Raw genomic sequence first — 72089 nt, 5'->3', positions numbered from 1 at the left:
TCTGTTTGCATCTCTTGTGAGTTGGGTCCCTGTATCTGTCCTCTTGGTTTAATCCTTAGTTTTGATGACACTTCCTATAATTACTTCTTGAGAAAGAAGTACATAGGAGATAAACATTTAAAGAAATTGTATATTTAAAAATGTCTCTAATCTATACTGAAATTTAATTGTTTGTCATGGTCATAGCATTCTAAATTGGAAAACATTTTCTCTCAGAATTTCTTGACTATCTTTTAGTTTTCACTGTTTTATTGAGAAATCATAAGCCATTCTGAATCTTGAACTTTTGTAAGTAAACTTTTTCTTTTCTGAAAGCTTTTTTTAATTTTCTCTTTGACTTCAGTGTTCTGAAATTCCATAGCCCTTGTGAGAATATATTTATTTTGTAACTTATTTTGGAAAATTTCTTATCAATTTTATTGATATTTTATCTGTTCTATCTTTCTGGAATTTCTTTCATTTGGATGGTTTGCCTTTTGGATAATCTCTAATCTGTAAAATTTTCTCTCTTATTTTCCTTTTCTTGGTCTTTCTTTCTCTACTTTTTTGCGAAATTTCCTCAAAATTATCTTTCAGCACTTCTACTGAGATGTTCATTTCTGCTTTCAGATTTTTTATTTTTCAAACCTCTTATTATCTGTATCTTCTTTTCGTTTTTTAAAAAATAGAATATTTTATGTATGCATTATCTTTTCTCTCAGAGAATATTAATGATAGGGAGATCGTTACTTGTTTTTTGTTTTGTTTTGTTTTTAAGTTGCCATTTCCTTGCTTAGATTTCTGACTTCTATATTGTGGTGTTCCTCAGACGGCTGATGATCCTCAGCTCACCAAATATGGTGCTTCATATTTAAGAATCCATTTTTCTTAGGTTTAAGTCAGTCAATACTTGTCTTTTGCTTTCTGGCTGAAGGGGAAAGATGTATTCCCCTTCCAAATTTTATCACTATCTATATAGGAGACATTCTTCAAAAAGAGAGTTGTGTGAACCACTTTCCCTCTACTTGTTGATATACGCTATTCAGAGCAGAGGCTGAGCAGCAGTACAGTAAGAAGACAAGAAAGGGGAAGGGGCCTCCTCAGTGGTCCAGAACAACTTTGTTCTGATCCCAAACTCACAAACTCCACTCAGCACACAAAAACCCCTGTGCTCAACCTTCTCATCTCTCCTTAGAAGTGAGCTTGAGCCCCATCTCCTATGGGCAAGCACTCCTTTCCCTCCTCCCTTAAGCAGCTTATTGAAGCAACCCTCTCATCCACTTGCAAGTCTTTCTCTGAAAGCGGTTTTGGGAAATAAGATTTTCTCCATCTCATTACATTTCCAGAGATTTTAGTGTCTTTTAAATGTAAATGGCCAGACAACCCAGGCTCCTTTTCTCCGCCTCAGTCTCCTCCTCTGTAATGTGGGGAGTACTGCCTACCCTCCCTGCCCCTCTGTGAGCAGGAAGTTAAATGCAGTCAATAGGAAAGCCAGCGATCAGAGCCAGCCACTTCACAGCGACTCTGCCTCCGACAGGTCTGAAAACTAGACGCGCAGTAAAGGCATCTTCTCCTGAGGCCTCCTTTACCAGGGGCCGGTGGTGAGAGTTTGCACTTTTCTCCAGCAGGGCTACAGTGTTCGCAAAAGAGAAAGTAACTTTAAACCCCTTGAGATCAAACAAAAGGTGAAAAACACCCAATAACTAAATTCTCACCTCAACAACCATGGCAAGTAAAACCGAAGAGGAGAGAGGAGAGAGGAGATATGAACCTCTCTAGACGATGTGCAGCCAGCAGGGTGAGCGAGCCGCAGCTCTCTACACAAACCCAGGGAAGGTGTGAGACACAGTGGAGTCTGCTGCTTCCTTCAGACCCAGGGAATGTCTGCTTGACACCTCTCTTTCTGCCTCCCCACACCCCACTTCCTTCTATTTTTATAAGAGAGAGGAACAGGAAGATATATATATATTTTATATATATATATATTTTAATGTTTTAATGTTTTTCAGCACTCAGGGTGGGCCTATGCTCTAGAAGTTGATAAGGTTGTGAGGTTGCCACAGAAAATGATTCTGACCTGGAGCAAGCACTTCAGGTTCTTCAACTCGTCAAAGGAAGGTCTGACTAACCGGGTTGAAGGACATTTGCCATCTCTCAGCTGGCACAGGGAGCTCTAGTTCACACTGCATACGGTATTCAAACCCAAAGTTAAAAAATAAAAAGATCCAATATTCTATAACTTATCAGTGAAAAGGAAGGTAGCAGCAGAACTCAGGTTTGAGAAGGTGGACCCTGAGCCAAACCGCCAGATCATTCCATGTCTCCTGGGAACAGACCCACGGGGACACATTGATTAGATAGTGACAAACTGATAACTGAGACCACAGTTATCACTCAGTGGTCCTAAAATGTACATAATTTAGAATGGAACCCTCTATGAAAACAGAAAATAGGACAAATGTACATGGTTTCCAAATGAAATATGTGCCCCTTCAGAGTAGCTCCTGGTTTGTTTTTTTTTTCTTTTTCTAGTAGCCATTTCTACCAACTCTATTTTCTGTTATCCCATTTAGCTTCCAGTCTTATTTTTCTCCCTTTCTTTATGTCATCTTCTCCATACAGATTTGTCATATTCAATAACAATAAATTTTTTTTGGTATAAATGTATCTCATGTAATATTTGTAATATTTATAGCAAAAAGTTATTCATTGTTTATCTGAAATTCAAGTTCAACTTGGAGTTTGTATTTTATCTGGCAATGCTAAAGCCTTTCCAGAGAAGGGTTTTATTTAAGTCAAGAGGAGAAATAAAGGATTACAGGCCAGTTAGTTCCCGTGCTATGATCTACTACGATGAATTCATATTGAACCAAAGAGCTAGAATAGTTTCAGTTTGCTTGTTAACGGAGGCTAAATAGAATTGTTTTAAGTTTGCTTCTTCTCTCAGGGAATAATCTTGTAACAAACACTCATAGTTTTCTGCACAGATGTGAGGAGCTGTGAAGCTGGATACTAAGTCTGTAGCATCAAAGTCCTAGCGCATGGGTTATTGAACAGACAGAGGATTTATTTTTTGAGATCGTTCTTTTAAACTGGAAGGACTTCCAATTACCATTCATTTTAAATTTGAGGAGACTAAAATTTGAAGGGTTATTAAGAGATTTCTAGACTGGGTTTTGGGGGTTTGTTGTCGTTTTTCAGAATTGGGCAATAAACTAGATGACTTCCTATTTAATGCTCACTTACAGAGGCCCCAATTATCTACCAATCTGTATGACTTATGTAAGTCTAAATAAAATAGACACCCAACTTCAAATTAAGATATTTCTGCTTGCTCATAGGATTTAAGAAGTTAAATACATATAATTGACATTCAGTAAATATTTATAAATGAGTGATTGAATGTTAAATGGTTATATAATATTAAGATTTCTGTTAATTGGTAAAATAATAGCATTGACATACATCCATAAATCTATGCTAAAAATATATATATATATTTAGAGTTATAACACATTAAGGAAGAATACTACCTTCTCCAATTTGTAATATTTAAATAAAATCCTATTTCAGTATTTCTCAATTATTTGCCAAAAATTAAGAAAATCAGATTTTCTAGCACTACAAATGAAATGATTTTGAATTCTGTTCAAACTTAAGCTTGTAAAAAAAACAATTTTGAAGTGTCATTATCTCTTTTGAGTATGTTTAGCTAAACAAAAAGATAGTGGTAAGCAAAAAATAAATATCTTTATTATTTGAAAAAAAAAACTGGGAGAACTTCAATTCAGTGAATAAGTATTTCTCGAGTAAATGTTAAATATGTAAGTCATGAGCCAGAAGCTTCTCCAGTTATAAATCTTCAAGTATATGTTTTCCTCCTTTACCACATTCTCCTTCATCTAGGAAGCACACATAAAAAGGTAGCTAAGCTTTAGAGCAGTGTGTTTGTTACGTGAGCAGTATACATTTAAAATGCTTTGTATTATAGAGGAATTCCATTCCCTATAATATTTAATGTTTGTTTTTCCTTTGAAAAAGATTTTAAAAGTTCACAGATTTAAATAACCAATATCTATGTACCCCAACCACTTAGTGAATTAGCAGATCTTAACTTTTTGCATTTTTGCCTTATGCAGAGAGAATTTCATCCATTATTTTCACATCTTATCATCTTTAAAATTGGGTACATTTTAAGATTGATGGCCATATTATGGCAACTTTCTTTCTGAGTGATATGTAAAAAAATAGTGAGTTTTATAATTGATGACATCTTAGATTTGATATAATAGCACGATTTTTACTATTAAAATAATATAATATTACAGGTAAATTGAAAGACCTTTCCTCTCACTTACCCTTACCCTCACCAGTCTCATTTTTTTTCACTCCTCAGAAGCAGACTATCACAATTTTGGTGTATTTTTCAGGCTATTATATATATGCATGTTTTTATTTATTTTCTTAATACATAGTATTGTTCTCGGTGTTATTGTTTTACCTATATGATTTTGTATCTACCTTATTTTTTCACTTACGATTATATTCTTAAATCTATCCATGATTTATACAGAGATGTTTATTTTATCTCCTATATAATATTTTATTGTAAGAATATACCATAATTAATTTAGACATTTGCTACTGATGGGCATTTAGGTTGATTGCAATTCATTTTTTTCAATTTCATATCATTATAAGCACAAATTCTATAACGTTTAGAATTTAATTTAGTAATCCAAATTTAGAAGTGAAATTTCCAGCTTGTAGGGTATGTACATTTTCAATTTTCATTATTTCTTTAATTTCATTAAGTTTGCATTTGTGGTGCTTTCAGTGTTATGAGTAAAATCTGGATTTGTTACTGTGTGAGGTTTGGTTTTTCTTTCCTCAAAGGAAAGCCTTTTCTGCTTTGTCTTTCACCCACTTCTTTACCAGAAATCATAATAGTACAGTGATAAAGCCACTATCCATACATGTTACCTTTGAAACTTCCGTAATGGTTTGTTGGCTATCAGTCAACGGAAACACCTGTGCTTCCTAAACCATCGTTTGTTTCTGAAGACTTTCTATGCTTGAAAGGCCACTGAAGGCCCTCCAAGCCTCATGTGTCAATTGTTGGAGAGATACCACTAGTATGAATTTTAAAGACACAGCAGTATGTGTCAAGGGCCTACGAGTGAGCATCCCCATTTGGTTCAATAATGCCACATCCAGCAACTTACTGTAAGAAGTTAATTAAAGATGTGCATAAAAATGAAGTGACAAGGTATTAATTGCAGCTAAGTATATAACAGCAGAAAGTAAGAAACATCCTTAGGATTCTACAATAGTAATCTGATTTATATAATAAGTAAGTCAGGGTGGGTTTCTATGAAAAAAAAATTCGTCCCAGAAAATGCACATAACATGTTGTTAAATAAAGAAAATGGGGGTAAAATATAGTTTAAAGAGTATAACTTATTTTAAGAATACATTTGTGGGAAAACGTCTGGACGGATATAGCCACAGCATTAACAGTGGTCATCTCTGGGATGTGGAACTATGGACAGATTCTATTTTTCTCCTTTTGTCATCTACCTTTCTAATTTTTATACAATGAACATATATTACTTTTGTAACAAAAATCATTAAAAGGAAATGTGCCAGCGTTTTGTTTGTTTGAGTCATGATTTTATGTTGAGAATAAACATTAGGAGATGAGTAGGCTGTAAGAGAACTGAGGAGTGAGATAAGGTAAAGGAACAAGTTTAATAATTATAATACATTGTCTGGGAACAAGTTAGAATTTTTCTTGTGTATTTTCTTTGCCCTTGTTCTCCAAACTTTTTAGAGAACTCTAAGCACGGATATCCAGAGATGCCTGGTATCTTGCAGCGAATAATCCAGTTTTTCTTTTCTTTTTCTTTTTTTAAAAGATTTCTGCACTTACTCCTTTTCTGTTGGTGGCGAATTTACATTCCCAGAAAAGATCTGCAGAGAAGTAGTTTTGATAGCCTTCCCTTATAATAAATTTTTAAAAGATATCTAATGCCTCTTCAGTTTTAATTTAGTTTGGAGGAGACAAAAATCTCCTCTAAAATGACGTTCTCTTCGCAGCTTCAATATCCCTTCTGTCAGTCTTTACTGTGGGGAGAAAATCATTTGGTCAAGAAACTACTATGAGCTGCTTATCAGCTTCAAAATGTCCAAGTTACATTGCACGTAAAGTGAGTATGGTTTCATGGGATGTGCTCCTGAGTGGCTGAAGATACACAAACTTAAATAATCTAGTTTCTATTATAGTAAACTAACCAAAACTATTTAAAATAATAAAATCTAATGCTGTCCTATTTATGGGATATGGAAAACCGGGCATATAAACCTATTGACGATAGCAGTTAAACCAAGGTCAGTATTTATGAAAGAGTTCTAATAATATGTAAGAATGACCAAAACGAATTTCCACTCTCCAAAGAAAGAAAAAAGATTTGTACAAAAATTTACAAAATACCATTTGTATACTATCCTTTTAACGTGTAACTTCATAGTAACTGTGCCACAAAATAAGAGTTCAAGATCTCTTCCAACTTTGGGTCATTGATTCTAGAATCCATAAAATCACAGAATTTTAGAGATAAAAAGAAACTTAAAAATATAACCAGATGGTCCTAACGAGTTTAAAAGATTTCCCTACGGTCCCCCAGGTAATAACCAAAGAGGCTCAGTTTACAGTTGATGGTTCTGTAATTATGAGTTATACATCTTTCACACAAAACCCATGCACTCAGTAATGAGGCAGCTCCCCATGAAAGGTCTCCAGGGTCAGAAACAAGTTGTTGGTCAAGGTGAATCATGTTGAAAGGACCTTAGGGAGCTCGTTCAAGCACCCTATTTTAAAGAGGAAGCAAATGAGGCACAGAGGCATAAAGCAACCTGACTCAAGGTCAGTGAACCCGCCCTGTTTCCTGGATGAGACAGACAAGTGTGGGAAATAGGGTAACAGTGTGAATCGTGCCTCACTCTCTGGGTTGAGGTATTTGGATAAAGTTTTAAGAGACTCAGAAGCAAGTGTTGGTTAAACGAGTACATCTCGTGTGGTGCTGCTGCCTCTGCATTCCAGACAGACAATAGCTCTGGAAGTGGTGTGAATGGCACCCCACCCCCACAATTAACCTCAAAGAGATGTTAATTTCACAGTCAAACTGAGGACCATTTAAATTCAGGCAGTGTCAGAAAACAAGCATTTATTTGGAACTAAAAGAACAATTTGTCTCTTTTCTTTTGCATTGTCTGCCCCATTAATTTTCCCAGAATAAAACATCTTCAAACAGACTTTCCCTGCTCCTGGAATGCCCCACATCCTAGCCTAGGCAAACAGGATCTTTAAACAGAAGAAAAGGCACTCCCACACCCTTCCGTGAAGATAGCTGGAAGAATGGATAATTGCCTCCAAGGAGGGCCATTTCTCATTCTTCAGAGTATCCTCTTTTATTAGTGACATGACAACATCCTTCCAGAGTCCATTACAGTTATCAGAGTGTGGACACTTTTCCTCTCAAATCACCGATTTTTTTTTTTTTAATGACAAAATGGTTATGGTTTTAAATGTTAACTTTACCTTCTTTTCTTCATCTCATGGTTTCTCAATCTTGAGCATATTAACATTTTGGACTGGATAATTCTTTGGTAGTGTTGGTGGTGGTGGGGTGGGTCCTGTGTGTTATAGGACATTCAGCAGCATCCCTGGCTTCTACCCACTAGATGCCAGTAGCACACTCTTATCTCATGCTCCCCATTTAAGATAATTGAAAAGGTCTCTAGACATTGCCAAATATCCTTGGTTGAGATCTAGTCCCAGTAAGCAAGTCACCAAAAAGTGGATACTGCTTTGCTAACTATGCTGTATAAAAGTAATACCTACCATATATTGTACCCTACTATGTGTCAGGCTCTGTATTATGCACCTTATATTGTCATAGCAACCCAGAGAGTTAGTGAGGTATATGTTGAACTTATAGTGCTAGAATGTAAGCTCCATGAGGGCAGGTTTTGTCTGTCTGGTTTACTGATGTATCCACAAGGTTTTGCGCAATGGCCAGCATATAATTGTTCAGAGCACAGTGCCAGGTAAATATTCTTTCAAATGAATCAATGATTAAATACATTTTATTAAAGAAGGTCTTTGATTTCTCTTTCATACCCAAACTTAAACTTTCAGCAAATCCTGTTTTCTCTACTTTGTAAATATATTCAGAATACATTCATTTCTCACTGCCTTTATTGCTACCACCTGATCCAGGCCAACGTGTTCTCTCACTTGGATAATTGCGATAGTCTCCCAACTGGTTTCCACGCTTCTGCCCTCATTCTACTGTGGTCTGTTATCAACCCAGCAACAAGGAAACCCTTTAAGACAATTCAGGTGAATCTACTCTAAATCTTCCAGTGGCTCCCCATCTCACTCAGAGGAAAAGCCAAAGTTCTTTCAATGGCCTACAAAGTTCCAGATGACATGTCTTCTCTGTTCCTTTTTTGATTTCATTTCCTCTACTCTTCCCCTAGCTCACTGTTTCTGCTTGCCATTCTTTGAAGATGCCAAGCACAGTTCCACTTCAGGGCCTTTGCACCAGCTGTTCCTTTGCCAGGAACACCCTTCCCACAGTCTCCACATAAGCTTCTCCCTCCTTAAATCTTTACTCAAATGTCATCTGCCAATGAGGCCTTCTCTGGCTACTCTTTTTAAAGTTAAAACCCTCCAAACCCCTTTACTGCTTAATTTTCTTATTGCATTTATTATCCTCTGATAAACCAGAATTTAAGCTCCATGAATAAAGGGATTTTTTTGGTCTATTTTGTTTGCTATTAAATTCTCAGAATCTAGTGCTGGCATATAGTAAATACTCCAATAAATTTTAATTGTTAAATGAATGAATGAGGATACAGAAATGGTGAAATGGCAGAGCCAGAATACAAGTCCAGGCTGCTAGCTTCAAAGTCCAATTCTTCCAAAAGTTCTCAAACGTGGCTGTGCAGCAGAGACACCTGGGGCTGGGGTATCCCTGTTAAAGTTCAGGTTCCCGAGCCTCGTGCTGGACCTGAGTCAAAATATGGGGAGAGAAATTCCAAAAACTGTACTTAAAAAGCCTCCCAGAAAGTCCTGTGCACCTGGTCTGCTGGCTCAGCCACCTGTATCAGAACCATCTGGATCAAAGTCTGAGCTCTGAAGCCAGCTTTTTGGGCTGTGAATACTGACTCTACTGCCTACTAACCTGTGACTGCTTGGTTTCTTTTTTTTTTCTTTTCTTTTCTTTCTTAGTCAAACACTCTTTGAGATAAGGACCTTAATATTTAACTGTCTTGAATGTCCTCACAGTAGAATCCCATGCCTGTAATTTCCTAACTACACGATATTGGTCAATTACTTGCCTTTTTAAAAAAAAAAAAAAAACAGTTTTCTCATCTGTAAATTGGGGATAACAATAGTGGCTATCTCAAAGGATCATTGTGAAGATTCAATGGATTTAGGTTATGAAGTCACCATAACAGTACCTGACATATAGCAAACATTCAATAAATGTTAACTATTATTATTGTTAGAATCACTATTTTCTAGGCTCCAGCCCAGATTTATGAAATGAATCTGCAGGTTAGACCCTAGAGCATTTAAAACAAGCATTCTGTGTGATTCTGATGCACACAGGGGTTTGAGCAGCCCTGCCTCTGTCTGCCCCATGGGGAACAGGAATCCATCTTTCTCAGCCTGACAACTACATGCTTAGTAGATGTTGGCTGGGCGGAAGCAGTTTTCTTCTGGCCCCTTGAGAAACACTAGAGACTCCTGGCCTGGCTAGAAATGAAGCAAATAATTTGGAGTGGGAAAGGAAGCTCAGAGGTGATACAGCCCAAATGCTCATTTTTATAATTAATGAAGCAGGCCCCTAAAGTGGTTGTATAATCCAGATGTTAATACTCCCAAAACAAAGGCAAAGAAATTCCTATATAGCCTTGTTACTCAGTCATTGAGGTCCAAGGACCAACAGAACCAGGATCAGTGGGAAGCAAGCATGATAGAAATGCAAAATCCCAGGCCCCATCTCAAACTTACTGCGTTAGAATCGCTATTCTATACCATGCTCCTCAGACTTGGCTGTATCTCAGAATTACTTGGTAAGCTTTAAAATATACTGATAACTGGATTTCATCCCTAGAGATGCTGATTCATTTGGTCTGGTGTTAGAACTGGACACTGGGAATTTAAAATCTCCCTAGGTGATTTTAATGTGCAACTAAATATAATAACCCCACGTCAATTGTTCTAGATACCAATGACTCTCCAGATGTTCTAAATTGGGGAAAATTGAGTCATCAAGCTAGGTTTGGGGTTGGGGTGCATGCTTCTTTCCCATGAGGAATGTCTAAATCAGGGATCATTTGCATTTAGGGAAAAAACTGCATTAGATTTATAGAAAATCACATACACACACATATATGCATAAATATGAATACACACATATGCCATCTCATCTCTGGCATCACAAGTTTTATTTAATAAAGATAAAACAAGAAGATTACATTTAAAAAACAGAGGAAAGATCATCCTGCCAATAGCACCCTTCATTTGACAATGCAGGTTTTAAATGCTAAATACCATTTCCTCCTGTTGACTTTGCTCACACTGGTTGGTATTCATTTTCAGATCTGCCAAAGTGGATGACTGTATTTAGCCCTGTGTTTTTTTCTTTCCCAATTAGATTGTTATTTAGGATTTTTCCTTTTATAAGCATTTTTTATGAAGAGAATGCATAATTGTCTTTTTAATCCATCCTATTAACTGTCTGGCACTTCAATTGCTCTTCTGTGACCTAGAGATAACTTCTAGCCTATCTCTCTTGTGGGGAAGATTACATGAGATAATGAAGGCAAAGATGCTTTGAAAAAGGATAAAGGAGCTTAAGACCGTGGGACAGAGGAAGCATCATCAATATAACTCCATTTGTTGATGGCCAATGTGCCAGGCATTGGGTAGTTTGCATATTTTGCCTCTGATGCTTACAGCAACTTTGTAAAATATTACGACTTTTGTTTTATAGACAGGAAATTGAGGCTCAGAGAGATGCAGTAACAAGATCAGGGTCCTATTCAGTAATTGAGAGATCCAGTTTCAAACTTAGTGTTTCCTGGCTCTGAAGTTATTTCCCCAAGAATTCATTCAGAGACTATCCCCCAAGTTTCTCATGTAATTGGTCTGTAGGGAGATTTGGATTTGGGCATTTCTGAAAGATCCTGCTGATTCTAATATGCAGCTGTGTTAGAGAACCACTAGGCTAACTTCCCTATAGAGACTAGCAACTAACTTACCAAAGAAAATGTATGCAATAGAATTATACATGGTCAAAAGTGTATCACTGTAGCCAAACCAATACATAGAAATTTCCATCATCTTTGAGCATGATTTTAGATAGCGTTGAGTATACACACAGGATGGCTTATTATAGTGTGTAACAAATATTTGCTGAATGTATAAAGAGATTGAATGGTGGATGAACCAATGAATAAACAAAAGAATGATATAGCTGAGCAACTGTATCAGGAAAGATGCATCTTTTTTGCTTCTATTTATTTTTAATATTTTTGCATATAGAAAAAAATATAAGATCTATGGATTTGACATCAAGAGGCTTCTGTTTGAATGTCCACTGTGGAAAAGTCAAATAAGCAATCTGAAACTCAGTTTTACTATTTATTAAAAGAGGAAAATGATCCTAAAGTTTATCTTGTGATAACAAATAAGGTTATCTGTTAAAAAAAAAAACGTAAATAGTAAAGTACTATAGAAATACAAAGGAATATTATTTTTTTTAAATTACATAATAAGAAAAACCCAGTAAGTGTAATTTTGACCAGTTGTTCTCAAACTTTAGCAGGTATCAGAACTCTCTGGAGAGCTAGTAAACGTGCATATTCCTGGCCCCACTCAGATCTTGAGTCAGCACATCTGGAGATAACATTTCCTGTAGCACTGACTTATTAGCATCATTCATTCATATTTGTGATTGAATTGACACTTGTGTACTACCTTATCTTGGAATATCAGAATTTTAAGACAAATTATGGAATAGAAAATTGTTCATCCCTTAAAGAGTTAACAAGTTTTAACCAGTAAGTATTGTTTCATCATGAAGGGTAGTGGGAGAGGGGGTAAAATAGCAGCTTAGTTTTGAGAATGAAAAAGAACTAAGCTGGAGAAAGATGGCAAATAGGATGTCTACAGGGAGGCTGAGTTGGTACTTTAAAGTTTCAACTAGTGTAAGCCCTCAACTAACACACTAATCCTGGCTCTCACTTCAGTATTCTTCTTGTATTTGTCTAAAATGAAAGTAAATGGGAGAGTCTGGTGGCAAAATTTATTTGGTGGGACCCAAATTTCAGCATGCCAGGATGTTAGATGATAAAAACCTAACTACTAAAACACTCATTTAAAAAATATTTTAAAATAAATTATTCTTTTGTATAAGTAACACAGTCGCATGATGCAAAAGGCAAATATGAAAAATCAATAAAAATGGTGGAGTAGGGATTCTTAGGATCTGTTTCTTACAATAAATATTAAAAAAACTGGCAAAAACTATTCAGTAGCAAACTTACTGAACTCTGAGAGATAAGCAAAGGTTTATAGCAGCCAAGAGATGCTTAACTAAGAAAAGGCCACTAAAGCATGGTAGGAAATTTTTGTGGCATTTTCACTTACTCTAGCCCCATGATTCTCCCCAATGTGGCAGTTGTCTTAATGGTAAGAGCCAGCACACATTTTTGATGTGGGTACTAGGTTACAGAGAGAACAATGATCTTATTCCTAAGGAGTGTGTTTATCTGTTTTGACCTCACTAATGCAAAGGGCTTCCTTTTCTTTTCTTTTTCTTTTTCTTTTTCTTTTTCTTTTTCTCTTTTTCTCTTTTTCTTTCTTTCTTTCTTTCTTTCTTTCTTTCTTTCTTTTTTTTTTTTTTTTTTTTTTTTTTTTTTTTTTTTTTTTTTTTTTTTTTTACCTTACTTGGAACTCTATCAGGGTTGAGAGGCTATATGGAAGACACTTCCCTAAAACACTGATAGAGAGAATAGGTCACTTCAGCCTGGGGCAAAAAGTAACTGTTGGGGCAAACAATGTATACACCAAAAGTACAGGTGGAAAAGCTGAGGAATAAGACTTGTGAGGGGGAATAAGGGCTTTAAAAAGTTCCTATATGTACTAGGGGATCTAGAAAGATATATGTATGCCAAGGGCAAGACACACATAACTCAGGAAAGACCTGAGAAAACTATACATTTTTGTCCCCGGCTGATCTTTAGGTTCACTGCAAGCAGGAAGTGAAGGTTACTGTAGAGTTGAAAATGACTTGGCTAAGGATGGAGAGCCTGAACACATAGCCAATCTGCAACCACTTGGAGAATTCTTTTTCTTCAATTTCCCAGCTCTTCTTCTTCCTTTTGGCTTCAGGCATTTAGGAAATCTCTGTCAAACCACTAGCTGAGCATTAAGCTAAAGAGGTAGAGAATTCAGAGACTTCCCATGACAAGGAATATAGTCTTTACAAAAATAGTTCAGAAAAGTCACTGAGCAAACAGCCTACTGAAGCCTATGCAAGCAATAATAAAAAATCCAATGGAGGAGAGAGAATTGATTTCCAGAGTTACCACACCATAATATTCAAAATGGCTTGTTTTCCATAAGAAATTATGAGGCATACCCAGAAACAAGAAAGTATAGCCCACTCAAAGAGAAAAACATAAATTAACAGAAACTGCTCATGAAGAATCATACACATGGGACTTACTGGACAAAGATTTTTAATCAACTGTCTTAAATATGCTCAAAAAGCTAAAGGAAACCAAAGACAAAGAATTAAAGGAAACCAGGACAATGAAGACTCTCAAAATAGAGAATATCAATAAAGAGATTAAAATAATAAAGAAAACTCAAATAGAAATTTTGGAACTGAAAAGTAAAATAATTAAAAAAAATCATTAGAGGGGTTTAACTACAATTTTTTTTTTTTTTTTTTGAGCAGATAGAAAGAATAGTAAACTTGAAGATTGGTCAAATGAAATTGTCTGGTCTGTGGAGCAGAAAGAAAAAAAGAACAGCGACAACAAAAACCAAATAAACAGAGCCTAAGAGAAATGTGGGACACCATCAAGTGTCCGACATATGCATAATGAGTCTCAGAGAAAGAGGAGAGAGAAAGGGGCAGAAAGACTATTTGAAGAAATTATGCTAAAAAATTTCTTAAATTTGAAAAAGGCATGAATCAACATATCCATGAAGCTCAAATTCGAAAACACACAGGATGAACAGAAAGAGATTCGCACTGAAACATAATAATTAAGCTATTGAAAGATAAAGACAAAGAGTGAATCCTGAAAGCAGCAAAAGAGAAGCGATTCATAATATGCAAGGGATCCCCAAAAGATTAAGAGCCAATTTCTCATCAGAAACCATGGAGTCAGTGGGATTAAATATTTAGAGGACTGAAAGGGAAAAACTGTCCACCAAGAATTTTACATTTGACAAAAACATTCTTCAGAAATGAAGGAGAAATTAAGACATTTCCAGATAAGGTGAGGGAGTTTATTGCTAGTAGACCTGCTCTACAAGAAATGCTAAAGGTAGTTCTTCATGCTAAAAAGAAAGGACACTAGACATTGGTAAAGGTTACTACACAGGTAAATATAAAGGCCAGTATTATTGTGTTTTTATTTGTATCCCCTCTTTTTAACTATATGACTTAAAATTCAAAAGTATAAAACAATAATTATAAGTCTATGTAATGGGCACACATGTATAAAGATGTAACTTGTGACAATAACAATGTAAAAAAGAAAGATGAAGACATATAAGATTAGAATTTCATATTCTATTGAAGGAAAGTTTGTATTAATTTAAACTAGATTGTTCCAAGTATAAGATGTTAATTGTAATCCCAGAGGTAACCACTATGAGCATAATTTAAAAATACATGGACAAGGTAATGAGAAAGGAATCAAAATTGTACACTATAAGGAAAAAAGCAATTTAAAATAAAAGAAGGCAGTAAGGGATTAAAAAAATAACAATGCCTCTGGCTCTAAAGTGAGTCTCTCATAGACAGCAAATAGATGCATCATTGTTATTTTTTAATCTATTCTCCCAATTTCTACTGTTAAATTGGAAAGTTTAATTTGTTTACATTTAAAGTAATTTCTGATAAGAAAGGGCTTCTGCCATTTTGCTTTTTGTCTCAAATAAGTCTTATATCTTTTTCTTCCTAAGTGCTCCATTACTGCCTTTTTTTTAATTTTAAATTGCTTTTTTCCTTGTAGTGTACAATTTTGATTCCTTTCTCATTAAAAGAGAACAATATAAAGAGTGTACAAAATGGCTGAAAATAAAAGGATGAGAAAAGATATTACATACAAATAGTAACCAAAAGAGAGCTAGGGTTGCTATACTAATATTAGACAAAAGAGATTTTAAGGCAAAAATTATTATGAGACAAAAAAGGACATTATATATTGTAAAAGGGTCAATCCATGAAGAAAATATATCAATTATAAACATATATATACCCAAGAAGAGGGCCTTGAAATATATGAAGCAAAAATGAACAAATAAAGAAAGAAATAGACAGTGGTATAAAAATAGTCATAGACTTCAATATCCTAATTTCAATAAAGGATAGAATAACTAGACAAAAAGTCAATATAAAACTAGAGGACTTGAACACTATAAACCAGTTAGATCTAACAGACATATATCAAACACTCTACCCAAAAACAGAATATACATTCTTCACAAGTGCACTTGGAACATCCTCCAGAATAATCACATCCAGAAGAGCCACAAAACAAGTCTGAATAAATTTTAAAAGATTAAAATCATCAGAGTACTTTCTCTGACCACAATGGACTGATGCTAGAAATCAATAACAGAAGGAAAAATTGAAAAATTAACAAGTATATGGAAATTAAACAACACATGCACAAGCAACCAATGGCTCAAGGAAGAAATCAAAGTGACATTAGAAAATATTTTGAGATTATTGAAAATAAAAACACAACATACCAAAACTTATGAGATGCAACTAAGACAGTGTTCAGAGGAAAATTCATAGCTGTAAATGTCAACATTAAAAAAAGATGAAAGATCTCAAATCAATAATCTAACTTTACACCTTAAGGAACTAGAAAAAAGGAGCAAACAACCCAAAGCCAGCAGAAAGGAGAAAATATTAAATATAAGATTGGAGATAAGTGAAATAGAATATAAAAAAAAACAAGAAAACCCAAAGAATCAGAAGTTAATTTTGAAAAGAGTAACAAAAATTGACAAAATTTTAGCTAGACTGACTAAGAAAAAAAGAGAAGACAAATTACTAAAATCAGAAATGAAAGTGGGGACAATACTACCAACCTTATAGAAATTAAGGTCACTAAAAGAGGATAATAGTGTACACCAATAAATTAGATAAATAGGTGAAATGAACATATTTCTAAAAACACATAACCTACCAAAACTGACTCAAGAAGAAGTAGAAAATCTAATAAACCTCTATAGGTAGTCAAAATTTTTCCAACAAGAAAACCCCAGAACAAGATGACTTCATTGGGGAATTCTATTAAACAATACTCCTCAAACTTTTAAACTTCTGAAACTTCTGAACAATAGAGGAGGAGGAAACACTACCTAATTCATTCTATGAGGCCAATATTATCCTGATATCAAAGCCAAACAAAAATATCATAAGAAAAGGGAACAGAATATAGGTACAAAAAATCCTCAAAAAGATACTAGCAAATTGAATCCAGTAATGTACTAAAATCATTATATACCATTATATACCACAAACAAATACAATTTATTCCAGTAATACAAGGGTAATTCCACATATGAAAATCAATGAATGTAATACTTTACATTAATAAAATGAAAGAAAGGCACAGGCATACACTCACACACACATTCACACATAGTCCTCTACAAATTAAACATAGAATTACCATATAACCTAGAAATTCCACTCTTAGGTATATAAGCAAAAGAACTGAAAATAGGTATGCAAACAAAAACTTGTACAAAAATGTTTATAGCAGCACTATTCACAATAGGCAAAAGATAAAACACAAATGTCTATCACTAGATGAATGGATAAACAAAATGTGTTATATTCATACAATTGAATATTATTCAGCCATAAAAAGAAATGGGGTACTGATACATTCTGTGATATGAATGAACCTTGAAAATATTATGAAAACCAGGTAGGTACAAAAGGCTACATATTGTATATTGCATTTTTAGGAAATGTCCACAATAAGTAAATTCATAAGTTAGAAAGTGGATTTGTGATTTCCAGGGGCTGGAAGAGGGGAGAATGAGGAGTGAGTGCTTCACAGTAGGGATGGGCCTTCTGAAAGGGGTGATGAAAAAATTCTGGAACTAGACAGCTATGATGGTTGTACAATATCAGGAATGTACTTCACATCATTGAATTGCATTCTTTAAAATGGTTAAAATAGTAAATTTTATATTATGTGTATTTTACTACACACAAAAAAAGAGTCAAATATTAAAAGGGACATTGAAAGAAGAACCTTGATCTCATGCCTATGCCTTCTACCTAGCTCCCTACTCCACCTTGACTCTTAGGGGTAAACACTTTAGGAGTTTATTTTTCTGTTATCTATGTATGAAATACAAGCAAATACAAAAATATCCATTCTCATAACTATTCTTTTTTCCCATAAAATCTAGCATACTGTATTTACTAATCTTCCATTTGTTTTTTCAGTTCACAATATACCATGGAGATCTCCCCAGGTCAACACACAGAGATGGTCCTCCCCTTTTACAACTGAAGGTCCTCTACTGCGAAAGCACTCTTTCCTCTGGACATGCACTGAATGCCATTAAGCCTCTGTAAAAGAATGATAACCCTTTCAAATGCAAGTATTAGCTAAGGCCGTGGTGGTAATCATGTTGTAGTGTATCAAATCAACGTGTTGTACACTTTAAATTTACACAATGGCATATGTCAATTAAATCTCAATAAAGCTGGGGGGAAAAGAAAAGGTCAGCACTTTCCTCTTTTTATTTCCTTCCGATCTCAATAACCAGTTCTACCTAAAAACCTAAAAGATCCAAATGACTCCAAAAGCAAAACCCCTGCCAGGATCTAAATGCAAGATGATTAATTTCCTTGTGCTGTTTCTCTTTTATGCATCTCCCATGACCTTCTCCTCACTACAGGAAATATGTGGGATTGGTGATAGTGGTTAAGAACTCAAACAATGTGCGATTCTGCAGGATATAAACCCTGACATTGCCATTTTAGCATTTTCTCTACATCTGAAGGTGAGTAAGAAGAGAGGGAAAGAAACAGGCCGTCTGCTCCTACAGGGTTCAGAATTCTTCTAGAATCCTCTGAACCCATTTTTGACTCTGGTTTTTGAATGCATCACAGTAAGATGGGTTAGCCTTCAGGGATCCTCAGAGTTTCAAATAGCTTCTCTCTTGCAAGCATCAAAGGAAACCAGCAATCTCTCAGCTGCTTCAGTAATTAGAATCAGAAAAAAAAAGCGGTTAGTACTTGCTGAAATAAACCCAATCCAACTCCAGATTTCAGCAACCATGAAAGAAATTTTCTTCACACATGTGTTTAACATAATGGGTGAATAGATGAAAAGAAAATGAGTTTATACAAAGTACCACGGTTGGGCTTGATTATGATTCAGCAAATTTTCCTTGGTGTGGACTTTCCACTTACAAATTAAAATTTTAACTTGGCATGACTATCTCTTGGGCTGAAGTGAAGGCAGCTCTTACTCTGGGATGAAAAAGCTCTCCTTTGCTGCCTATCCCAGTCCTATGATTCCTTCAAGAGTAGGGCCGACTCCACCTCCTCTTAGCCCACAATGCCATCTTATAATGACTTCCTTTTCTACTCTGTATCACTTATACTAAGCTGCATCCACAGCGTCTGGCACATAGCAGGTACTCAATAAAGATGTGTTGATTTTTGAATGAAGACTATTATATTCTGCCTTTTAATTGTATGTAGTCTCCTATATCAGTCAGAGGTATATATATGTCTGTCTGTCTATCTATCTATCTATCTATCTATCTATCAATCAAATCAGCCCATGCTCATCGAAGGTCAGTTCTTGTCCCCTGATAATTTCTGCCCTCTTGAGGTCAGCAGCTCAAAAGGCTGCCAGTGGCTCTGCAAGGCCTCCAGGGATAAACCCACAGAAGTCGGGAGGAGGCATCTATTGTTGGGAAGCAGATGCACAGCAGTACATCTCTCTCTGCTCCTCTTTTTCTGTATTTGGCTGCAGCCCCCTCAAGCGCTCCACCACCTCAGACATTCACCATGAGGATGAAGAAGGCCCAGGACAGGTCAAACTGAGAGGCCAGGGGCGAATGCCAGAGGGGCCAGTGCTGTGGGCCCAGTTTGGCCCATGTGGGCTTGGTGCTCAGCAGCTGCTCCTGTGCTTCTCCAGGCTTTGGGGCTAGGTCAGGGCAGCCTTGCTGAGTATGTAGAACTGAGAGCGAGGGAGTGGTCTCTTGAAGAGAGGGAGATTGATCTATCATCTATCTATCATCTATCTATCTATCTATCTATCTATCTATCTATCTATCTATCTATCTATCTATCATCTATCTATCTATCTATCTATCTATCTATCTATCTATCTATCTATCTATCTATCATCCAGGCTTGCCAGTAGACTCAAATGAGAGGATCTATTTTCTTTGATAGTACTTGATTACTGTATTGTTTTCTTAAAGGCTGGTTTTTTAGTTACTTTGTAAATGGTTGTTTTTTCTTTTTATTAATAGTACTAATATATTACTAACAATATTCTAAATTTAAAAAGGAAAATAGAAAACCAAAACAATAATTTGTAAAGATCTATGCACCTCTATGTTTATGGCAGCACAATTTACAATAGCTGAGATATGGAAGCAAACTAAATGCTTCAACGACAGACGATTGGAAAAAGAATATATATATTCTGTTGTTCATATATACAACAGAATAATACTCAGTCATTTAAAAAAACAAAAACCTACCATTTGCAATGACATGGATGGACCTAGAGGTTATTATGGTGAGTGAAATAAGTCAGACAGAGAAAAATAAATACTATATGATTTCACTTGTATGTGGAATCTAAGGGACAAAAAGAACAAACTAATCAAAAATAGACTCACAAATATAAAGGACAATCTGGTGATGGCCAGAACGGAGGGGGTTTGGGGGACTGGGAGAATGGGGTGAAGGATTAAAGAAGCACAAATTAGTAGTTGATAGATGGTCACGGGGATGGGGAGCACGGCACAGGGAGTGCAGTTAGCAGCTGCTCCTGTGCTTATTTATGTAACGGCTAGGTGGAGGGCTGGAAGAGAGAAAGAGCAATTAGAGGGATCGTTTTATAAATTATATAGATGTTTAACCAATGTACTATATACTTGCAACTAATAAAATAAAGTTAAAAAAAAAAAGAGGAACAAAAAAGGGAAAATAAATTTTATGCAAAAAGAGAGAGAGGGATGGGGGAAGAGAGAGAGATTGATTTTAAGAAATTGTCTCACTTGATTGTGGTATCTGGCACATATGAAATCTGTAGGGCAGTTTGGCAGTTTGAAACTCTTAGGAAAGAGCTAACGCTGTAGTCTTAAAGCAGAGTTTCTCTTCCCGGAAACCTCAGTTTTTGCTCTTGAGGACTTTAACTGATTGGATGAAGCCCACCTACATTATCAAGGGTTGATTTCCTTTACTTAAAGTCTCCTGATTGTAGTAGTTAACCACATCTACAAAAATACCTTTGCAACAATACCTAGGTTAGCATTTGATTAAATAACTGCATTGTAGCCTAAGCAAGTTGACACATAAAATTAAGCATCACACCTCCTCATCTGATTTATAAATACCTTCAAGGGTGGCACTTCAGTTGTGCTGAGGACTTACTGTTTGCTCTGCTGCCACTCACCTACCTTAATTATTTCTGTCCCAGGTCCGATCTTTCTTTTGGGGATGTCTGTTAAGTCTTAAAGTCCAAATCTGTTTTTATTCTTGGTGCAGACTGGTCTTCTCTTCCTGGAATAGCAAGAAATATGCCTCATTGGGTCTCTAGCTCCACTACTAGCTAGGTTTGCATCTGGTAACTTGTATGGTTTGAGATTTGTAATTATTTTCTAAGCCACAGACACCATGTACTGTCATGCAGGTTGTGTTGTGTACAGCTCTGGTCAGTGTGATTCACATCTGAAATTACATAAATGATAACCTTTGGAGTAGATCAGTGTATAGCCCTACAATCATAAACAGAGACCCAACTTCCAACTATCTATTCATCTACCATCCATCCATTCATCCATCCATCCATCCATCCATCCATCCATCCATCCATCCATCCATCCATCCATCCATCCATCCATCCCCCATCATTATTACTACCCTCCATTCAGTCATCCCTGGAGGAATCCACATTCAAAACTTCATTTGAGAAGACCAAAGTATGGTGAGGTCTTCCAAAGTTGCAAATACCTGAGAGCAAGTTGAAAGCCCCCTGAGTTATTAACCCTTCAATGTTAAGTAAAATTAGCAGATTTTCCCTGAAGGCAGATCTTGATAAGGGCTTTAAGACAAATAACATGCCTGACAAAGGATTTCAGAATATTCACCAGAAGGCAAAAATTTATGAAAACACAATTCACAAATTTCTCTACAGTTAACCTTGTCATACTCTGCTTAGTGCTTGGGATAAATTTTGACTATATTTCTCTAATAGGATTACTTGAGATCCAAATCTCTCCTAAACCACTGCTCACAATTTTCTCTGTCTCCAGCTGCCCTTGGCCTTATTCATGCATTCAACAAATTCCTGTTGGCATTTTGCATGGTTCAGGCCTCGGACTAGACCCCAGTCCTTTTCTTCTTAGAGCTTATGGTCTAGTTTCCCATTCATAATTATACCCCCTGGCCCCTTATTTCTAGTAAAGAGGTTTATCCAAAATGCCCAAAGACACTTATGGTCTTTGGGCTGAGAAAGAGAAATACTTCTGGTTCCTTTCATAAGCTTTATGTCATGGGAGTATAGGAGATCATCAAATAGAGCACATGGAAGCATTATCTTAATACACAATAGATACTGTACTTAATGCATGCAACAGGTATGGTTGTCTTAAGGAGAAATTAAAGGTCTGGTAGTATAACTATGCTAAAGTTCTGGTAGTCATTACACATATGAACTAAAAGAAAAAGAGGAGGATCTAAAAGAAATATGTAAGCTGTTTGCTTTATAAGTAATGAGTATATTAAGTGGAAATTGATTTTGGCAATAAATATACATATGTTTTATTTTGACTTATTTGGGGCTTAGGAAACCAGTCCGATTGATTGCTACTGTCAAGAACAAGGCTAAAGTTGGTTCAATAAATTAGACCATCTTTCCATCTAGAAATCTGTTTTCCACCTTGTTCCAAGATAGTTTTAAGGCAGTCTTACAAAAACATATGGATTGTACCCATAATTAAAAAAAGAAAAGCAGGTGAAAAAAGCAAGAGAAGGAAAAATTAAAAGACAACTTCGTGAGTCTATGGCTTGTAAATAGCTTCCTGTTTTCTTGAATTTATCTGCAAGAATGTTGTTACTTACAACTTACTGCTTGCATAATTTTATTTTTTCTAATATTCATATTTTTCCACATTATACATCTTTGAAATTGAAACTCTTTTTATAAAAGATGACATTTTAGATAAATGAAATATGATAATCGAGCACCCTATAACTAAAATCATACTTCATTTGCTAATTGTCTCATATATGTTTCAATCATGTTTTTAGTTGCTTCTCATGTCTCCATTTTGTTTTCTAATTAGAATTGTAAATTTTTTGAGGTAAGAGAGTCCCTAATAGTGCCAGGCACTTTATATACACTATTTTATTCAGAATTTTTCAATAACTCTGTGTGATAGATTATTTTCACTTTACAAACAAGGACATTGAGGCTCAAGGAAGTGAGGTTACTTGCCAAAGATCCTATAGCTAACTTAATAGTGGAACCAGGACCTAAGCTCACATCTGCCTGACTCCAGTGTCCTTTATTTTTCAACTGTGCCATCCTGCACCTGCTACCTCAAAGTCATAGACCAGGCCTTATGTCACTTTTAGATTCCCCATAAAACATTCTATGCACATAGTAGGTGCTCAATAAATTCTTGTCAAGTAAATGAATATCTTGTGTCTTTTTTTTTTCTTTAGAGCAATCTAGTCAGCATGGAAACAAATTCGGTTTCTACTTTCTTTCATTTTGGTTCAAACTATTTGGGATGCCTTGAACAGAATGCTGGAGCTGCCAGGAACAGAAAAAGAAAGCAGAGAGCCTCCTGAAGGGCAAATCATGCCTTTTAACTCCCCCACCTTTTGCTGAAAGGGTCTTCTTGTTAAGCCCAGGGTAGTAGGAGTGATTCTCTGTGGGGAGGTGGGGGTGGGACCTGTGTGGTTTTGACAATGGTGGGCTAAAATTTACCCTGGAAATCTTGACTAAAATGTTTTTGTGGGTCCAGGACACAGTTTGGTTCACACCTAGGAAACTCTCTGAGGGTAAAGCCACAGCTCGGTGAAATTGGGTGACTCACAAGTGTGAAGGCTCATATTTTAGCACCTGGCAATCAGAGGCAGAATTAAACCACTTAAAAATGAACACTGATGGAGACGCAAAACCTTTCCAAGGGCTCCAGGCTATAGCATATATTAAAATCTTAATTGCACCAAAGATCTGAATCACCTTCTAGCTCATCTTTGATTCACATTAAAGGAATACGAAGTGACAACTCTAGGCGGGCAAGTGAGCCTTTGAGTCCTGTCCTGAGGTCATGTTCTCTGCTTGAACAGATTTGACATTAGGAGCCCTTTCTGAAAAGCAGGTTCATTATAGTACTTATTTGATAGGCTTGCAACAGAGCAATTATGAGATCCTATAACCTGTAATGTGAATTTTTAAAAATCTAAGCTGTAGAAACTGGCAGAGGTAAGAAAAGACAACTGTGCTTGTGTAAGTCTATCTAAAATTCAATAACTCTTTAGTTTGAAATTTGCTCTTTGGTTTTTTCAGGAAAAATTGCAATTGTTTTTCCCACTGGACTTCAAGTTCTGTGAGGATTAAAGGGAGGGAAAGGAGAATGGTCCTACTGCACACGGGTGTTGTACTTTCTACAGCCATGTCACTGAGCAGAGAAGAAAGGGAAGCAGGTGACCACAGTCCATCTCACTTCATTATTTCTCTGCCTGGGAGAATTTGCAGATTATTTTAGGACTTTTATCTAATTCTTTGTGAGATTCTGCCAGGGCTAACAATTTATAGACATTATTGAAGTCATGAAAATGGAAGTATGTTTTTGCTGACTAGCAGGAGAAATTGTTGGTGGTAAATATATACTTGTAGTTAATCTAATTACTCTTCCTCTGTTAGCCAGCCCTTTGGCCATTTCTATCAGCTTTATGTTTCATAGATGGTTGAAAAATAAGCTATTTAGACTTCCCACCTTCTACAGTTTTTCAGAATTTTGTTTTTTCCCACAGTTAGAGACACTGACTTTTACAGTAAACACTGATAATTATTCAATAACTAAAAGTTCCATATTAGTAATCCAGATGCCAGGCATTCACTTCATTATGTCTCCTGGGATCTTACCCAAGGTGGTAGAGAATCTTGGTGCCTGGACTCAGAAATAAGAGAAATAAAAATTGGATTCACATCAAATAGCCTTCTTTTTTTCCCACTGAATTTCAAGCTCTGTGAGGAGAATCATGTCTGTTTTTGTCCACCATTGAATCCCCAGCTCCTCTCACCATGCCTAGGATATATCAGGGACTATAGAAATATCTGGTTATATAAATCAATGAATAAATGAATGAGGCAGGGAAAGAACTGTGCCTGTCCACAGCGTCCCCAGACTGTAGCATATGACATAGTTCTTGTATGTACTCAATAAACAATTTTAAACTTGAATATCTTCCTTGAGCTTAAAATATCAAGTTGTTAGGCTTTGTAGAATTCAGTAATTATTTATTATATGACTAGGTTGAATTTTAGAGACTACTTAATATTTTAGGTTGGTTCTATCTGATAGAGTAAATAAGGGCCAGATCTGATTTTATGAATGGTCCACAGCAAGGTAATATCTCTAGGTGCTGCCACTGTGCCTCGCTTTGAAGGAGCCAACTCCTGACATTTTTACTTTGACCTCTATAAATCTTTATTATGTATGATCAAAAATCAAACTTATTCTTGTTCTGTTACAGGAATGGAGAGAGATAGGGAAGTCCATATTATGAAGCCATGTTATAGAAATTAGAACATCTGACAGTGCTCAAAATATACTCCTCCACTCCCACCCCTCCAGCATACAGTGTAATAGAGAGTAAGGAACAATTGATTAGGAGTCCAAAACCTCTGGGTTTTGCATCTGCTTTGCCAAAAAAAAACAAAAAAACAAAACAAAAAAAACTGTAATGACTTGCTTAACTTCTTTGAGTCTTTTTCTCTTTGTCTATAACAGGCATATTTTTTGAATAACCGTATCAAGGCAATCAAGTTCAGAGTAGAAAAAAATTACAGCTAGATGATACATGTACCTGTTTAAAACATACAGTCACACAACAAATACAAATTTGTTCATAAGTCAGCTCATAATGATGGATTTCCAATGCTTTGATAGAGAACCTGGAAATTCATATACAAGTATTTCTCTTTCCATCTGATAAAGGAATCTATAGATGCAAAGTCTAATAGACTTTTTTGATGCTTAAAAAAATTTATTTTAAATTCATGATTTGTTCTATTTTTTTCCCCTTTTCTTCCTATTCCAGGCAAAATATTTGCCAATTCAATCCTAGAGTTGTATAGGATTTCTTTGCCTCCTTTACCCATTCAACATGTGGTACTTTGGTCTAATTAAAACACTTTCTCAATGTGCTATCAAAGAAATTCTAATCATTACACATCAACAGACTACAGGAAACCACCATCTTGATGTTAGAAAAGAAACAGGAAGCACTGCTTATTTCTGGGCTGTCAAGATTTCTGAAGTTCTTACTTACTCTGCTGGGTTCATACTTTGACACCCAGCCTGTTAAATCATTTATGGCATTTCTCATGACTTAACCTAGTTCTTCATAAAACTTCCAGGTTGAGAGGAATTAGCCAAAAAAATAAAAACAAAAAACCCACTTCCGCTGCACAAGTTCACATACCAGGAGAAAAGGATAGATGTTAAAACAATTCAACATTAAATAATAATTTGGTAGTGTTTTTTTTTTAAATTTATTTATTTTAAATAGTTTCAGGTATACAGTACATTGGTTAGACATTTATATAGTTCATAAAACGATCCCCCCAATTGCTCCCTCCCTCCGCTGACCCTCCACCTAGCCAATGTATTAATGCTAACTGCATTCCCTATGTCATGCTCCCCATCCCTGTGACCATCCATTAGCTACTGGTTTGTACTTCTTTAACCTTTCACCCCCTCCTCCCAGCCCCCCAAATTTCCCTCCCCTCTGTCCACTACATTTGTGAGTCTGTTTTTGATTAGTTTGTTCTTTTTATTCTTATTCCTTAGATTCCTTGTATAAGTGAAATCATATAGTGTTTATCTTTGTCTGACTTAAATACTTTCTAGGTCCATCAAAGCAATGTCTTTTTTCCATCCCCTTCCTTTTAGTTTCTGTGCATCTTTTAATCTGATGTGAGTCTCTTGTAGGCAGCATATGTAGGGGGTCTTGTTTTTTATCCTTTCAGCCACTCTATCTCTTGGTTGGAGCATTTAATTATTTTCCATTTAAGGTACTTATTGATAGAAATGTAGTTGTTACCATTTTTTATTTCTGATTTTGATACATGTTTTATCTTCTTAAAGAAGTCCCTCCAACATTTCTTGTAATACTGGCTTGGTGATGATAAAGTCCTTTAGTTTATTTTTGTCTAGGAAACTCTTTATCTATCCTTCGACTCTAAATGATAGCTTTGCTGGATAAAGTATTCTTGGTTGTAGATCCTGGGTCTTCATCCTGTTGAATATTTTTTGCCAAGCCCTTCTGTCCAGCATAGTTTCTTTTGATAAATCAGCTGCCAGTTGTATGTGTGTTCCCTTATAGGTAACTGTTTTTCTCTTGCTGCTTTTAATAGCCTTTCTTTATATTTAACTTTTGGCATTTTAATTATGGTGTGAGCCTCTTTGGATCCCTGGTTTTTGGGATTCTCTGAGCTTCCTGGGGTTTTATGTCCATTTCCGTCACCAGGTTAGGGAAGTTTTCCATCATTATTTCTTCAAACAGCTGTTCAACATCTCGATTTTCTTCAGTTACACCAATCAGATGGATATTTGAACACTTAATAGTGTCCCATATGCTCCTTAAATTCTTTTTATAGTCTTGGCATCTTTCTCTTGCCATTCTCATTGAGTGTCCTTGGCTTTCTTGTCCTCTAGATAGGGCATTTGATCCTTTTCTTTATTCACATTGTTTATTTCTTTGTTTATTCCATTTAATACACATCTTAGTTAATGTGTTTTTCATTTCAGACTGGTTCCTTTTTATAATTTCCATTTCCATTTTTATGTTCTTTTTTTTATTTCTTTGTCAAAGTTCTCACTGAATTTATCTACACTTCCCAAAAGTTCATTGTGCCTCTCTCTATAACCAGTGTTTTGAACTCTGCATGTTAGACTACTTGAATCTATTATATCCGGATCTCTGTTCTGTTCTGTCATATGGTTTCTGCTTCTTTGTCTTCTCATTTTGGCTGCCTTTCTGTGTCTGTTTCCATGTACTAAGCAAAGCTCCTAAGTCTCCCAGTTTTAGTAGTGTGGATTTGTGAAGTAGATGTCCAGTGGCACAGTCTTGAGACGAGTGCAGCTGCAGGCCAAATTTAGCCTAAGCCCCTGCCCCTCTGGGGCCACTCGTTAAGATTCAGCAAGCAATCCATAGGTGCTGTGCTTATAGTTGCCTCAAAAGGCCACACCAGAAACTGAGGACAGCTGCTTCCACCAGTGTGAGTCTCAGCAAGGAGCACCTGACTTGCTGAGGATATACCTGGATGTGGCTTGGGTGGGGCTGTGAGTTGAGGGAGGTGGGGTTTCAGGGAACCCTCTGGGTGGAGCCACCTCTATTATCCAGTTTGATAACCTCGTAGCTATGGCGGCGCTGTGTCCACACACTGGGAGCAGGGAAAGTTCAACAGGGCATAATGGATATCCCCTGCACTTCTATACAGAGTGAGTCTTGCCTCAGCCCTCACTCCGACAATGTCTCCCTGTAAGTCCCTGATGACCCCTGCGGGCAGCCGAATCAGTACTGGTGCTCAGAGAGAGCAGGTCTGTCACCCAAAAATCTGCTTGTGGACGTGGCCCCTTTAAGAGGCATCTGCCGCTGCTGCAGCCTCTGTCTCACTCAGCCACTTGAGACCGGGCAGCCCCGCGTCCTTGCCTTGTCCTACCTTCTGCCATTTCAGGGCGATTTCTTTGATTTCTCCCTAATTGTATGGCTCGTTCATCTAGATTCCAGGCAATTTTTCCTTGCTGCTGCTCCTATCACAACTTTGATTTGGTTGCCAGAGGGATGAACAGAGCCTCTATCATCTACGCCATTTTTTTTTCTTCCAGTAGTGTTTTTAAACACTGCTTAACAGGAAGAGAAGATCTAATACTGTATGTACAGTAGGACTTCAATTTTCAAACACATGCACATAAATACACAAGTACACACTGTGGAAAAGAAGATGGAAAGAAATACGCCAACATGATAGCCATTACCCTTTCAAGGTGATGGGTTCAAGATAGTTTTACCTGCTTCTTTCTGCTTATCTGTGTTATGCAAACTGTATCCAATAAACATTACTTTTGGAATCAGAAAAGGTTATAAAAAGAAATATTGTTGAAAACTATATTAAATGAAACACTAGTCCTTTGCAAATATTCCATATTGAAAATCATAGTCTAAACATCATAATTTAATAGAGGGTGAAACCAAGACTGAGAAGTAAAATGACTTGTTCATGGTCTGGGGGTAGAGGTAGGCAGGGAGGTGAGGGAAGCCTGGATTACACTCTTAGGTAGGTGCTCTCTGAGTACTATCAGTATAGTTACTATTGCAGAACCTTTTAAAATCTATGTAATAAAGGAGTAGTTCTCTAGATTCAAAACTTCTCTAAGATATTCTCCAAGAATCCACTGGAAGGGTCATGCATTTTTTTTTTTTTAAGGTTGATCAAACGTCCTGTCCTATTTGACTTAAATAATGTGCCCAATTATAAGAAAACAAGCTCTGTCATTTTGGCACTGGGTGAGCTCAATCACATCACATTGAATTGACTGCTCTACAAAGCAGACTAAAGGCCCAGCACTGACTGGAGACCCTCTGCACTGACAACCTAAAACATGCATCAGCTACTAAGAAATGCCTAAACCCCTAGATGGGGGGAGGCGGAGGGCAATGGCTAGACCTCTCTATGTAAAGGAAAAGAGAAAAACAGATTTTGATGCTCTGACAGGAACCAAAAATAAAACACCATAAACTTGTGAGAGATGTTTTTTAAAATTCCATTTTATAGATGAGTAAACTGACACGGAGAAGTTGAAATATTTAAGATTATACCTAGTAAGTAGCATAGGTAACCTGAACCCAGATTACCTTCCACTCAGAGTAGTGCACTCTAATCTTTTCTACAGTCATAGAACCATATTTATTAGGAAGTATAATACTCATTGCATAAAATAGATATAATGTAATGTTAAATTGGAAGTTATGGCTCAAATACAAGTATACAGATGATATCGCAGACTGTCAGATGAAACTCTCACTGTAGGCACTAAAACCCAATCCAAGTCCTCTTTACCAGGCATGCCTCCCTCAACTGCTGAGAGTGTTGACTCCTAAAGGCTCACAGCTGCCTCCTTATCTGGAGATTGCCCTCAGCTGAACCATCGATGGGATCTACCTCCCTTAAGAGGCAACCCACTCCTCATAATTGATGGAGATGGGGGTCCAAAGGCTGACCTGATGGCAGGACCCACTTTGTGATACAATTCTTGTTCTAGAGCTTCTTGTAGGGTCCGGTCAAAGTCTACATACAGCTGAGACCACATCCTTGCTTAGTTTCCTCCCCTTATTTCATTTTGCTTCCCTTATTCCCTTTCTCCTGAAAGCACTCCTTCAACAAATCACTTTGACAAAAATGAGAGCTGCCAAATTCAGGAAAAACAAACAAACAAACAAACAAACATATAAGATGTTTAGTTAAATTTGAACTGAGGTAAACAAAGTATATTTTAGTATAAGTATGTCTCATGCAATATTTGGAACGACTTTTACCTAAAAATTACTCATTATCAGAAATTCAAATTTAACTGGGCATCTTGTATTTTATCTGGCAACCCTAATAAGAATTTGTATTTAAGTTTGCTTCTAGGGATCCTAACCCACAAAACTTCTCATCCACATCAAATATATGAAAGTGAACAGTTAAGGAAATTAGAAGAATTGTGGAGAAAAATTTTTTTGATAATTCTGCCCCTCTCCTACACACATCGGGTGGAAGAGTGTGGTATACCAACTTCTGATTTTAAACTAGATAGAGAGAGGGACTTGAGCAGGACCACTAGAAGCTCTTCACACCTATCTCTTTAGCTGGGACCACAGTGGAAAAACTGAGATTTCTAAAGCAACCAGGAGCAGCAGAGTCAACAGCTAAAACTGAAAAACTGCATTTCCCTTTGATAGAAACCAAGGAGTATGAATTTCAGGGACCAGATGTAGAACTTGTGGAAGGAATGTAGACCTGGGGTCATTTTTAAAAGGGATCATGTCCAAGACGGTGGCCTGCTGGGGGTGAGGGGGCGGGGAACAGGAAAGACAGTCAGGGGAACCTACATAGAATCTATGAATTTGCTCATGAGAGAGTGTATTTTAAATGGCTAACCATTTTGTCCATAACAGTCAAATAAAATAATATCTGCTCTCCTTTAATCTCTTTTCTTCCAAGACTGCACTTTGGAAAGGTCAGAAACTGAAATTAGTGAACTGAGAAAGAGTGGAAAAAGAAAAGACTTAACTTTAAATTGAATTTAGAATTTTGATAAAAGGACTGGATATTTTTAATTATTGAGATTGTGATGTAAAGTGACTGTGAAATTTTCTACTGACATCAAGTGACCAGAAAAGAGAGAATCTGATTAGTTTTCATCCAGTGGCAGAGAAAGAATGTTCTCCTCTAAATAACTTCTAAAGGGATAGTGAGAGAAAAGAGTCAAGATGCTTTCTTACTACCCATATGTACTCTACTTGTTCGGGATACTTCTTATATTTTTATTTGTGGGTCCTTGTCTGGGATATAGTCTGAAAAGGTTCCCAATGTTGGGAAATCTCCAAACCAAGAAAAGTGCCTCTTGAGAGAAAACATCAGTGTGTATTGCAGTGAGGGCTGGAGGTCACAAAGTTATGACAGAAGCAGGCAAGTAAAAACACCCTTGCCCCTTAATTCTCCATCATCCAACCAGAAGAGTGGAATAGGGGAAATAATCAGAAGTAAGAGCTAATAAGGGACAGGTGGAGAATGAAGACAGAGGAAGAGGCTGAGCATACTCCACCTCTGAAGGCAGTAGTGGGCTAGTGTGTGTGTTAGGGGTGAGGTGGGTTAGAAATCTAACATTTGAGAGATTGGTTTTGTTAAAATGTGACTTGATATTCTACATTTTAATCTTTGAATTAAGACTATTTGTGACTTAAAGTAACTGGAAGACTTCCTGGTACCTACGAATTAAACAGAAAAGTCACAGACTGCCTTACTTTTCATTCAGAGGTGGGGAAAGACTACCCCCATTGAGCAAGACCGGGAGACTAAAACAAAGTTTCTATGATCACAACCCATGAGTCTCACATGCTTGACACATTGGGTAAACAGATAAATGTGAAACAAGGTAGGATTATGGGAGCCCTGTGTGCTGGCCTTCCCCCCACTCTGCAGTCCCCTGGCTCCCAAGACCTCCCCCAGAAATCCAGGGTTTCAGGATATACAGTTTGCCAACCACTGCAGCACTCCTAGCATATCTTTAACCTGGAAGCCTGTGGAAAACAGCTTAAAACCACCTGAAAGTGTGATGACACCAATTAATTACTTTGTGGTGTTTCCTTGGGATATGCCACAAACTGACATCAGAGTATATTCCAAAGTGATACTGTATTTTAGGGGTCAGCGAACTTTTTCTCTAAAGGGCCAGATAATAAATATTTTAGGTTTTGCAGGCCGTACAGTATCTGTGGCAGCTACTCAGCTCTGCTGTTCTAGCTTGAAAGTAGCATAGACATCAACGAATGGGTGTGGTTGTATTTCAATAAAATTTTATTTACAAAATAGGCTGTTTGTCCTTGGGCCAGAGTTTGCCAACCCCTGTTGAACGGTGCTGAAGCATTTATTCCCTGCTTTTTTTTTCCAATAAGAGGACCCATTTTTCCTTCAGAACCACCCCTCTCATCAACTCTACTCTTAGTCCATGTGGTTTGGGTAGGCCAGGACTCACTCTTGATCTATGGGTGGACAGGTGACTCAGGTCTGGCCAAACATCATATTCATCCAGTATCCACTATGATTGACTTAGTGGGTACCTGAGCCAAAGCAGGCAAAGTCAAATTAAATTAAGAGACTTTTGCTTGAATAGCTCTGGATTTCAGTCTAGAAAGATGACTGCTGGGAATGTTTGAACCAGCATGTAAAAGAATCTGTCTGTTTTGGATGGGATTCTTCTACTGTGAGGATTTTGTTCCCAGGAAAATCTGAGCAGGGCATGGAAGTTGGGTTGGGAAGTAAGGCCAGGCAAGGATGCAATATCAAGCAAAGTTCTGTAGGTCTAAGTTCTGCGGGAGGTGGGGCAGCTCTGTGGACAACCTCAACTGCAACGTCATCTCCATCAGGAGGAGAGAGTTGGGGTATTTATATCTCTACACCTGTGAGTTATGGTTAAGGTCTACCCCTGGGGAATATACATTCCCAGGCAAGTCTAGCTCTCAAGACAGCAGCAGGCAATGCTGGCATCGAAGCCAGAAAGCAAAGAAGCCTAGGTCTGATGAGAGTGAAAGGACACCAGGTAAAGATGAGGGCCATGTGTAGAAAACCAACAGTTTCCGCTACACTGCTGGAGAGAGAAGTGGGTAGAGAAAGGAGTAAAGGGAAGAGATGGGGAAACATGAGGTCTGAGGACAATTTTTGAAACCCTGATTTATCCCTGGACTTTGCAGTTATATGGTAGAGGCGGGGAGAATCCTTTAAGTTTCCTATTACACGCAAGAAAAAGTGTCCTGATAGAGAGACACACGATTGATCAGCTTTTGCCATAACAGAGCAGGGAGCAAACAAAACTTAAGAAGTAGTGTACTAACCTTTGGATCTCAAGTCTTAGAAATGTGTTTCTCAGCTGAGCTTTTGTGTCTCCATTTCGATTCTTAATAACAGCCTGATTGTAGAATTGCAGCGGTAGGAGTCTCTCACACCTTTATAAAAATCCAACTCCTGAGAATGAGGGAGGGCCTGAAAAGTCTGACTCCAGCTGGGGGTGAACCCCAGGTGCACTCAAGACCTTAATAAATAATGGAGCACACGTAGAACCAAAGGCAGGAATGTGGGAAATGTGATATATCAGTTCCGAGGCCCGGTGGACCAACTTGGCAGTCTTGGATAAAAACAGATTAAGTGTGAGAAATCACTCATCCCTAATACATAGTCGTTTCATAAACTTTGCCATTGTGGGAAGCATTCAGCCTCAGTAAGCCACAGACAACAAAATGTGCATTTTTTCACTTCAGAGGATTTAGCCAGTTGATTAAGTACAAAAAGAGGGAGGTTGGTGGGTAAAAGACTAAGCTCTCACTTCAGGGAATTCTGGTTGAGCCTTCGAAAAAACGGAGTTCACGTCTCAGCTCTGGGACTCTCATGGATAATAGCTCACATCAGAAAGCCAACGTAAAGGATTTGGCAAGCCGCGGGGGGAGGGGGCAGGGGAGGGGTGGGGAGCAGGGGGGGGGGACAGGGCGTGGGGAAAGGCACGGTGGGCGGAGGAGTATGGGAAGTTTCTCCTCCCATCCTCATGGTTAGGAAAATTCTTAAAGATACAGCAGAATACTCTTCGTAGGTTTATTTTTTTTCAATGCTATTTATTTAAATATCTAATAAAGGACCCTGACTTCTCCACTCAGTAACTGTGGAACCTTAGGTAAGTAAGTCCTTAGATCTTTAAGCCCCAATAATCCCCTCTGTTATAAAATAACAACAGAAAATGTCTTCTAGAGGTCATTTTGAGAATTGAGATAATCCATGTAAGGCATCTTTACATATTATGCATTAACTAATTGTTATTATTATCATAGTTACTAGAGAGGTCTAGACAAATTGAAAAATGTAGAGCCCATTTTTTAAGTCACCCTTCCAAGTTCACCTTTCTGACCGTTCTGACTGTTCATCTCCTGCACTGGCAACAAGGAAAGAACCTGAACTTGGAGTTAAAGATCTGGAAGCTAGTCTCTGCATTGCCACTTCCGAACTGTGTGACCATAGACAAGTTACTTACAGGTCTATGAGCCTTGATTTCATTATCTGTAAAGGTAAGGAATCCCATCTGATGGGCTTGTGGTAGAGATTAAATATAAAATTTCTACCACTGTGCCTGGTATACAGTAGGCACAGATTAACTTCCTGCCTATTTTCCTTCCACCCAATGACTCCTTTCCCAAAGCCCAGCTGAACTTTCTGGATGCCTAAAGGCTATATCTTTCTTATAGGCTCTAAGCCTCCTGACCTCAGCCCCTTCAAAACCTCGGTTCTCCAGATCTTTTTACTTTCTCTCTAAATTTGATAGAGCATTTGATTAAAGGTATTAATAACCTTTATTTATTCAAGAAATGGTTTTTGATTACTTACTAGGTGCCAAGCACCAGCTCCCTCTGTCCCTTGACTTTTGGTCAAGATTCTTTTCTCTCAGAAATGTCCTTAGTTGTATCATACTAACAGCTCTGTGAGGTAGGTTCCTTTATTATCACTATTTTGTAGATGAAGAAACTGAGGAACAGAGAGATTAAGTAATTGGAATGAAGTTATGCAGCTTGTAAAGTAGTAGAGATGAGAATGTGAATCTAGTTGTACGTTTAAGCACTGTATCCTTGGTTTTCAAACACCAATATGCAGTAGAGTCACCTGAAACTCAGCTTCACTCCCAGAGATTCTGATTCAGCAGGTCCTGGTAACTTGCATTTCTAACAAGTTCTCAGGTGGACCACACTTTGAGAGTAACTGTGCTATATTATAGTAATTCAAACTGGAGGGGGCTAACCTTTCAGGTGCTATCACATACACACACAAAAATGCTGCCCTTAAAAAAATACTTTCACTTTGTTTATTGATAATAAACTGGGAGTCAGAGTGCTTACATTAAGTTCAATTTAATCATCATGGACTTCCTTTTAGTAGTTCCCACCTTAGTTTACGATATAAGACAATACTTTTTAAAGAAGGCAGAGTATGATCAGAAGAATCTGAGAGTTTTTGGGGCCCACAGAAGTAGATACACAGAGGTAGATAGCTAAAATAATGGCCCCAGTATACCTCAATAGATACAGTAAGTTGTATCTACACCCCTTTGCAATGTGATGCTGCCGCTCTTTCCATTAAGAAGTGGGATCTATTTTCCTTCCTCCTCGAATCTAAGCTCGCCTCTGCTTTGTCAAACAGGACGTGACTGATGCGGTGTTGTTCAAGTTCTAGGGCCTACTTCTTCAGAAGTCTTGGTGCTTTTGCTCTTGCCCTCTTGGAACCTTAAAATCACTAATCTATGAAGAAGCCCAGTCTAATTTATTGGGAAATGGGAGACCACAAGGTGGAGAACTGAGGTGCCCCAGCCAAGAGCCAGTAGGAGGAGCCACAGACACATGTACAGCGGAAGTGATCCAAAAAGCTTCCTGGCTTTTATTTCCATATTGGTAGTCTCTGCCTGCTCCAGCCCCACTCACCAGCAACTGCGAAGAACCTTCAGTCACAGATTCCAAACCCCATGGCCTACCTGGCATTGGGGAGTCCCATGTTTACCTGCAGGTGAGTTCTGGTATGGGGCAATTTCTATGCCTGGTATTTGTGTTTCCTTGTGTAAACTATGGACCTTGAATTTAGGTCATGACATTGATTACCAGTATCACATAGAGTTATTCCTATTTTGGTTCTCTTGTAATCCTTCTGGTCAGGTCAAGAATAATTACATTTGCTAAACAGCCTTAAGATTAGCGTAGAAAGAGCAGACTTTAGGCAAAGAACTTGGCAGCCAACAGTATCTATCTGGGATTTAATAACATTATTTTGTTTTCATTGAGTGAGTGAGTGAGTGTGTGTGTGTGTGTGTGTGTGTGTGTGTGTGTGTTAGTGAGATCTACTTACATATAGTGACCCTAGTTTTTCATTTGTGTTTGTTATATGAAATTTTCTTTTCAAATAAATGTAATCATTAAAAAACTATATTCACTTATAGAAAAAGGTAATAATAAATGAGAGCACGGGAAGTAACCATACGTGGCAAAAGCTGTGAAAGTGGTAAGCAAGACATGGCAAACAGCTGAGGTGCTAAGACGAGTGCCTCCATGTTCTGGTGACCTCACAGTTCTCCATTCTTCAGAGCATATGCCCGATGGTCACAGGACAACTGTCCTGGTTCCTAGTATGCCTTTCTCTATCCTGTCTTCCATCTTAATCCAGCCTTCTTGGAGAGGAGATCTTCCAGGCTTTCAAACACATTAGAGAAAAGTAGAGCGCTACCTCCTATGGAAGTGACCTTGGCTACCCTTTTTCTCTTCCTTCCCAGGTTAGCATAAGGATCCAACTGTAGAGAGTCCCTTTAGTGAGAAGGCCCTTAAGCCCTTTCTCTTCCATTTTTGAACTGGGGGGCTCTTTAGGGATGAGCGTGTCTTATTCTTTGGAAACTCCCGGGACTCTGAAGGACTGAGGAGGCTGGGTGACTTACACCTGGTTCTAAGCTCTGGGGCATGAGGAAGAGAGTTATCAGGGGCCTTAGAGTTTCATTTGATAGCATCAGTCCCATTCACCAGTTTCGGAAGGCCGCCGGCACTTAGGGTAAAATCCTAGTTCAAGGCTAGAGAGGGGGAAATTTGCAACAATCTCTCTTATGATGTATTTGGGTGTCTGAAAAGGGCATAAACCCAGCAGGATAGCAGAGGAGGCAGGAACTCTCAATAGTTAAGCAGTTTATATTTAGTCTTTTAAATATGCCAGTTACTGTTGGATGTAGTAGGGATACAGTAATCAATAAAACATACAGGAAACTTGCTCTAGTGGAAATGGCATTCTAGTAGTGGAGACACATAATAAACAAATGCACAAAACAATACATAGAATGACATCAGATAGTGATAACAGCCATGAAGAAAACTTAAACAGTTTAAAGGGATTGAAAATGAGTGTGTTATATGAGTGTCTGTGGTGTGTGTGCGTGTGTGCATGCATGTGTGTGTGTATGTAGGGTGCTGGTTTAGTTAGAATGGTCAAGAAAGCCTTTCTGATGTGGAGACACTTTTGAGGAGCATTAGAGACAAGAATGAAATATCTCTTAGTTAGAGGTTGCAAGTTGTCAGGATATGGCCCAACTTTAGAACATAGATGTGACTTGCATTGATGACATGCTTGACTTGGCCAACATTTCACATAAAATCTGAAATTTTTGGCTTCTCCAAAAATAATTTTAGAAGCAACCCTGGGCTCACAGTCCTACAGGACAGTGCTTTACTGCAGTGGGTGACAGCTGCCATTCTTAGATAGGCCACACTCTCTCTTCTACCCTGCTTCTCTCATGTACTTTACATGTCTAGCCTCTGTGGATATTTAAGTTCATTGACTTTTGTTCTGAGATCACACACACACAAAAAAAAACCACCAAAAAAAAGCAAAGGTATTTATACCTTTAAATATTTTTAGTAAAACAGGCTCTGCTGTATTTTAACATACATTTGGAAGACTACCCTGTAGCCTATTTGGAAAAATACATTATTCTATCAACAAACATTTTTGATGTATAAAGTGGGAGACTCAGAGAAGAAGGAAACAGAATGATAAAAGAAATGTCCCCTACCCTCAAAGAACTCACAGTCAAATGGGAATGACAGATATTTGAAGAAAGAATCACAATGCCATGACAGAGCGCTGAAGATGCACAGGGAAGGACACCAGCCCTACTTGGGGACGTCAGGGAATGCCTTGCATCGATGACAAAATTTCTGAGTTAAGAATTGACTGGGAATTAACGCTGCTGGGAGGTATGGTGGTTATGGGAGTGGCGGAAGCATTCTAGAAGGAAAAAAGCATGAATAGGGCATCGAGGTGAAAAAGAATAGGGGACTACCCCTTGTGACTGGAATTCCCACTGCTCCACTTTTACCTGTTGTCATCCCCTCTGCCTTAACTTTGAAACTTTCTTTCTTATAATCTCACCTTTATTTGAAGGTAAGCCAAGAAGCAGTCAGCTGTGTTGAGATAAATATTCAGTTCCTTCCTCTGTTCTCGGAGAGTTTCAGGCATTGCTAAAGAAGAGGTAGGAGACTACTTTGACTTTTCTACCTCTCTCCCCTTGTTCTGTGAAATGTCTCAAAAAGTCCATTGACCAGTGCTCTCCACATGTCTATGTAAACAGTGACACCAGCAGGGTTCTTGTTATTGATTGGGTAACAAGCCACCATAGACTGTCATGTCTTAACCCAATTTATGATTATCTCTAGGTTCTGTGTGTTGAATGGGCTCGCGTGGATGGTTCTTCTCTGGCGTCTTTTATGTAGTTGCAGTCTAATAGGGCTGGGGCTTGAGTTATGCGAAGGCTCGCCTAGGCTGGATATCCAACATAGCTTCTTCACTCATGTATGTGGTGCTCAACACCTCTCTTTGTGGCTATTGGTCAAAGCTGTCACAGGCAAGCCCAAAGTCCAGAGGATGGAAAAATAAACTCCATTTTCAATGGGAAAGTATCATGCATGCAATATGAAAGAAGGAACTGGTGACTACCATGGAGACGTGCTACCCCAGGTGGCATAGGGGCACATCTTCCCCGTGCTCAGGCAAGTTCTGACAATGTTGGGACTTCTAGAGCTATTCCTTCTGGAGGACTTTAGGGGTTGTTACCTGGGAGATGTCATTAGTAGATGTTATTAAAATCAGAAGTTGGTAACAATAGCTGGTTAGCACTCCCACTCCTCAGTATACTTAGATCCCCAAAGGGAAGATTAAATTCTATGTGTCCCTGGCAGTATCCTAAAAGTTCTCTGGGGTGACCATGAGACGTGGAAGAAAAAATATGGCCAATGAGACATGGACTTGCTTTTAGGTTCTGCCACACAAACTAGCTCAGCAAATTACTACTCTTTTTGAGAAACATTTTCTTCATCTGCAAAATGGAGACAATAATATATAGTGTTGCTATATGGGTTACATGAATTAATGTGTGTCAGATGTTCATTGTAGGCATTAAGTAAATGATTGCTGAGGCATTGCTAGAAAAACTAGAAGTTGAGGTTCCTAAAATGAAACTTTTAGAAAGAGCTTTGTCTTAGTTAGGATTAGGTTGAATTAACATGCTAGGAAACCCAAAATAGCTCTGACTGAAGCCATATGGAACCTTACTTCTCTATAACATGACAGAATTCTGAAGTAAGCAGTACTAACCAATATTCCATTTCCAAGATAATCAGTCTCATGTTACTGTGATGTTCTAATGGTGATTTCTATTTCTCTTATTTCTTTCATGCTAATTATTGGAATTCTGTAAGGAAGAATTGCCCCCTCTTTCCCATCTATTTATTTAATTTTTTCATATGCCCATATTGTTTTTTGTTTGGTTGGTTGATTTTTGTTTTGTTTGCTTTGAATAGCATTTCCTTCCTTTATGGCACCACAAAAGGCTCCCAGGCTCATCTTGTATTTTGCTTGATCCAACACTGGAATCAACCGGTTCTCCAAAAAGTTCCGATTTCTTTCATTGTAGAGTGGTATTCAAAACCAGTGTTTAGGTGTGAGGTTGCTACTGGGATTTCACTGCTCCTAGGACTTGTAAGTAGACTTGGCTGGGAGAGAGAGATAGACAGACGGAAATATCTATCTATTTAATTATCATACGCATGTACAAATTTACATTTATTTCTGTTTCTATTTTTCTCTATACATATTTACGAAATCATGAGTTCATCCTGAGACCACCCAGTGCAGTACAGCACAATAGGCTTCTTCCTAGCATTCCCTTTTGCTTGTAACATGTTCTTTTTCTGAAAATGAGAAGTCTATATGTGTATGTATGTGTCTATATATGTGTATATATACATACATATATATATATTTGTTCAATCCTCGTATATACAAAAATTCTACTATACATGTAAATTTAAAAATTGCTAGTATGTACACCTGTAAGATACAAATTTACCAGCTATACAGTGTTTGAGTACAGTTTTTTTTTTTGTCTTTAGCTTCACAATGTCTAATCAAAACATTGTTTTCTAAAGTTGTTTATAAGATACTTCCAAACTTTTTCTCAATGGCTGTAACAGTGTGTATTCTCATCAGCAATGTATGAGAGCTTTAGCTGCTCTGTATCCATGTCAACACTTGCTATTGCATATTTAAATATTTTAGCTTTTTAAATATGTATGTAGAAGTGATATCTCATTAGAATTTTAATCTGCATTTCTCTGATATCTAATAATGTTAAGCATTTTTTCTTATACTTATTTGCCATTCATATATCCACTTTGGTGAAGTATACAATCTCATAGTTTGCTCGTTTTAAAAAATTTGATTTGTTTTCTCTGTTTTTTTTTTTTTTATTGTTAAATTGTAGAGTTATTTATATATTCTGGATACAAGTCCTTAATGGGATATGTGATTTGCAAATATTTTCTTTTAATCTGTGGCTCTTCTTTTTTTTATTTAACAGTGCCTTTCATAGAGCAATGGTGCTAATTTTTTCTTTTATATACTATATTTTTAATTCATATTCAAAAAAGTTATGCATATTTTCTCCTAATTTTTCCTACAACTTTTATAGCTCTCTTTTACATTTAGTCTATGATTAATTTTTAATTAATTTCTAACAAGTATGAGGTATTTATTGAAATTTTCTTTTTTTGTCTGAGCAAGTGAAAAAACGAAAATTTCATTTATTTAGCTAGATTATGCAAGAGGAATGCAATTTTACAGATTTGAGATGCTCATTTGACATTTAAATGGAGATACTGAGTAGGCAGCTGATTCAGGCATTCAAGTCTGAAGTTCAAGGGAGAGATCAGATTGAAGACACTTAGATTTGAGAAAAATTAGTGCTATTTATTTGATGATATCTTCCCCTCCATTTTTCTCAGCTATCTCTTTCTGGAATTTTTATTAATCAGATTTTTAACCTCTTAGATTGAGCTTCTTAATTCCTATCTTTATTTTCTCATGTCCTGTTTTTTACATTTTGATATTTTAAATTTTCTGAGTGTTTTTCTTGATTTTTCTCTTCTCTCCATATATTTGTTTATATACTTTTAGTTATTGTGGTTTCATTTTCCAAGTTCTTCCTTTTTAATTGCTCTTTTTTTATACTATTCAACTCTGGTTTTCAAATCAATATTTTCTCTAATTTCTCTGAAGTTCTTAATTAATATCTCTGAAGTTTTCTCTTGTTACCTAAATTATCTTTCTTTGGGGTTTGAGTAAATAAATGAGTGTGTTTAGAGAGCTTTCTTTATATGTCTAGTGATCTTTGATTCCATGATTATGAGTAAAACATTAAAAACCTTTTAGAAGCTGTTATAAACTTAATTGTGTTATCCCAAATTCATATGTTGAACTCCTAATCCCCAGTACTCCATAATGTGACAGTATTTGGAGACAGAGACTTTAAAGTGGTGATTAAAGTAAAATGAGGTCGTATGGGTGGTCCTAATCCTATATGGCTGGTGTCCTTAAAAAGACACCCAGACAGAGGGAAGACCATGTGAAGACAGAGGGAGAAGATAACAATCTACAATCCAAGGGGTGAGAGAGAAAGAGACAGACAGACAGACAAAGACAGAGACAAAGACATAGAGACAGACACAGAGACAGAGATCAGAAGAAACCGATCCCATTGACATATTGATTTCAGACTTCTAGAATTGTGGGAAAATAAATTTCTGTTTTTTCAGCCACCCAGCTTGTGGCACAGGGTTATGGCAGTCCTAGCAAACTCATATAGAAGCCCTCAAACATAAGGCTGCCTTTACTTTTTGGTGATTTGCTAGAGAACAGGCTGTTTCATTGTGTATATTCTTTTTCCTCACAAAAACACATACACACAATTTCACTATGTAGTGGTGATTCGATATCTCTAGAGATGAAATCCTCTTTCTCCTGCAGGTAGACACCTAGTTATGTAAAGTCTTGATGGTCCAGCTATTCAGAATGCAAATGTTTTAACTGACTATTCCTCCACCTCCTTTATAATCTTGCACCTCACTGTCACCTTCTGCTGTGCTGGATGCTTCTGAATGCAAGTCTTGTCCTTTCGCTTTCACTGGAGAATAAAATTTTTGCTGTCAGTGGTAGGAGTTGGAGGTATTTGGTTGCTGGCATCTCTGCATGTGGATGGGGAAGGTGGTATATGAATGCACATCTGGAATTTCAAGCCATTTATATGCTCTCCTGCTTTAAGCCTTACCCATTGCCATGTGTCATGGTAGTTGTTCCTGAGCTCTCTAGGTTAAATAAGTCAACTTCTCATTTGTATGCCCTTCGGTATGGATTTTCGGTTTAAGCTCACTCCTCTATCATATCAGTCACCACTCTAGAATCTGCTTTACATCTTCCAAAATGTAAACAAGCCTCCACTTTTATAGTTTTTTATTCCTTTGCCACTATTTTATTGGAGGAGATAAAGGAATATGTCAATCTATCATTTTTAGCTGTCCAGGTGACTTTGGAGAAGGAGAAAAATAAGATGATTGTAAAAATATTTTATTTCTCACTAGAAATTGGAGTTCATAATGAAAATACAATTCAAAAGGCTGTTTTTAAAAGCCGCTTTTATAAACAGTAGAGAGTAAAGTTACATCTGCAAGCTGGGTTAGCTGCACTTAATCTCTTTTCATTTCGGTTTCATCACCTGTCTAATAATAAAATAAAACTGAGTGATTCTCCAATCCCGGTGGTTATTAGAATCAGCTTGAGTGCTTGTTTGTAATTCAGATCTCTGGTCACAGGGCCAAAGATTTGGATTCCATAGGTCTGGGGTGGAAAGCATGAGGCTACATAATTTCTTGGGGCCCCGACACTTTGATTATCTGTGACTGTTCATTTCTATTGATTGATTTCCTTTTTAGCTGGGAACTCTTTTATGAATGACAAATATTCTAATTATTCAGACAATTATAGACCCATTTAGAGCCTTAAACTGAACTTCAATATTGCACAAGAATAGGCCACGAATTGTTAACAAGTATAAGTGCATAGTTTACTTAGTAGCTGAGAGGGACAGGATTAGGTGTTAGGAGAGGATGATATGTGATTTAAAGAAAAATAAACTAAAATATATCTCTATATTTAGAAAATAAACACCTCTCATCACTTAAAAATGAAATGCAAAATTTTTTCTTGCCTGACACAATATACAGGAAGTAGAATTTATTTTCTGCACACACAAACTCTGGTCAGGGTAGGAGTCAGAGGTGAAGGCATGGTGTCATGAGATTTTCAGGTTTATCCAAAGGGGTCGTGAGTTTTAAAAGGTTGCAAAGCACAGCAGCAGTGAGATAGATTGGTTTCTGAAGAAAAGTGAGAAAAGAAAACCATTAAGTCCAACTGTCACTCTTCCAACTGAATATTGAAACCACCTGGGAAAAAATTTTGAGTGAAGTTTACAGTCATAAACAACACTGGTGTTTTTGAGGTTTGCCTGTGAATCGCCATTTAGCTGTACCACATGCTTCCTAGAGATGTGATTAATTGCCATATTTTAAAGCTTTCAAAAGTGTTAAGTTGCCAGTTACACCAAGCTAACTTATTAAAAGGTTTCTGTTCATTCGGATCAGTAGATTTATGTGCTGCAGTATGGCTTAGTGGACCGGAGATTTAGGAGACTGGGATTTCCAGTCCACTTTCCCAGTGGTGTGGTTGGTGTATGGACTGGTACAGTTTACAGAGCGTTTTATCTTTAAGTCTTTGTAGGTCATGTATTGCATGTTAGGGAGATTTTGCTCAAAATTTGTCACCCATGGACTGCCAAGGTTCATTCGGCTGATTGACCGACTTGGCCAACTAGGTAAGTGTCTTCCTCCTCCTTCCTTCTTTATATTGAAGATAAACAGGGCATGTAATCCAAACTGATAGTTACTTGTAATAAGTAATAGAAATAAAGGTAGTAGTGGTCTTACTCCAGATCACTACTTAATGTAATGGGGGAAACTGATTAAGGAACCAGGACAGTAAGTCAAATATTAAAAGCAGTGGGGATAGAGACAAGAAAGCTGATTTTGAGTCCTCGTTCTCCCAGCTCTGTGAACTTGGTCAGGATGGCTTAAGTTCTCTAAGCTTCAGTTTCCTTGTTTATAAAACTGAAATCATAATAGCTACCTGATAGGATGGTTTTGAGAACTAGAGGAAATAATATTTTTAAGCACTAAGGCTATGCCTTGTATTTGGTCTGGAATATGATCGGAACCACTGTAAAATTTTAAATAAAAGAATGCTAATGCTAATTAGATTTTTGTTTTAGTAAATGTGAAGGATGAGTCGGAGGCACGTAAAACTGAAAAACGAGATTTGAAGCAAAGCGACAGATGAAAAACTTATAATACAGCTGAAAATTGTATAGTCTTAAAGCAGAAAAAGAATGGAGAGAATAAAACCTACTTGAGTGATGAGAGTAAGTTTCCTGACAGTAAGAGCCATGCCTTGTTCATTTTTGTGTACCTAGCACCTAGCACCATACCTTGTCTGCAGTAGGTGCTAATTCTATTTGATTATAGAATTGACTCAATTTGAGTAAATGTCATCGAAAAGATTAACAAGGTGAGAAATTTTGTAATTCCAACCGATACTTTTTTTTTTCATATGTTCTGTTACCCTAAAACTCTCTCCCTCTTTTTGTCTACCTCCAATTTGGGAAGCTAGGTATTTTGCCTTCATTTCTTCAGGAAAGAGGCGCCATAGGAGAGAGCAGACTTTAAAATATAATAAGGTTCATAAGTTTTGACTTTTCCAAAGAGGCCAGGCTTATTTGGAAGAACTCATAATGAGTCAGAGTCAATATGTCCTTCACAGAAATGGGCAAAGATTCCTTATTCTGAGGGTTGAAGAGATTGAGAGGGGACATGATGAGACCTGGTGTCTTCCTGGGGCAATGAGGGTGGGCCGAGGGTTGAGGAAACTGGACGTTTGGAGGTGGGAGAACAGAGAAGACCTGTGCTTCTGTTTCTGGGTAGTGCCCAGGGTGGGAGTGCGGAGAGGCAAGCTCTAGTTCTTACTGCCAGCCTGCCGAAGAAGCCTAGCTATTGCCTGCATAAGCCTCACAGAGTTTCTTGTGTCATAGTATGACGTGGCAGCAGCAGATAGTCCTAGGGCCTGACAACAGAGGTTTCCACAACTCAGAACAGTGCTCCACAGTATAATCCCTGCCCCACAACAGGTGTGACTTAAAGAAGAATCAGGGTCTTAAAGAGGCTTAAATAATGGGAACAATAGGGTAGAACAGGAGGGTGCAGTACTGATCTCACAATGAACAATTGCTGAAGTATGGAAGGGAACCAGGACATCTGAGTGAATGACAGTGTAGATAACCACTGACAACAAGATGCTTTCTCTCACTGCACCCTGATAAGTTCACAGTATGGGGTATGGGAATTTATGACCCCCAGAATTCTGATGCAATCCCCAGGGGAAGCCAAGGAAACTGAATTTGAATTAACCTAAGTTAAGTCTCTGCCACTCAGTAGCATAAACACTTGAAATATAAATTGAATTTGGTTATTAAAAAAACAGAGAAAAGTTTGTGGACAACTGACACTCAAGCTCCCTATAGGACATACTACCAGAAGTAGAGTAGGCACTGATTTCAGGTTGCTGCATGAACACTATATGTTGAACAGGTCAGAACACACCTAAGATGCAAGTTCAATCTAGAAAACCAGTTTTCAAAGGGATGTTGCTAAACTGGAGCCTGATAAAAATGGAAGGGAATAAAACTCATGCAATATGAGAAATGGTACAAATGGTAGGATCCTTAGCTGGGGCTCTAGCAGTTTTCTACTATTCAAAGTATTCAAAGAGTAGGGTAAAGACCAAGGGTGGAATTCCTGCTAACCTTTATGTAGCACTTACTATCTTCCAGGCACTGCCTCAAGCACTTTATATAAGTTAAGCCTTGATTCTCACGATGGCCAGAGCAATAGGTACCATTGTTATCCCCATTTACCAGGTGAACAAATGGAGGTGCAGAGAGGTTAAGTAATTCCCAGTTTCATACAGCTGTTGAGTGGCAGAGACAGGATTCAAACTCAGTTTTGCTCCAGGGTTCATGGTCTCACTTTGCTCCCTGTAATGTTCTGAATTAGTGTAAGAAAGAATTTTACAAGTAGAAGAACTCAAAAAAGGAATGCCGTTCATAGAATGCTGTTTCTGGGTAGTGCCCAGGATGGGAGTGGGGAGAGGCAAGCTCCAGTCCTTACCACCAACTTGCTGAAGAAGCCTAACTATTGCCTACATGGCGTAAGCTTCACAGAGTTTCTTGTGTAATAGTATGACACGGCAGCAGCAGATAGTCCTAGGGCCTGAAAACGCAGGGAGTGGGAGAGGCAGGTGCGGTGCATGGTACTGAAAGATTTGAAATCTGGTGGAGACGGACATTAGGCAGAATAACTCTGAAGTCTCTGATTATGAACTTCTAGGAGGCCATTATTCCCTTGACATTTTATTTACTAGTTAATTCTTAAAAACATTTGGTTCAATATAAGCTTTTTTCTCCCCTAAGTAGTATGTGAGAATAACTTAAGAAAAAAGTACAACAAAGTTCTAGCATAGGTTATATAGCATCCTATGGACATAATCCTAATTAGAAGAATCCCATTGAAAAATAGCAGACTTTTGTAAGTGAAAATATATTTTATATATGTAGCTACAGAGCTAATGGAGGATGACTTGGTGAAATTATTTTTAGATTTTTCTATAATTTGGAAACAATTTTTTTTTTTGGTGACTTTATCTCCTTATTATTGACTCCATTGGCTGAATTTCTTAGGGTTAATTTTTCCTACATGTTTTGGAATTTTAGTTTGAGCTCATCCTGGGTGTCCTCCACCCATCTTCCTTTCTTCTGTCTGTACTCACTCCTATCTGTCTAACATACCTGAGATTATCATGGTTGCTCCAGTCTTCTATCTCATTGTGATATTGGGAATTTGGTGGTCCAAGAAGACTTATCCCTTAGAAATGTCAATAGTTCATAGGACTTTTGGAATGCATTCATAAAATGGATGTGCATAATGAAGTGAGCCCAGACTCCAACATATTTTATACATACACTGATTTTTTTTCAAGTATGCAACTACATAAAAATCAAGAGAAGTTTGTATTTTGTCTTTGGCTGAACTTTTTAAAAGTGATTTAATTGATCATTTTGGAAAACCACATTACCGATAGTCTCTCTCCTCATGCTTTTGAATTGTCAATATAGCACACCTCATCAATCTGCATTTATAGCTGTTTTATTCATGATGATTGCTACATAGAGTTGCAAAATACCTAACAGCTTCATTGCACCTTTTAGTGTGACTGTGACTAAGCATTTACTTGTCGAAATTATACATTTCTTTCCTTCTATTTATATTAAAGTTATACATATTAACTTTTTAAAATCTGTTTGTAGATAGGTTAATTTATTAAAAATTACATTTGTAGTAGAACGGAGGGCATTAAAAAATGTTTATGATAAAATGGAGGTTTGGTGATTTATAGAGCTTTCATTTTGTTTTGAGTTTCTATAACCTCCAAAACCTCAAAATGAAACCAAGCCAAAACCTCTCGATTTTAAAACAAGGGCTTCCTTGAATCTTGACTCAGGTTTACTAAAAGAATGTATGACGCTTTACAAAAGTTAGTAGGAGGTAAGCTTTCCGTGGAGAGCAGCATGAAGCAAATCTCAGATTTAGGAAAAACCATGTAAAAATAAAATATTACTTTCTCAGAATATTTTCAGAAACTTTCTATTTACATGATATATTCTAGAGAGCGCATTAAATAAGCAACAAGTACTGTGACAAGACTACTGTATTGATACATATTTCTATTAGAGTATTTATGTATATATTATATACATATATATATTTTTTCCTTCTAATTCTCTTACCTAAATGATTGATTGGATAGCTGAGATGAGAAAAAAAGATAACCTTCAGTTTTTTAAACTTAACATTGCTCTGGGCCAAAGGGGCATCTATTCGGTGAAGTTCTTTTGGCCCTTACCCTAGGTCCCTCTTCGAAGTATCTTTTCTCTGTCTCTACACTATCTCATGAAAAAAGGAAACCAAAGCACAGTGAGTGAAGGAGTCATCTTGCCAAATAATAAAATGTATTATAAACCTATGTTGAATGAAATAGTGTGTCAATGATACAAAAATAGATACAAATAAGAGATATTACAGAAGTAAACTTTAGTATATAAAAAAACTATGGTAAAAATTACATCAGAAATGAATAAAGATTATTAAATAATGAAACTTGGAGAGGAAAAATTAGATTTTTACTACATAGTATGTACTAAACTACATTTAACAGAATTAAAAAGGTTTTTAAAATATAGAAATAGCAAAATTATAGACATTAAGTGCCATGATCTCAGAGAGGAAAATAACTCTATAAGCAAAAAAAAAAAAGCAAAACCAATGGAGGAAATCACAAAGGAATAGATTGATCAAATTAACTACTTTAAATTTTGTTTTTATTCATAGTACCAGTAATGTCCGCCTGTATAAGTGCTTCACTATGCTAGTGAAAGGGTCTCTAGACCTTCTGAATGTACATCCCCAACACAGAAGCACAGCTGCTGCTTACAGATGTCCGGGTTGGGTCCTCTACAAGGGCATGGCAACTAAGAGAGTGCCATCCACACTGTAGATATGTTTATTATTTTAAATATTTTTATATTTTTATTATAATTTTTTAGGCTTCAAAGGTAGGTATTTGTATATTTATTGTGACAGTTCCATGACCAATCAGTAGGCTGTCTTCTCATAACAGAGCAGATATCATTTTGCTTTGACTCACAAAGAAGAAACAAGTTCAAAAAACAAGACTTTGTTGTAATAAACAGCGCTTTGTTACAATAAACACTAAAATCTACTTTTCGCTTTCATCAGAAAATATCATAAAATGAAAAAGAAAAATTCTCTATTGGTAAAATTTAGCTATATTTTGTGTTTTATTTTATAGTTCATAGTATTGTCATGTTTATTTTACCAAAACGATATTGCTAAGTTTCCAATTTAAGTCTAATAATACTTTCATCTAACACATATCACTATGTAATAATATTTATTTACTATTACTACGTAATAATCTAATTATATCATAGCTATTTTTTATTGGTGGCTGTGAAATTTTATCATACAACTTGAATTGCTGTTAAAGTTTAATGGCTCCTTAAATAAATACAACTTAAAAATATTACACACTTTAAGGTAAATGTATTAAATGATTACATTATCTCTGCTCAGATATTCAAAAGATAAGAAAACAATGTATCGGGAACAGAAAAACAAAAAATGAGTGTTCACTAAATTTGGATCATTGAATGCCAGGGGAAAAAGGGAAATGAAATGACTGGTCTCAGAAGAATCTAGCACAGACACTTCACGGAGGGGGCAAGTGGTAAATTCACCCTCTATTTCTATGTCAGTAAGAATGGATGAAATCTTTTTTGAAAGAATGAAGAGAGAAAAAACCATGTTGAGTTCATCAAATGAAATATACTTTTTTGTTGATCTAGTTACATGATTGTATATTTGAATATTAAACAGCAGAACCCTCTTATGGAGATTATCTATCTCAAATAAGGCAAGTTTATCTACCAGAAGAAAGCATAGATAGGAGGTTTTTGGAAACTTCTTACACAAGAATTCTGAGAAGTGGTGAAAAAAATTCTAACTCCTGTTACTTTTCTTTTTTAAAAAAGCTGAAAGCATTCTTTCTAAAGAAAAATTTTATTTTGTAAACTCTTTGAAGACAGAGAAAAATAACTGAATAAAGAGAATGGGGACACAGATTGGCAGATTTTATCATCAATTATTTTAAAACAAATAGAATGAAATGCACCACAAATATTTTGTGTTGAAAATTAAAAACTATTTTAAAATAAATTATTTGAGATGAGAAAATATTAACATGCCATTAGTAAAGGTATACTATAAATAATTATGTGTTTAGTAAAACAATTTAGCATTTAGAGAATAATCTAAACAATTTAATGACAATGGGAATTTTCTTTATTTGGTAGAAACTATAGCAAAATTTGATAACTTTATGACTGACATACATTATACAAACATTAACAATAAATTGCAATATTGCACATTATTTAAGAGATGAAATACAAAATACAAAATCAAGATTACAGCAGGTGAATGAATGAGATCATTTAATAAGGTGAGCAATGCTAATTATTATTCAATTATTTTATATAGTCAGTGATGTACCAATACAATGACTATCTTAAAAAAGAAAATCAAAGCCCTGATTGTGGCATTTGCCAATTTCAGTGGTGTAAACATGCTAATAAGGCTGATTTCAAGCTCCCAATAGTTTAAAGACTGGCTCACAGAATTCCTGAATATTTAATGGTAGGCAGGCTTTCACGAGCCAGTGTAAGCTGGCTCCTACACACCATATAAATCTAAACTATGTAGAATAGATGACAATCATTGCTAGAAATGTGAATTTAAAAACAAAAGTCTTGTATTTCTACGTGACATTTTGGGCATTTTTGTTTAGTAGATGATATAACTAAAAAAGGTTTATATATATTTCAGTAGACTACTTACAAAGTTAAAATCTGGCTACAATGGTAGCATAACTGTGCATGGAAAAACTTAAATTGCAACATATCATTTTTGAAAACGATAGGATACCTATATTCTACTTTCTGTACGTTTTTTAAACTGGAAGGAAATGACACAGCAAAATATCTCTATGACAACACTGAAATTTTTTTTTTATATTATACAAACTATACAACTAGTTTTTAGCCTCAATAAAAATTAAAGATATTGGAAACACATTTACCAAATATAAGTATTTAGCCATTGTTGAATTTATAATTGGAAACTCAAATAGTAACGTTATATTACTAAAAATGCAAGTAGACGCAAGTGAAAAATTATTAGAATTTTTTGATATTACTAAAGGTACATAAGTTCTAGAAAAGAAAGTATATTTGAAGGAAATCACATTTATTTGCATTTGTTGGTGCTAGTGTATCATATTTATAAAAGTATTAATGTTATAAGCAAAATGTCACAGATACCAAAAGTCAAAACACATATCCTTGAAACTTCAAAGAGATTAAGATATTCCTTTAAGAAAGAAAGTGATTTATATGAAAAATACATATTGTTGCTCAAGAAATGGCAATCTCTTGACATAGATGTGAGCCTCTCTGTCGCAGACACAAACTAAAATTGATCAGAAAACCAATTTTGAATGGGAATCTCACAACCAACCCATCTCTGATCCAAAACCAAAATTTCTAAATTGAAAATTTTGTTTTTATAGCGAATGCAATATCATTAAAGTTTTATGATGCTAAGAGAATACTATGGCTGTTTTGTTCTCAATAACATGTCATTTAAAGAACTATGAGGGATATGAAATACTACAATCACACAAAAAGTTACGATTGGTATGTACTGATGACTGTAATAGAGAATGTGATATTGATAGGTCAGGAGTATTTGAGAAACTAAAATTTTTGTTTCCTAGAATCTAAATTGATTCAATATCTTCTCCCCTTTTCCCCCAGTGAACCACATGTATGCTCCCAGGGGTATGTGTCTTATCTTATACCATACTCAGACAATTGGAAATTCCCTCAAACTAGGAAAAGCATTAAGATGTTTTTAAGAGCTGCCAAAATGATGATGAATATTTACTATGATTATGTATTTTGTGTATTATCCCCAAATATGTCACAAAAAAATCTCAACAGATTTTGCTACTTAAAAATTAAAAATTTTAGAATGCTTTTTGCATATAAAAATTTAATGCTGTAGGATAGAGTTTTATAACAAATATGATAGGAAAAGGAATAAAATCCTATTTTTTATAATCAACAAAATATATAAAGACTTCTTACAAATAAATTTTAAAAACTGCTGGAGAAATAAAAATAAATGTTACAAGCCATGAATAAATAATTTACAGAATTATAAATGACTGGGAAATGAAAAAAAAACTCACAAGCAATTAAAGAAATGCAAAATAAAGCATAAGTAAGATTATCATCATCCCTCTATCAAATTGTCTGTGGTATATGGTCTCATAATTCCCCCATTGCTGCAAATGCATGGCACACCTCTCATCAAGAGGTGGCATTTATTTTTTCTTCTTTAGAATCTTGGCTGATTGCATGACTTGCTTTGAACAACAGAATGGGATAGAAGTGATGCTGTGTATATATAGGTAAAGATGCATATTGCTGATGTATTGTGCATTTAACTTGATAAAACTTGATAACATGGTCGTTTTAATTTCTTGTTTAATTTTTTGAGGTACCTTTATACTGTTTTCCATAGTAGTTTCACCAATTTGCAATTCTACCAACAGTATTCAAGGGTTTCAATTTCTCTACATCCTTGCCAACACTTGTTTTCTGTTTTTTGTTTGTTTGTTTGTTTTTAATAGTAGCCATCCTAATGGGTATGAGGTTATAGCTCATTTTGGTTTTGATTTTCATTTCACTTATCATTAGTGATGTTGAGCATTTCCATATGCTTGTCGGCCATTTTTATATCTTTGGAGAAATGTCTATTCAGGTCTTTTATCCAAAAGAATTGAAAGCAAGGTCTTGAAGAGATATTTGTACACCCATAGTCATAGAAGCATTATTCACAATAGATGAGAGATAGAAGAAACCTAAATGTCCATTGATAGATGAGTGGATAAACATACTGTAGAATATACGTACAAAAGGATGTTATTCAGCCTTAAAAAAGAAGGAAATCCTGTCACCTGCTACAACACAGATGAACCTCGAAGACATTATGCTAAATGAAATAAACCCGTCATGAGAAGACAAACATTGTATGATTTCACTTATTCGAGTTGTCTAAAATAGTCAAATTTATAAAAACAAAAAGTAAAATGGTGGCTACCAGGGGTTGAGGGGATGGGGAAATGGGGAGTTGTTGATTAACAGTTATAGAGCTTCAGTTTTTCAAGGTGCAAAAATTCTGGAAATTTGTTGCATAGCAATGTGAACATACTTAAAGCTGAACTGTACACTTAAGAATAGTTCAAATGGTAAGTTTTGCGTTATGTCATTCAAATGGTAAGTTTTGTGTTATGTCATTTACCGCAATTAAAATAAAAAAGAATTGACAAAGTTTTCTCAAAAGCAATTGGACAAAAAAATATAAATTGCACTAAAATAAAATTATAATCTTAGTCCAAGAATTAATAATACAGGCAGAAATTCATAAGAATGTTCATCATAATATTGTTTTTAGTAATAAATTAGTAATTTGTTATCAAAATATCCAACAACAGAATTAGGGTTGGTCACATAAATTGTGATATAGCTATATGACAGATTATGTCAATGATGTGAAAAAATGTTTATAGTAAAATGCTGAGTGAATAAAGCATGATACAAAACTTTATACAATATGATCCAAATATATAAATACATATATGTATATATGTATGTATAGCTATTTGTTGTATATATGATATAATCGTACACAGATATATTCTTTAATATATATAGAAATATATACATATCACCTATATTTTATACATTCATGCAACCAGTTTATTGAATAAACTGGATTTGGTAGATTACAAGTATAAACTTTGTTCTTTCACACTGCCATTTTCAAATAAACTCTAGAGGCTCATTCTTCCTGTAGCCAAGATGAAATTGTGAACAGATCCTTTAGCTTGTTTAGTCATTTGAAAGATATTAAAAAGTCTAATCCAGGCTATCACCAAAAAACTTCAATCTCTTATTTAACGTAAGCTTCTCTCCTGGCTCAGTTTAGGAAACTTATCATAGGAAGAAAGAATTGATTGGCTTCTTCACAATTGTTTCACTTTGTTCTTTCATCCTCCTTCCTACTCCCTTGGCTACCTCTCTATCCTGCTGGGTAGAAGAAAGATTAGGGAGGAAAAGAAAGGTCAGAAAAGATCACTGCCACTGTCTCTGGATGTGACGAATGTTCAAATGCTAGTTCTCCAAGAGTATGCAGGTGTTCTCTAAAGACCATCCATCTCCTTGCTCACACACAATTCTTCTACCTTTTCTTTCTGTGCAGATCTTCTTCCTACTTTTTTCACTCATGAAGATGAGTTGCCTAGTTTCTTACTACTGTCTTCTCAGCCTTTACTCCTGGTGGTCTATTTTTATTTTAGGTATCTTCTTGGAGGTGATCCCTTTGAGAGTATTGCAGTCATTGTCCATGTGGCCAGGAAAAATAGAAAAACAGGGGTCTTAGTCTCACTGAACTCTCAAAGTACAAGTAATTCTTAACTGGGGCTTCTTTTTTATTTTTCTGCTGCCACTGATGGCTTCTCTCACATCTTTCTCTTTAGAGGTTCTCTAGGAGTAAATCAAATACTGGTACTGTGTCCGCTGAACTCCAGAGGACCCCGGCCAGCTATCCAAGTAGTCTCCTTGAATCTCCGTACTTGAATCAAGATGAGAGTGAAGCACACATCCCGCAGATGTGGGATGGAATGGAGCATCTGCTCTAAGGCAACTCTCTAACACAGGTGTACTCAACTTGTGTACCATTGACAGTTGGGCTGGATAAGTCTTTGGTGTGAGGGGCTGCCCTGTGCATTGTGGGACGTTAAGCAGAATCCTGGCTTCTACTCACTAGATGCTAGCAGCACCACTGACTAATTGTGACAAGCAAAAATATCTCCAGACATTGCCAACTGTCCCTTGGGGGACAAAACTGCTTCCATTTGAGAGCCACTGATCTAAGGGTATTTTTTCTATAAACCTCCCTACTTCCTACTGACTTTACTTTCTCTTGTTTAGAATGAAGATGGGTGGTGGGCTCATGCTGGCAAAAGGGCACCTCCAGTGAAAATCCTGCATAGATGGTCTAGTACCCTGCTTTAGAATGTGGGGACACTGGGCACCCCAGAAAATCCTGGCCAACTGTGAGATAGAAAGAGCTGTATTTAATAGCTCGTTCCACATAAAATAATAAAAAAGACCCAAGTGATAGATAAGAAAGCACATGAAAATGTTAATAGGGACTATCTTTGAATGGTGGCACCAATAACAATTTTTCTTCATTATAACTTTAATATTTTATACAATATATTTATAGTTCATGTAAAAAATATTTTTAAAAAATAAGACTGAATAAATCCTATAATTTTCAAGACCTAACTCAAATGCCATCTCCTTTATAATGCCTTTTCAGATTACCAGGACAGAAATATGTTTCATCTTCTGGAGCAGTGACAGTAGCTGACTTCTTTTAAGCATTATAAGCCTATACATGTATTACTTTATTTAATGTTCACAATCACTCCATTAACCAGGGGTATTGTTATTTCTGCTTTTCAGAGAGGGAAACTAAGCTTAGAGATGTAAATAAGTTGCCCAACTGGCCCAATACTACAAGCTGGCAAATGACAGAGCTGTCATTTAGAGCTGAATCTGTCTCTCCAGTCCATTTTTTTGCCTCCCACTGTATTGGTCACTGGGCACCTAGAACTTAATCATGTTTTAAGTGAATTTAAACATTACTGAGACATTTTTTTTCATCTGCATAGTATTCTCCAAGTAAATTGTAAACAGTTTCTTTTAGAGAATAGACAACTGAGCTTTTATTAAATATCTTCATGGAGGGCCACATGGTAAGCAAATTGAAACAGTGCTTAGGTGGAACAAGATGGCGGAGACTGATAAGATATAAAAACATAAGACTAATCCATAGTTTCTACCACAATTATTTGACATAATTTTATAATGGCAATGTCATAAGTAATGAAGATTATCGGACATGTGAATACTGACATAAAGATATATATTTAAGCTGATAATCTGCTGTTTAAATACCAGTGTCATTTATATTCAAGTAAAAGGAGACATAATTAACATATACTATGAAAAAAGACATTGTTAGATATACTAGACTGATTTTAATACAAAGTTACTACGTAAATTTAGCAAGTCCATTGTACCAAACTATCTTAAATGAATACTCAGTGTAGTAACAATAGCAGAGTCAATGATGATTAAAACAGCTGAGGAATCACAGGGCCCATGCCAGATCACTAGGTTTGGAGAGACAAGAGTAAGCTAATTCCCACTTGGTTACCCATATATGACCAGGCTTGGGTCCTAGTGGCTCAACAACAGACAGAATAGAGTGAACAGACTGCAAGTTTTCAATCTTATAAGTGTGTAGGGCTAGTTGAAACAGGGACTGATAAATGCCATGGAAAAGTCCTTCCTTTCTATTACTGTGGCCAAAATAGGTACATCTAGTCTTCTTTTGGAAAACTAATAAAAACAATAAGGTTAATGGTAAAACTCAGAGAGGGAGACTTTTTACCAGTGGTACTCAAAAACACCATCCTTGGGCCAACATTGACATCAACGAGGAGTTTATTAGAAATGTAAATTCCTGGTCCCTACCCTAATTAATCAGAATCTTTGGAGCTGGGACCCAAGAATTTGCATTTTTACCCACTCTCCAGGTGATTTTTATGCGTGCTAAAGTTTGAGAAGCACTGATCTATACCACCCCCACTACATTTGCCACCTCACAATAGAAGAAGTCTCTTCAAGAATTCACTGAAAATGAAAGTTTCTAACTTTGTGATTTGGAAGACAGTAAACACTAGCTATATGTGGCTAATTGATCCAAATAAGGATGTGTTGTAAGTGTAAATACTGGATTTCAAGGACTGAGTGTGACAAGGAGTAAAAAATACCTCATTAATACTTTTTATATTGAGTATATGTTGAGATAATAACATTTCATATATATGGGTTAAATAAAATGTATTATTAGCTTCACCTGTATCTTTTTACTTTTTAATGAGGCTACTAGAACATTTAAACCTACATATGTGGCTTTCATTACAGTTCTATTGGATGGCACTGTTCTAACTAATCTTCTTAAAGGATCATTTTTTTTCCTAAGCTACATTTTCTAGTTCTAAACTAGCCAGAGCTTATTTGAAATAAGAGCAGAGTAAAAACAGCATTTGTTTCATGTTAACATGTGCCATACCTTGTACTAAGCATTTTGCCTAGATTATCTCATTTAAAAGACACAATAATTTTATGAGGTAGCTATTATTATTATCCCCATTTTAATGATAAGGAAACTGAAGTTCAGAGAGTTTAAATAACTTGCTCAATGCTACCAGGTGATATGTGATGAGCTAGACTTCAACTCAGGTCTATCTGACCCCAAAGAACATGCTTTTATATATTTCCCTGAACATCTTCTCTTTGTTATACAATGTACTGAAAAAAAAAGTTATTTTTAATGACAGTTCTTTACATTAAAATAATTGCATTATTCAAGTCTGTATCAAGTAGAAACAAATTGTTAGAAAAAAATAATAATAGAATCAACTTCGTGTGTAATGTGTGAATTTATAGATATTTAAGATGTAAAGCCATTCAGGAAGCTTGACACAATCTTCCTCAGCTTTCCATCTGATCAATGGGTTTCTTTCAGTTGTTCCCCATAATAACTCTTATGGCTGGTCATATGGCTAAGAAAACTCTCTAAACTCAGTTGGCAGTCTCTGGATCAGAAAAACCAAGAAAAATCAGCAACTTCATAACCGTGAAGTCATTCCCTGTTATGTTCTACCAGCTTCAAGGAGGGGTCACAGATAGGTTATTGAAAGTAGGGTGAATACTTTTAGAGACAATTCTATTTGCCAGAAGATTTGTTAATCCATGATGAAAATTATATTTTTTGAAATGTAAGGCAGACATATCATCAGTCTTTCTTTTAGTGCCTGGCAGAGGTGCCAAGAAGCTTACCAACAACATATCGCTCATTCTAACTGTTCCATTAATATTTATTATTGTTGGTAGAAAACATTACTAGGGTAAGTCCCAAAATCAGGGGGATGCAGAGCAATAGAGATGTCTAACAATAACCAACAATCTGTTTGGATAAGTTCTTATAGATGAGTAGAGTGTGCTCTCCATCATCTATGACATGGTCTAATGAAAAATCAGAATATGAAGCTAAGTACTGAAGGGCAGATAGAAGGAGAATAACAGATGCAATGGCTCTAATTACAGTCGTTTATGTCATGGCATTTAACTCTTTAAGCCTCTTCATCAACTGGAATAAACTTGATTTCTTATGATCAAGAGCAACACTTATTCTTATTAGTTCCATATTAAACATGTTTGGTCAATAATAGTGTCAATAAAAATTGATGTTCTGAGAGTTTGTTGCCAATAATCAACTTGAGTTGACCACAGCCAATAAGTTTCAAGCTATTCAAAACTTTGATGGTGATCTGCACAGACATTGGAGAATGTTTCCAGTGGCTTTTGGATCAAGTCTCCTGTGGGTTTTAGAGCCAACTGGACCCTTTGCACCAATTATGTCATCAAGGAGATCTACATGCAGACATCAGAATTCTATCAATCAAAATTAAAATAGTGGTTGTCTTCTTCACAATGTTTGTTGTTTCCAATGTTAGTTACAACCCCAGGCTTCTCAGGTTCTGAGTTCATAGACAAGACATTTATAACAAATAAAAAAAGCCACTACTTTGCTTATGGGGTCTTCAATTTACATACATTGGCATTACCATCATCCATCAATAAAACAGGCTCAATCTCTTCAAAATCAACGGAGGTCAACTTTAAGAATATAATCCTTAAAGTTGAATCACGAGTATTTTTTTGTTGCAGTAATGGCTGATTGCCATTTTTTTTTTTTTTTTTTTTTTTTTTTGGATGACTGCTAGTTGCAGGTTGGGTGGGAAACGACAGTAGTTACATGCACATAAAGCATTTTTGCAGCTTATCCTCAGGTGACTTCTTGGAAGTTCCTGCCTGTGTACTTTTATGAGCTCTTTTTTTTTTCCATCAGGTCCTTAAGAAAGCCAAATTTCAACTGTCACTTAGAGTTCCCAGAGCTTGTATGTGCCAACTCCTATATTTTCATAACTCACTCAGAATCTCATCCAATATAAAATGCAAAGGACTAATGGCTAATGACAGTTTTTCCACCTGGTAAATACTAGCTTTCACTTGCTTGAAAAGTTCAAGATGACGAGGGAACAAAGCCTTTCTCTTGATAGCAGAAACTCATGGAAATGTGACTCCCCTAGTCTAGCCAGTGGTAAAAAGTGTCAGCATAGCTCTAGCCTTAGATCCAAATTAAAACCATCAGCTCAGCCTGACTGTTATGTGGCCATAACATTTCACCACATTAAATGTGTGATAACTGTGCATGGGCAGGTAATATAATCTGACAGTGTTTGCTGTCACCATGGAGCTGTCATGTCTGAATTGTTTTCTTAATCCCAGAGAGTCAGTGTCCGTCATGAGTCTTCATTCTAGCCTAAATTCATTATGATGGTAATAATATATGTAGTGATGGAAGAATCTAAATCAGGGAAGCAAATTAATATTTACTGAGTACTCACTATGTATGCTTGGTAGACAAATCCTAAGGTGACCCCCACTGATTTTCCACTTCTGAATCCACTCCTTTGTATAATCTCCTTCCCTTGAGTGTGTGTAGGACCTGGAACTTGCTGGTAACCAATAGAATATGTCAAAAGTGATGGATATCACTCCATCACTTTGATTAGGTTACCTTATATGGCAAAGATGATAGGCTGTCATTCCTGTGATTACATTATGTTACATGAGATTCTTTATTAGCAGAGATTCTCCTTGTTGACTTGATGAAGTAAACAGCCACATTGAGGGAACCCATGTGGCAAAAAAAAAAAAGAGCAAAGAAAAACTGTAGGTGGCCTCTAGAACCTGAGTGCATTGTCCAATTGACAGCCTGCAAAAAGCCAGGGCATGCCATCACATAGCCACAAGCAAAGAATCCTGCCAATAACCGGAATAAACTTAGAAGCAGATTCCTTCCCCATATTAAAATGCAGCCTGACTGACAACTTGACCTCAGTCCTGTGAGATCCTGAGCATTGAAACACTAAAAGCTGTGCCTGGATTTCTTACTCATGGAAACTGTGAGATAACAAGTGTGTGTGTTTTTTTCAGCTACTATATTTATGGTAATTTATTATGGCAGCAGTGGAAAACTATGCATGACCATAAACCATGTTTCTGTTCTACAGTCTCTATCATGTTTTATCACCTCAATAACCTTAGGAACCATGATAATAGCTAGGTAGAGCGTAAAGTTTAAAAGTTCTTGCCCTTCTCTTAAGAAAATAGTCACACAGAATTTCAGGGTCCTTGCCCAGGAAATGAGGGAAACCTCCCTTACTCTCTTGCATCTAATACCTAACTGGTCATGCATAAGTTATGAGCCAACTATCTTTGAAATGTTTTGATACAAATTCTGCCCAAGAGGATATTAATAGATGTCACCAGTGCCCTGTCCATATTCCTCCCCACTCACCATGCATATTTACCCAACAACTTCCTGCTGTCAACAAGTACTTGTGACTCTCTAGCAGAGAACTATGATATGTGCAGTTCATGGGTGAGGAAGGCTAAAAGTTCTGGGGAATTGATGTCTCTGGGAACATCCCTTAGCCAATGGCAGATGGAGTTGGAAGATAAAGGCCCCAGCTTTCTTTGCCCTCAAAGCGCAGCCATTCAAGGAGTTTTTTTACATCATTTCCTAGAAGTCCTCAGTGGGACTGAGACCCTAGTGCCCCTAATAATAACCTACTTCTTAACATATCCTGTAATGATGTCTTTCTCTTCTTGTCTCATTTCCCAGCTCTTACCAGTGGTTCCTGAAATCTTCTCTCCAAAGAAATGGTTTGAACTAATTCCTTTTCTCAGGGTCTGCTTCTCAGTGAACTTAACCAAAAAGGTAGGAGCACTTCAGATTGGTTGGAAATTTGGTAGAAACCCAATCAAGAAGGACAAAAACAAGCATAAAGATTATCTCAAAGAGTGCTCTTACAAATGTCCTAGGCAAAATGCATAAAAAGAGAAATAAAACTGACCAGAAATTATGGATTCTATTGGTCAGACTCAATGTTTACTAGCCAAGCTTTGATAACTAATTTGACCGCAAATATTTTAATACTGGGAAGGCAGTGCGTTGGATGGTGAACACTGACGGTCTCCCACTGGATAGATATCTCCCTTATTGTGAAATCACATGCTAGCATTCTGATTTATACACTAATCTCTTGAGTTTGGTGAGTATGAGTCAATTTCAAAAGTCCTGTCAACTCTGGCAGTAATTGCTGATTAAAGAATCAGAGTCTGGAACTGCCACCCCAGAAGTCTCTGTCTGGGTAGACAGGCAGATTCTTTTGATATGTTTTTCACTTGCTTGAACAATTCTCATTATGTAATCAAAACCATGCCTAGTTCTTCAGGAAATACAAGCCTTTCCTGGCATCAAATTCTGAAAAAAAAATTCATTATTTATAAGTGGTACTAGATAACATAATGATCAATCTCAAACTTCCATAAAATCTGAGAATAACATATTCAACTACAGCACAGAGAAAGTATTTCTGTTGGGGCAAAGCTAAGGAGGTCATGGAACTTGACCTTAAAGTAGAAGCAGTGAGTCTCAACCAGGTTCCAAAGCCCCCATGGGACCTCAGTAGCTTTTATAGGTTTCCTTTACCACACATTGCTTGTAGACTGAATAAACAGATCTCACACAAATATGTATGGCTGTTTTTACAGATATAAGTAGATGTTTTTGATCATTGTACTTTTGACTTCATGGTGGTGGTTAGTGCTTTTGATGATCACTTTGTGTTTTCTCGATCAATGGTTACTAAATAAAACTACTGACATTTAGGAGGGCCTTGATAATTTTTTGGCTAATAAGGAATCCTCTTCTATTAAAAGATTAAGAGCCGCTATTTAGACAGCCAAATGGGCAGCAGGTCTTTTTGAATATGTTCCATAAGAATTCATCTTCTTAACTGGTTTTTGAAAGGTGAGACAGAGGAAGCTGTAAGTTCAATGTTATCTTCTCTGATGGCCCTTGAATTTAAAGGTTCTGAAATTTTGCCTAAATTGTATCCCTGTGCTAGGGGGCAAGGTTGACATTATTTTATGAAAATGTATAAGTCTAACTGATGTTTTTCTCTGAGCGGAATCTATTTTATGATCTGTGCAGGTAGTGTTAGGATATAGGAAAGGAGGAACTGTGGTTCTACCTGAAGATCAGCCCAAGATGCTGGTCAAGACAGAGTAATTTCCCCATAAGATATAGAAGAAGACAGATCGACTCCCTGAGGCAGCCTTGGTTCCACTCTAGTGTCTCTAGGAGATTTCTCTGGGGTTCTAGAACTTGTGTACTCAACAAAAATCTAGTTCTCTCAGAGTTCACTGGACTCTTTTCTCATTATTATAGTGCTTCATACCTTCATAGGTATTTTCTCTTGATCCTTTTTGCAGTCCTGTGAGGTGGGAAGGGTAGAATTATCCCAGTTCACAGATAAGCACCCTGTTTCGCAGAGCCTGCCTTGTTCAGGACCACTAAGCTAACATGTGGCAGAAGCAGGACTAAGACCCAAGCCCTTCTGAAACCAATCTAGAGGACAATTTCAAGTCAAACATAAACTAGTGTAGTTGCCTTTTAAAAATCACAGTATCTGTCTATAAATTTACATTCACATTGTTTTTATATAACTTTAAAACAGCATACATATCACATAAAATGTCATATTTCGTAAGACATATTTGGAAATCCAGGAGTTAAAAATAGAAAAGTATATTTAATATTAAATAAAATATTTAATATTAAAAATAGTCAATATTTAAGTCATCATTATTTAGTATAATTTTGAATATTTTACTCTGCATAAGATACTTTATGTAGATTAACCCATTTCACCATCACTACTGTCCTCTGAGGTGTTTCTCACTTTAAGATTGGAGAACAGGCTCAGAGAGTCAAGCGGCTTATCCGGGGTTGCTCAGCTAGAACACCGTAAGTAGGAGGATTTGACATTAGCCTGGCTGCCATTTTCTCTTATTCTACAGTTCCTCCCTGATGCTTAAATATTTTCCTCAAGAAAACCTATATTTTTCTTGGCTCATTATTTATCCTTTGCCCCCGATCACCTAGAGCAAAATGTTTAGGATCTTAGACTCTCCACTTTCAGTTCATTTCACCACGTACCCTTGAAATGATGTGAATTGTCTCAACGGATGGCAGACAAAGGGGAGTCGAGGCTGGTCTTATTTATCAGGTCTTTCTCTCTTACCCACTAACTATCTCATTACTGTTGACCAGCCGGATGTCAGCATGTCACACATTGTTCTGAGAGCAGAGGAAGAGCCCCTCTGGTCGGTAGATAATCAAGAAACAGTGTTATGAGAGCTGACATCTTATGAATAATTATTTAAAAAATCTGTTCCTTCAAGCCTAGACGGGCATTTGGTTCTACCAAGTTGCTCAGTCAAACTGATGAGAATATCAGTTAAACAAGATGCCAGTGCCCTTATTTATTTATTTATGTATGTATGTAAGTAAATTTATTGAAGGTTATATTATCAGAGTGTATGGTCAAAAGAGTATAAGGCAGATAACTCTGATGTAATGCAAGCAACCCTTAGACTTCTCTGGAAAGTCCTCTTAGAATTGTTGGACTCCAATTCTTTTTCTGTTTTACATAAGTGTCTGTTCTTATCAATTTTTTGTTGCTGGGATGTTAAATGGTAGAAAGTTGATAGTCACTACAGATGTGAACACAATAAAAATTTAAGCTCATTATAACTTTGAGGGATGCCTACCTAAATTTTATGATAGATGAGTTTGAGAGTGGGGCTAGCTAATGACTTCTAAAAATATGATCTTAAAGACAACTATGCGCAGAGGTTGTCAAGGTGAAGAAGGGGGTGTGTGCATGCTCCACTGCCCTCAGGAAACTGACATAAGCTCTTGTCCTAGTGATGCCACATGAAGACTTTAGGCAGGCTCTCCATTCTCCAAAAGCTACTTCATGGAGCTCTTGGTTGAATTAAAATGCATATTTTAATTTGCTGGAAACTAATAACTTCATTCAGTGCGTGATACACAATTAATTTAGGGGCAGTTTGCGGAGAGAATAAAAATAGCACCACATAAAATGTACACATTGATTGTACTAATCTTTATTTCAGAAAAAAAAAACCTTGAAAAATGTCAACAATGAAGCTCTAATACAACATTTCTCAATGAGTGGCCTGAAGTCCGCTTACACAGGCATGTTCCTGGATTCCAACATAGCACTGGGGGAGGGGAGGTGGAACTGGAATCTTCTCTTCAAGAGCCTGCTCAAGCACAGTCTGAACCCACCTCCAGCACCTAGAACTTGGGACAAATTCTATCTCCTCCAAACATATTTTATAAAGATGATTTTAGTTCCCAATAACCATCAAAGTGAAAAATCCACAAAATGCATAAACTATGCGGGAGTATGTAGAAGGTGGGTGGCTCACTGCTTTGCTCTTAGCCTGGGGTAGTAATTCATGAGTCTTAGCTAGGAGAGTACTTCCTTGCATTCCTCCAGGATGGCTGCAGGGCAGGACAATCAGGCCTGAGAGTCTGGGCACATCTCTTACCAACTCAATGATCCCAGCATTATCATTTATCCTCCTTGAACCTCAGTTTCCTCTTTTGTCATGCGAATGTTATTTGATCCCCACAACATGGTACTGAGGAAGCAGGAAACTGAGAAGCTCTCTCTCTAAAGAGCTGAATGACTCTCCCAGAGTCACAGGTAGAGAATGGCAGAAGAAGGGCTGCAACCCGAGGTTTTGGCCTATGATCCCAGTGCTATGTCCTATGCGTAATCATAGTCTTTACATATATATGACTCAGGCTTTCTTTGGAGGTTAAGAGGAGAGATTTCTAGGTCTAAGGTGACCAACTGTCCTGGTATACATGAGACTTAGAGTTTTAAAACCAGGAAAATCCTGGGTAAAGTAGATCAAAGTGGTCACTGCCGCCACGTTATCATTTTTTGCAGTCATTCTTAACTTTGGATGCAGAATAAAATCACCTGAATAGCTTAAAAATGATGATGTTCAGACCATCAAATCTGAATCTTTAGGTGTATCTATAGTACTTTGATTTTTAAAATCTCTAAAGGTTATTTGAATGTATAGTGAAGATTGGGAGCACAACACTGGTTTAAAATACAATATTAATGACTTTGTTTTTCAGCAGACTACACGAAAGGGATAAGCTTACATAATTCTCCACAATAAAGATGGAGAGAGTGGCTCAACAAAAGCTTTACTGAAAGGCATATTGGAGAAGATTAATTTCCTCAAGGATGTAACAGCTGGAATGAGCACTCAATTGACTAAACCAACCAATGGTAGTGCCAAGGGAACTCCAAGGACCACAGTGCCAGCTACAGCCACAGGCCATGTGTGGGGAGACAGATGCTGCTCTGGAAAACCATTTTCCATAGGTTGGCATCCAGTCCCCTTGGCTCATCTCAAGGAAGAGGCAGAGCATGGCCAATATGGTGTGACGAAAACAACTCTCTGCGGGTGGGAATTTTCTTCTACTGAATAAAATAAGCGCATTCTCACAAGTTTAGTGGAGTCTGACTTTTTTCCTTTAAGAATTAAAGATTTTGGAGCCTCAAAGGAAAATCTTATAAGAAAAGTAGAACCATTTCTGAATTAAGTATCAAATGAAACAGGGACTATCACTTAATGATTACAATACCTGATTTGCCTTGTTTTTCCTGGTCCTGTAGCATTCTGCATCATCAGTTGTCCTTAGAGAACAGACCAAAGTTGTACTTTTGTGAACAGCAGAAAGTTGAGAATAACATCTTATCTATGTATTTAAAAAGTGCACATGTGTTAACTAGTACCTATTCTATGACATGATTCGCCCAGAGCAAATTACAATGGCCAAAAATGCCACTCAAAGTAGAATTTGAATTAGTCTGTATATCCTTACTTAGATCATTGGTTTTTTTTTAAACTGTAAAATCAATAGCATTGAACATAATTTCGAGGAAAAAATTTTACTATTCCCAAAAATTATTTTGATTTTTGTATTTCCACATCTGTCTTATTTTCAAATGATAGTATCAGTAAGAAGATAAAAAGAAACCATAACTTAATACTCCTTAAACATCACTAGAGTGGGAAGACTTTAAATGCTTTAGAAAATATTTAAATCTCTATGAATGTACTCTGCATGTGTGTGCATGCACATGTGTGTATGTGTATGTATTTAGATATGGTCCAGTGGCACTTAGAATCTTGCCCCAATTCCTTTTTATGTGCTTTCCCATACTTTAGAGTTTGAAAGATAAAAATGGACATTTCTCAGGCTCCTTTGCAGCTAGAGCGATAGATTCAAATTAGAGTCACTCATAAATAAATTCCTTTGAACAGCTGGAGGCAGAAGTGAGACAGATCCTGCATTTGGCTATTCATTTTTGTTTTTAGGTCCAGCTGTGGAGATGTGAGGCATCTGAAGCTACATTCCAGTGTCTAATGCCCGCCTTTGTGGTTGTCAGGAGACATCTGTATTGCAATGCTGGTGGCTTCCTAATCCTTGGGTCTCAGCTGCCATGAAGTATTCTTCCTGATGGTGGCAGATGTGATAAAAAAAACTTTAAAGGACCAGTTCTGTGATGTTTCAGGAGTCACTCACAAAGGTCCCACCTAGAAGCTATCCCTAAATGACTTCCAGGAATTTTATAAACAATTAATTCCCCATATTGAATCCTTTTCTGTTTAAAATGTCTAGAGTGGTTTGTTTCCTGCACTGAATTGTGCTTGATACAAACTGGAAAAATGTTTTCAGGAAATAAAAGAATAGGGTTTATATATTTACTATAAGAAGTGTTGATAAGAAAAAGAAAAGACCCCAAAATAGAAAAATGACAAATATTTAACAAAATGAACAACTAATCAACACAAAAAGAAATGGAAATAAATGGAAAGCACCCGAAATAGATCTCTTTTTAGGACTTGCCCTATGGTGACTCACCCAAACCACTGTGGCAAAAGCAGCCACACACACAATGGGATCCCACTTTGTTGGCCACAAGTGATTAGTTGCCCTATAAGTCCCTTCTTTGGAAATTGGACATTGGTAATGAAATCTCTGATATTTTTTCAGGTAGCTGGAAAGAAGACATGTAAAACTTTTGCCTGTGGACTGAGACATGGAGAAAGCTGATCTGTAGTAGGAAAGAAAATTAAGCAAAGGAACAAAGAAACTGAAAGAAGCAGAGATAAGAATGAAGGAGGGAGGAGGGAGGGAGAGGGAGAGAGAGGTGGTGCGGGGAGAGATCCCCTGGTTTCAGTTTGCAGCTGAAGTTCAAGAATAAATTTCCAGTTTTGCTTAAGTTTAATATATTTTAGCTACTTGTAAATAACAATAATTCTAACTGATGTCTTTACAATAACAGAAAATAGACTCAAAGATCATCCATATCCATTCAACTAATATTTATCGGGCATCTTGAGCACAGAAATTTAGTAATAGGGCTTTGAATGAGACCAAGCATTTATGTACACAGAGCTTACAGTTGAATAAGGAAATAGCTACTGAGAAAGTAATTATAAGGAAGTACAGATTTCCTTCTGAGAAAGTACAGGTTTCCTTAAGACTATACACCAAGATTGATGTATTCTTGCTAAGTCATTTAGAATACAGAATTACCCAAAATAATTGTGTATTCATTTGTGGTTGAGGAAGTCTCTTCCACATGTCTATGATGCTTTTTTTCTCTCTTCAGGCAGAACACCCATTTTACTACTTATGATCCAATATTTAAAGTAAAAAAATCCTTGATGGAAGGATGGAGAACCTAACAGCAGAACCTGAGACTCAAAGTATGACTTTGGGCAAATCACAGGTCAATGTTCTCACACTTTGAGTAGTGTTTTGTCCCTGGTTATAGATGAGTGTCTTTCCTCCCAGAAACAAACATTAACCAACTTGAAAGGCTGAAGCCAGAAGCATGTGGACACTGAAAATCTATATATACAGTTTTTATATATATATATATATATATATATATATATATATATATATATATATATATATATATATATATATATATGTATATGTATATGTATATACACACACACGTATGTATATATGTGTGTATGTATGTATATATATGTATATATACACATATATGATAGGTATGTATATATGATATATATGTATGTATGTATGTATATATAAGATTTCTCTTGCACGGTTTTCCTTTGATTCTAAAATCTACATGTGGAGATATGTATCATTTTCTTCTATCAGATCTCAAATGAGATTTTTAAGTGGAATGAAAACATGGTTGCATGGCAACATCTTTTTGGGTATTGTAAAAAGTCCATGGGTTTTTAAAGATGCTAGAGGACCTCCTGTGATTCCTGGGCCTAACTACCAGCTGACTAACAAATTGACTTGTAATGAGCTGAGGTCTCTAATATTGAGACAATGTTTGTCCAAGAGAAATGCAACTGGAATCAGAAAGGCTGAGTTCAGATGGCATCCTGACTCTGATATTTCCAAGCTGTATGACCTTCTAGTGGTTATTTTACTTATCTGCAAAATTGTTTTCTGACTCTACCCTGTGGTTCTCTGTTGATCAAGAGCCCACCAAAAGGAGAATAAAAATGCAAAAGCACAAGAGAAGATAGAAAGAGAGAATTTGTGCAGTAACTGCATTGCCTACAGACTACAAGTTGGTGTGAAACTCTGAACTAGAGGGAGCGGAAGATGAGCCAGTCTCAGCTCACACCAATAAACATGTTATAGCCAGAGGATGCTTCACCCTGGTTAAATATCAGATGACTTAAAGGCCTTTGCCAGCAGCTGTGAAGAATGTCACTGGGATGCTGTCTGATTGTTCAATGAATGCTATGAGTGAAGGGTGTCGGCTCCTAAGGGAAGGTCAGCTGCATTTCCAATGGTTCAACTGCAGGGTTTGGCTGGAGGCACCCATAGACACTCAGGTGCTGGAAAATGTCTCTTCCTTGCAGTGTGCACTGGGACAGGCCAACTTCATGCTGGCAGATGAAGTGTAGCATAGACAGCCTGGGTCACGATGGAAAAAAGGCAGCAAACCTGGGGCAGGAAATGGGCTCTGGGGAGCAGAAGAGTGAGCCTAGCGTGGGACTTCTTTTTCTTTTTTAAAGAGAGGGTGATTGTCCTGTCACTCTGCCTACTAGTTTTTATTATAAGCCGAAAGAGAGAGGGAGGGAGGAAGGGAAGGAGGGAGGGAGGGAGTGCAAGCTTAAAAGAGAAAGCTAGCCCACTAGTATTTCTTAGAATCCTGGGAGGAGAGGGGTCTGTGAGTTGCCCCAGGGCTATCAGGTGGAGGTAAGCAGGTGGTCTCAAGTTTCATTGTCTGTCTTCAACCAGAGATACTCTATATTTACTGTTTCATATATCAAGCTTCAGTGTAAGATGTTGGTTAAGAAATTATTATCCAAAATAAATCAATGGATAAAATTTAAGTCCACCAAATCAGAACTTCTCACTTAAATGGGCATATGAATTACCTGGAGATTTTGTTAAAATAATGATTCTGATTCACTACATGTGGGATGGGGCCTGAAATTCTGCCTTCTAACAATCTTCCAGATGATGCCCTTCTGGTCCATGTGGTCCTGCTGGTCCATGTGGACCACACTTTGAGAAGCAGGATACTAGATAAACTTTCTGTATTAACATCTCATGGCACCCATATTTCTCTTGGCATTTTTATATTCTATCCACTTTTGTATTTACTTTTATTTTTGAGTTTTGAGTATGTATAACTTTTGCTTATTTTTAAACAGCTTTATTGAGATTTAATTTACATATCATTTAATGCATCCTTTTATAGTGTACAATTCAGTGGGTTTTAGGATATCCGCAAAGTTGTGCAACTTTGCCACTATCTAATTTTAGATCATTTTCATCACCCCAAGAAGAAAGTTGTGACAGTTAATTTTACATGTCAACTTGAGTGGGACACAGAGTGTGCAGATATTCAGTCAAACACTGTTCTGGGTGTGCCTGTGAGAGTGTTTTGGATGAGATTAATATTTATGTCAATAGACTGCGTAAAACAGATTGCAGGCCCTAATGTGAGTGAGACTCTTCCAATCACTTAAAAGACTAACTGAAACATCTGCTCTTCTTGTGTCTCAAGCTTGTCAACATTCAGACTGAACCTACACCATGGGCTCTCCTGGATCTTGGCTTGTTGACTCACTCTGCAGATCTTGGGACTTGTCAGCCTTCATAGTTACATGAGACAATTAATTTTGTATACAGATTATATATATACATATATCAACCACTAATCTACTTTCTCCCTCTATGGACTTGCCTGTTCTGGAGATTTCAAGTAAATGGAATGGAATCATAAAATACGTGGTCTTTTGGGATTGCCTTCTTTAAGGTGTCACCCACGTTATGGCATGTATCATATGCTGCCCACTCTTTGCAGCCATTTCCAACCTGCTTTGGATCTCATCAGTGGCCCAGGCAGAGGAACAGGCATTGTTAATTCCAGCACCAAGAACAATGCCCGGGATTTATTAAGTGTTAAATGAGTGCATGAATGATAATGTCTGCTGAGCTAGAGATACTAGAGAGCAATTTAAAGAGATTGCTCTCTTAGAGAGAGGTGACCAAGGGGTTTTTGTATGTGTATAGGGAGTGGTAGAGGTGAGGTGACTGTGGTTGTTTTAACAACTACCAAGTTGCTATCAAGTAGTGGTAAGAAGCATGACTAAGTGGCTTTCCAGGGAACACATGAACTCAGTTGTCATCTGAACCTTTTTCTGAGCTCGTTTTTCAGAGCAATTGGCTTAATTTCTAAGCTTTTCTAAGATGGTCAATTTATGCACTTCAAGTTAAATTACACATTGATTATGGAAGTTTTTTCAGCTTTAAGGACCTGCCGTGACAATCTCAGGAAATATGGAATGAATGACATAAAAATAATTCTGAAAAATAAGGTCACTTTAAAAAAAATTCAATTATATACAGCAAACATCGATTGCACACTTACTATTACGTAAAGTACTGTGGATATAAGGCTGAAGAAGAGAGATCCTTCTTTTACGGAGTTTGCAGTCTAATCTGTGGTCATTACTTTTTGAACGCTCTTTAAAACTTTTCAAACATCTTTGAAATAGAAATGATTTATTCATATCTGATAGATAAAATCTTTCAAATTGTGGTTTAAATCCCCATATTCATAATTTTTCCTCCAGAAGCCATAGAAATCTAAATAATATTATTTTACTTTTAGAGAAGCACTAAAATATAAGGATTAAAATACTAAAATCTTAAGCAGGACTTCTGAGTCCAAATTCTACCTGCCTTCACTTGTGTCCTTTTCCACTTTTTTCTCCACCTCCAGTAAGGGTGCCATTTCTATATGCAAATCCAATTATGTCATTCATCAGCTAAAACCCCTCCATGACAAAGTGACTTTATCATAGTCACTTCTTCATTATGCAGTGATAGCAAAACCAACCAGTTACATGTTACTCACAAGAGAGGCACTAAAAACAAAATGACTCAGAAAGTTTCAAAATAAAGAGAACAGAAATACACACTGAAATACTAACAATGGACACAGGTTTGCAATATTAAAAACAGGCT

General features: G+C 36.7%; 1 long non-coding RNA gene across 1 annotated transcript; it reads left to right on the top strand.

The window, feature by feature from the left end:
- The first annotated feature begins 44094 nt into the window (after window positions 1-44094).
- On the top strand, window positions 44095-66415 carry LOC120581633 (uncharacterized). Its single transcript, XR_005647357.1, has 3 exons — window positions 44095-44359; window positions 61251-61346; window positions 65664-66415. It is a non-coding gene; the product is annotated as an uncharacterized LOC120581633 (long non-coding RNA).
- The last annotated feature ends 5674 nt before the right edge of the window (window positions 66416-72089 follow it).

The sequence above is a fragment of the Pteropus medius genome, unplaced genomic scaffold (assembly GCF_902729225.1).
Source record: "Pteropus medius unplaced genomic scaffold, Ma_sr-lr_union100, whole genome shotgun sequence".
Classification (NCBI taxonomy): Eukaryota; Metazoa; Chordata; class Mammalia; order Chiroptera; family Pteropodidae; genus Pteropus; species Pteropus medius.
The sequence above is the reverse complement of the archived record's forward strand: the minus strand, read 5'-3'. Positions and strand labels throughout refer to the sequence as shown.